The sequence below is a fragment of the Medicago sativa genome, chromosome 3 (genome assembly GCF_051527215.1).
Source record: "Medicago sativa cultivar Bolivia chromosome 3, Bolivia_mono, whole genome shotgun sequence".
In the NCBI taxonomy this organism is placed as follows: domain Eukaryota; kingdom Viridiplantae; phylum Streptophyta; class Magnoliopsida; order Fabales; family Fabaceae; genus Medicago; species Medicago sativa.
In genome coordinates this window covers 98,330,336-98,397,348 of record NC_140751.1, presented here as the reverse complement: position 1 = coordinate 98,397,348, position 67,013 = coordinate 98,330,336, and the positions used below count along the sequence as shown (strand labels likewise).

At 33.1% G+C, this 67,013-nt stretch overlaps 4 protein-coding genes, 1 long non-coding RNA gene, 1 other non-coding gene and 1 pseudogene across 6 annotated transcripts in view; 4 read left to right on the top strand and 3 right to left on the bottom strand.

Moving 5' to 3' along the window:
- Window positions 1–395, bottom strand: part of LOC146942677 (signal peptide peptidase-like) — a 5,314-nt gene extending 4,919 nt beyond the window's left edge. Inside the window, exons 1-2 of the mRNA XM_085756734.1 lie at window positions 254–395; window positions 83–166 (exon numbers count right to left, since the gene is read on the bottom strand). Coding sequence (XP_085612860.1) covers window positions 83–122 — 40 coding nt within the window. The 5' untranslated portion in view covers window positions 123–166; window positions 254–395. The remainder of the gene's footprint in view (window positions 1–82; window positions 167–253) is intronic.
- A 6,145-nt stretch (window positions 396–6,540) lies between these two features.
- On the top strand, window positions 6,541–18,869 carry LOC146942676 (agamous-like MADS-box protein AGL62; annotated as a pseudogene).
- A 4,855-nt stretch (window positions 18,870–23,724) lies between these two features.
- LOC146942675 (TCP-1/cpn60 chaperonin family protein) lies at window positions 23,725–25,662 on the bottom strand. The gene has a single exon (XM_085756738.1). It carries the CDS (start codon window positions 25,575–25,577, stop codon window positions 23,979–23,981), a length of 1,599 nt encoding a protein of 532 aa, XP_085612864.1. The 5' UTR covers window positions 25,578–25,662; the 3' UTR covers window positions 23,725–23,978.
- A 1,809-nt stretch (window positions 25,663–27,471) lies between these two features.
- On the bottom strand, window positions 27,472–37,113 carry LOC146942674 (adaptin family protein). Its single transcript, XM_085756737.1, has 11 exons — window positions 36,885–37,113; window positions 35,957–36,473; window positions 34,286–34,410; window positions 33,631–33,829; window positions 32,195–32,423; window positions 31,870–32,036; window positions 31,498–31,707; window positions 30,375–30,485; window positions 30,070–30,246; window positions 28,490–28,930; window positions 27,472–28,147 (listed from the first exon to the last, which is right to left on the bottom strand). Exons 1-11 carry the CDS (start codon window positions 36,938–36,940, stop codon window positions 27,857–27,859), a joined length of 2,523 nt encoding a protein of 840 aa, XP_085612863.1. The 5' UTR covers window positions 36,941–37,113; the 3' UTR covers window positions 27,472–27,856.
- A 4,017-nt stretch (window positions 37,114–41,130) lies between these two features.
- LOC146942673 (P-loop containing nucleoside triphosphate hydrolases superfamily protein) lies at window positions 41,131–44,060 on the top strand. The gene is made up of 4 exons (XM_085756733.1): window positions 41,131–41,620; window positions 41,713–41,782; window positions 42,568–42,730; window positions 43,652–44,060. The coding sequence occupies exons 1-4, from the start codon at window positions 41,167–41,169 to the stop codon at window positions 43,868–43,870; spliced, it is 906 nt and encodes a 301-aa protein (XP_085612859.1). The 5' UTR covers window positions 41,131–41,166; the 3' UTR covers window positions 43,871–44,060.
- A 1,097-nt stretch (window positions 44,061–45,157) lies between these two features.
- Window positions 45,158–45,230, top strand: TRNAF-GAA (transfer RNA phenylalanine (anticodon GAA)). Its single transcript has one exon. It is a non-coding gene; the product is annotated as a tRNA-Phe (tRNA).
- Window positions 45,231–53,288: 8,058 nt separating this feature from the next.
- On the top strand, window positions 53,289–55,339 carry LOC146942671 (uncharacterized). The gene is made up of 2 exons (XR_015033562.1): window positions 53,289–53,992; window positions 55,012–55,339. It is a non-coding gene; the product is annotated as an uncharacterized LOC146942671 (long non-coding RNA).
- Window positions 55,340–67,013: the final 11,674 nt, after the last annotated feature.

Below are 67,013 nucleotides of genomic sequence, written 5' to 3'. Positions count from 1 at the left end.
GAAGCACATTACTATTACATTACATTGCAAGAGTATGAACTGAAACAATAAAATTCACTAAAAAAAAAAAAGTAAAACAAACCTAATAAAGCCAAATTAGCAATTCGTTCCGTGTTCTTCATTTCGCAGCAAAAATGATGGATCTAGTGTGCGAGATTGGCCTCCGCTGCAATCACAGAAATGATTAAAAATATAATAATAATAATAATAATAGAAGGATCTAACGATTAAACCAAAAACACATTTGACGAACCTGCAATTAATTAGGAGAAAAGAATTGCAGCAGATCGGAGAAAGATAGAATTGGGGGAAAATGATTAAATCAGGGTTTAGAAGTTTTACTACCGAAAGAGTCAAAGGTCAAAGAGAACGGTAAACTTTATCAAAGTATGTATGTGTGCGAGTGCAATGTGCATGCCAATGAGATGAGAAGGATGAACCGTTTATGCTTACGTGGCAAACTGTGAATTAACTAGTGATCGGTTACTTACCATAAACCGACCCACGTAGATTGAGGTATTTTCATCCAATCACAAACTTCCCATTTGTCACGTAGGATTTCTTACTTTCTCTCTCGTTTGAGTTACATTACATGGATGGAGCGCAAAAGGGACACACATTAAGTTAAATAGATTTAACTTCATTCCAATTTTAGACCTCTTAAATTATCAATTTCTGAATTTTGGTTTTTTTTTTTTGGTTAAACTAGTTACAAACCCGTGCTTCGCACGGGTTTAATAACGTATCTTATAAAAAAAATTGTTTCAGAGGAAAAATGAACAAATTTATGAATATTTCACAAACATTATAAATCTTTATCAAAATATTTATGAAAGTTTTACCAAATCTTGAATAGAGATTAATATTTGTGAAATAGTGATGATTGATAAAATAATTAAAAAGGGTATAGGGTATAGAAATAAATTTATTAAAGAATTAAAAATTTGTTTAAACTAATTTTAGTTACAATTTAGGCCTAAAAAAAATACTGGACTTCGTTGAGTTTCTCTCTAATTTTTTTTATCAGGCTTGAAGCTATGACTCTGAGTTTGAAAACTGCAAAATTCACGAAAATTATTGAAGAAACACTATAAACAAATAAACGGCATCATCAAAAATTAAATCATATTTGGATATAGTGATCAACCAAACAAAAAAAGCAAGCATATTAAATACCTATAATCAATGGATTCTAATTGCATAGAGGCGACACTTATGATTTCTCTGTGTCTGGTCATCAATGAGAGTGATTGTTTTGCGCTTTCCTTTCAGAATTGTTCTTGACACTTCGTTTGGCAAATGCTAAACAGGGAAATAACTGCAATACACATGGATAAGATGTATGCGAATATAGTTACATATAATTTATAAAATGAAGGTAGCATAACTGATTTTAAGCTAAAGAAAATGTACCACGACTTCTAATTTATCTTCCTATAAAGTCTAGATAAATGCATGCATGTGGATTATATGTACCCCGTTGACCAATTAACATTGTTGAAACAAATGGAAATTAAGCATCACTTCCACATGTGCATCTATAGCTAGCACCATTTGACATTAATGTCTTTGAACATTTGGTGCAACTCTCATAATACCATCCAAACTGGTTAGGATTGAATTTAGTTGTTTTTCAAATAGTGATGCAGTATGTATCCTAACACAAATTATGCACATGAAATAAATAATAATGCAATATGTATTTTTAATTTGTGCGTAAAAAAACTCAAAGCATGTTTGTGCATAAATAAAGCAGACCTTGACTAAGTATGTTGAGAAGTACGTTGTACAAAGTACATTGAGAAGAAGCCGAACTCTGACTTAAGTTCTGACTAAAGTTTTGACTATGAGCTTGAGAAGTGTTAAGGTCACGACAACAATTCAAGAAACATGGTCAAAAAACAATCAAATCAGATTGTGAAATAATAAGTTAGTCTAACACTGTATTGTGAAATCATAATGCAAACTTACTAAGTCTTAAACTTCTCAACAACCGGATGATGTAGGTTGATGTGCAGCCTCGATCCTGACCAATTGTTACATCTATTTGGGTTGTCATTGATAAAGCTTAAAAGTATTTTTCCCATAGTGTTACATCAACTATATTCCCACTGCATAAGGAAAGACATCTTACAAGACATTATCAAACTTATACAAAATCCTATCATCTGATGCTGACAAATTAGAAAATAATACCTTTTATCTTTCAACACAATGTTCGTACACGGTTTCTTTCCAGTCCCAATTGGCGTTGCTTTACAATCTCATGAAGAAGTTCGATGATTTCTTAAGGAAAAAAAATTACATATATAAGAACATTATAATCGGCGAAAACACATAAATAAATTAAAGCACATAACTATACCATATAAAACGTCAATTTTGAATTTTCCTTCTTGAATTTCCTTAAATGACTTAAAGCGAAATTCATGAGTAAGAACATTAGTTAACTTGTCATACTTCTGCACCTTTGTACCATAACCAAAAACAACCTTAAAGGGATTAAATGCAATGTCATTATCAAACACATGACAATTATACAAAATATAAGTCTTGTTTTCCTCGATCAAAGCCTTCTAATGCTCCAATTGTCTATATCGAGTTATTACATGAACTCGATCACCCTAAATCCGAGAAAGAAACCAAAAAATATAAATAAATCAAAATGTACACTAATAAGTAACATTGATAAATCATAAAGGAAATCACAACAAATCTTAACTAACTCATCTAACCTTTGCATCACAAAAAATGAGTTTCATATGTTGATTCTCATTACTACCAGTCACAATCCAAGAATCCAGCACTCCAAATCCTATTTTCCAAATGTCCAAATCATTTTTGAGATCCTTAATGTAGTTCCTTTAAGAAAGTTAAAATAAAGGCCTTTAAGAAAGAAGTTAATGTTGTTTGCTTTCTTTGTTTTTTTAGTTTTAAAGTTATTTTTAAGTTAAATGTTGTTTGGCAAAATATTGTACAAACTTTGAATTTTTTTATTTTTACGGTGTCCGCGGTTCGAACTCTGGACTTGGCATATATTTATGCATTGTTCCTATCAACTGAGCTAAACTCACGAGGACAAAACTTTGAATTTATTATGAATTAACATAATAAATAAAAAAATGTTTAAAATAAAAGATATTTTTTTTACAAATACTATATTTACTCAATAACGTTTATTTTGTGTAACATGAATACAAATTTGTATCATCATATAAATGACTTGTTAAATATTTGAATAGAAGAAACAATTTAAGGAGCCTGAAATAATAACATAAATAATATTAAAATAGTTGGTTTTTTCTATTTCAATTATACTCTATAATAAATTTCGTTATAAGAATACCATATTTTTGGTGTCTTTCAAAAAGATAAGAATTTATATCATATAATATTTGTTACATTATTGGTGTCATAGAAACAAATATGTTTAGTTTTTTTGAATAAGAAAAAGATATGCATAATTTGTTACAATATAAAGGTGCAATATATATATATATATATATATATATATATATATATATATATAAGTATAAAGCTGCTCATTATTTAGCTAAATATGCTCTTAAGAATTCAGTTTGCATATGGATCGAAGAAACTCCGCCTTGTATTTCTGCAGTCTTGGCATTTGATTTGTTACCAGACTTTCATTAATGAAATTGTCTTTAACGTAAAAAAAAAGTATAATTTTTTTAGGCATCTATAACATTTTTGAAGAAAAGACATCTACAATTTTACTTTTAAATAAAATCAAAATGTTGTGATGATTAAACGATATTTAAATTAAATATATAAATGATAAAAAGATAATAAAATTCCTTTGAAAAAAGGTAATAAAATTAAATGGAACCTCCTTAAACAAAATTAAATGGAACGGTTCAAAAAAATTAAATGGAAGAAAAAAACATATTGAAATATAATATTAAAAAATAAAAGAAAAGGTTCCCAACGTGAATTGAAGAGAGATGCTTGTGAAATAAATTGTCGAGAAGTAGTTTTTTGAAGTAGCATTCAACAACTTTTGGCCAAAGCTCATTCCATTCAATTTTATGCATCAAAAAAAATATTTTTTTAGTAAGTACTTAATTGATATTGTATTTGGTCTAACTTCTCCTTAAAAATATAGAGAAGTTGAAAAAAAAACGGGTCAAACGGTATCTTAATCTCCCACAACGACAGTGTAGAAGCAACTTAATTTGGGAGAAAAAAATTGAAAAATAGTTAAAAATAAAAAAATTGGAAAATAGTTAAAAGTTTTTAAAAAATGTAAAAATTGGAAAATAGTTTGAAAAAAATCGGTGAGGTAGCACTCAACCAAGCAACACTAAAAAAAATTATATGCATTAGCGTAACCAAAAAACAGACAGACAAACATAAAATATTACTCTAAAAGTTAATATGTGTGTGTGTATATATTCGCGAGGTTGAAGAAAGGAAATAAAAATATTTGATATCATTAAATGACAGCGTGAATAAAAATATCTGTGAGGTTGTGATAATTAAACAATATTGAAATTAAATATATAAAAGATAATAAAATTCCTTTGAGAAAAAGATAATAAAATAAAATGGAACCTCCTTAAAAAATTAAATGGAACTGTTCAAAAGAAATTTAAGTTAAATGGAAGAAAAAAAACAGATTGAAATATAATATTAAAAAATAAAAGAAAAGGTTCCCAACGTGAGTTAAAAAGAGGTGTTTGTGAAATAAGTTGTCGAGAAGTAGTTTTTTAAAGTAACATTCAAAAATTTTTGCCCAAAGCTCATTCCATTCAATTTTATGCATTCAAAAAAATTATTTTTTTTTAGTATGCACTTAATTGATATTGTGTTTGGCCTAACTTCTCCTTAAAAATGTAGAGAAGTTAGAAAAAAGTCGGGTCAAACGATACCTTAATCTCTCACAACGGCAATGTAGAAGCAACTGAATTTGGGAGAAAAAATTGAAAAATAGTTAGAAACATAAAAATTAGAAAATAGTTAAAAATTATTAAAAATATAAAAATTATAAAATAATTAAAAATAAAAGGTTAGGGGCAAAATGAGAAATTTACCCTAAAACATGTGAGGAGGCAACAACCAAATTTCACCAAATAGGAAATTACAAAAATGCCCTCTTAAGGGGCAAAATAGTAAAATCATAGAGATTAATATTTAATATATAGTAAGTAGATAAGTTTTTTTCTTTAGAAGTATACTAATTTTACATTTTAATCCCTTAATTTTTTTTTCCGATTTTTAGTCTCTCAAAAGTTTTCTATTTTCACTTTTGGTCATTCATTTTAACTAAACTCTTATGTATGATTCATATTTTTGAATAAAATTTTAATATTATGAATTAAAAAAATATTAAATTTTTGAAAAAACATGATTTTTTATATTTTAGTGGTTACAAATTTATATATAATTCATATTTTGTTAAAAATTTATTTTTTATTTTATTTTTATACAATACTCTACCCATTTCTGCACAATATATTTTATTAAAAAAAATACATGAGTTGCCTTAAAACGTGAAAATTTTATAGAAACTAAAAGTCAAAGGAAAATTTTAGAGGGACTAAAACAAAAAGTTATATATTTAAAGGGACAAAAAACGTACTTAACCTATTTAAAATTAAATAAAAAAAAACTTGATATTCTTCCCATCAACCCACTTGTGGGGGTCCGATTTAAAATCATAGCATAACTATGTATAGACTTAAGGAATCGAACTAACACTGAGAGGAGCCCGTTCCAAAATCTCAAGTCAATCACTAGATCAACTTCAAATTGGTTTGAATTTTGGTCTTTTCCAATTTGATGACACTGATTTAATTCATTTAAAAAATTAAGGTATAGACGCAGAAAAATTAAATCATCGATTCAATTTTTCCATTGATGTATGTGTGAAAACATTTACACTTAAAAGAGTTATTCTTTTTACATATAGGGGCAAAAGATATATATATTTTATTTTTTTTAGGGAAAAAGATATATATAAATGAGTCAAGATATATATATAGGCAAAAAAAAAATTGTTTTAGTTAAGTTACCTAGATTGATTATTTGCAATATTTACATAACATACTTTGGTCATATATTTTTTACTATACGGAGACAAATGATAACATATGAGATGAAATTTAGGTCATCTTTTTTGGAAATTTAGATCATCTTAGAGACCAGAATGTTATTTCGGATGAGTACCATAAGTATCAAAATACTTTAGATTGAGTACCAAAATATTTAGATTGAGTACCAAAATATTTTCGATTGAATACTAAAATATTTCAGAATGAGTATCAAAATATTTTAAATGGAGTATCAAAATATTTTAGATTGAATGTCAAAAAATATTTCAGTTCGAGTATCAAAATATTTTAGATTGAGTACTAAAATATATCAAAGGTAAAAATAAAGAAAATAATAAGAGAGCGTGTGTATATGTTTCTATAAAAGGGATCCTCCAATACTTTGGGACCAAGTCAAGTTCCTCTCATTGTTGTGTAGAGTTTTTTCGTCTCTCTCTTTCTTTTCTTCTCTTGGAAGAGAGATCCAATGGCTTCTTCAGATGGAAACAACACATCAATAATACGAAGCAACTCACAAAAGAGAACCATTGAAATCAAGAAAGCAGAGACATCGAACAAGCTTCGTAATACTTTCTCAAAGCTCAAACTAGGACTCTTCAACAAAGCCACAGAATTATCTATTCTATGCAATGCAAAAACTGCAATGATCATCACTTCTTCAGACAAAAAACTCTATGCATGTGGATGCCCTAACCCTAACATCGTCATTAAACACTTTTTCGGTAAGGAAAACTCAGCTATCGACGCTGAAAAAGGGAAATAGGATGAGGACACAATTGAAACCTTAAGGCTTCAACTTGAGACTGAAGGTGAGAAAAAACACAAGAAGGGGGGTTGAATTGTGTTTTTGGAAAATTCTTCGTTTCTCCTAAAAACTGAACACACTGATCAGAAGCTAAGTGAGACAGCTTCTGAAGTGATAATCAGAATCTAAATGCAGCGGAATAAATCAGAGAGAGAGAAGAAGAACGACACAAAGCAATTATACTGGTTCCTTCCACAATCCGGAAGTAGTCCAGTCCCCCTTGCACTTCCAAGGAGATTTCACTATGAGTAATATCTGATTACAAATGCTCAAGCACACAAGCAAGAGACTTCCAATGCTCAAGCACACAAGCAAGAGACTTCCTTTGCTCAAGAACACAATCAAGAGACTTCCTGCTCAAGCACAACTGCAAGAGACTTCCTAACTAAACAAAATTACACAGAAAATTGTTTAAGGTTGAACACTTGATATACAATCAGAGGTGCTCACAATACAAATCAGATACAGACTCAATGGACTTAAGAATTTCTAAGATATGACTTTGAGACACAGAAATTCTAAGTGAATGCAGAACAATTTCAGCAGAGGTTTGGTACTTGTGAAAATCTTTTTGAGTCTTTCGTTCAGCGTTCTTGCATTACCAATTCTCTAGGTCTTCACTCCTTTATATAGAGGTGTGAAAGAGACGTTGTGAAATTGCCAGCACACCAAAGAGTCGTTGTTGAAGCTTGATCTTTCACCAATGATCTTTTGCCTGATTTGGTTGTTGTCCTATGAAGAACCAATTTGAAATCCATTCCTTATCCAAAGGAACATCTATGCAGGCGAGACCGTATTCTGGAGCTGTTTTCTTGTCTTGAAGTGCAGACACAAAACAGAGTAGTGGAGAACGTGGTTGTACAATTCGTACAAAGTACAATGTCAACGCTTTCGTCCAAATTGCAAACACATGCCTTCAAACACCTTTGAAATGACCGTTGCAAACTCCACTAATCCTTTGTTTGTGTTTTCGAATCCAATAGACAGCTTTTGCATTGATGATTCTTCAATTCTTGATTCTTTGCAAATCCAGTTGATATTCAGCTTCTGGTGAAATGGCTTCTGATGAGGCAGCTTCTGATGATGCAGCTTCTGATGAGATGACTTCTGCAGCTTCTGATGATGCAACTTCTGATGATGTGACTTCTGGACCTCTTGTCTTCAGGAGCACTATTCTTCAGGAGCAGCTTACTTCAGGAGCGCTATTTCTTCAGGAGCAGCTTGACTTCAGGAGCGCTTTTTCTTTAGGAGCAAGTTGCCTTCAGGAGCGTCCAAGCTTCAAATTTTTGTTGTTTCCATAGCTCTTTATTTGCTCATTCAGAACCAATGATGATGTAACTTTATAATTATGGTCCTGTACACTTGAACAAATATTAGCTAATCCAATTTACAATTTTTAATACCTTGTTATCATCAAAACTCTTTAAGGTTTATTGTTAAACACATTTTGTTCCAACAATCTCCCCCTTTTTGATGATGACAAACAAAAGTATTTAAAATTGATCAATTGTTGTTAATCTAATTAACAAGTTGACTTTGGGGTTCTGAGGTTTGTAAGCTCAGAATCTGAGGTTTGTAAGCTCAAACTCCCCCTGAGTCTGATAGTCTTTAAGGTGAGGTTTGTAAGCTCCCCCTAAGTTCTATCCAGGTTAATTAAATTCATTTTGCGCGCAATAATTATTATCAGAGCTTAAAAGCAAAACTGAATCAATGAAAGAATTTACTTATAGATAAGAAGAATGGTTCAATTAACTTTACTTGAATTTTGATACTCCTTCGTTCATTCATAGCTTATACCAATAAGGTAAAAACATAGAAGTTTTTCAAAAATTTCAAATGCCATTAATGGGGCTCAGAGCCTTTAAATACTTGTCACATATACTCCCCCTTTTGTCATTATCAAAAAAAATTAAAAAAAATCTAAGCACAAAATACAAAAAGATATGAGAAAAACTCAAACGTGAGAGAGTATACTAAGCAATGAACTAAATAAATCAGAGCAAAAATCATGTATATTCAATTGTCAGAAGCAGCTAAACAGTCAGAATCAGTAAGCATTCAGAAGCAAAGAGAATTAAAACAGAATGGTTTCAGAAGCAAGGACTAGGAATTCAAAACAAACAACAAACAAAAAGAAAAACACAAGGGTGTGCAACTAAGTGTTGGTTTGATGTTGTTTCTTCATCTCCTCCATTTCTTCAATCTTCTTCTGCAACAGTTCTTCAAGCTGTTGTTGCCTCTGGAGAAGAGCCTGTTCCCTTTCCTTAGCTTCTTGCTGCTGCTGTGCCATCTGTTTCTTCAGAAGCTTACACAACCTTGCTTCTCTGGTCAAGTAATCCGTTTCTAAAAAGAAAGGCTGGTTTGCCAGGAGCAGTGTAGAACTTCTTATTCTGAGACTCTGATTCAGATGCTCCATTAACTTCCTGACAGAAGCTTCCTTGCTTCTGATGCACTTAGCCCTTAAGCTTTCAATTAGCTCAGTTGCCCGGTTCTGAAGTGATGCCCAGGAGTCTTCATATGCACTTGTGAGATCAATTGTCCTTCGTTGATCCACAAGATTAAGCAATTGACTAAGGATTGTCTGAAGCTCAGAATTGATATATCCAGATTCCAGGATGTTTGTGGGTGGATGTTCAAGGATTTCAAGATCAGAATCACTGATTTCTAAGTCTTGAATAGGGTTAGGAACTGGAATGGTAAGGTGTGTTTGTGTGTTAGAAGATGAGGGCTGGTCAGAATCAATGTGTGTGGTGGAGGTTGAGGCTTGAACATTGACTAGAGAGATGTCAACATCCATGGGAGTTGGTTCAGGAGAGTGTTCAGGTAAAGGTTGAAATTCAGTTTCAGATGGTGGTTGTTGTGGTGAAGTTGATGTTTGAGTGTTGAGTTGGGGGTCAATGGTAGCTGTTGGTGATTGTGGGGGTGTTGTGGGTTTATGTGGTTCAGGTGTTTGTTGATGAGGGTTTTCTGAAACAACATTTTCAGAAGCAGCTGCTTCTGGAGTTGTTTCAGAGGCTTTTTCTGAGGTGGATTTGTCTATGGGTAACTCACCTGAGTAATGGAGAGCAAGATTGTCTAAGACAGAAGTGTCTTCTATTGGTTCAGGTACAGATGTTGAAAAAGGTGAAATGGGGATAGAGGTGACTGGAATCTGAATTACCTGATCTGCAGGGCCAGCTTCAGAAGTGATCTCTTGTGGATCAGCAGCTTGAGGAACTACTTCTGAAGTTCCCTCTTCTGGAGCATTTTCAAACATGAGCATCATATCGTCTTCCTCATTGTCTTCAGTGGGCTTACCAGCAATGGCTCTTACTTCAGCCAATTTATCTTTGTAGAACCTATCACAATCTTCCAATCCCAAGGCCTTGAGCTTTTCATCTCTTTGATGAGTGTATTGTGCTTTTAGATCCTTTTTGTCTGCAATAAGTTCAGAAGCACGTTCATCTGCCATCCTTTTCCTTATTGGAGTCATCTCAACCATAGGACTCACAAGTTGAAGGGGAGCCTTCTTCTTCTTCAGCTTGGGATCAGCCTCTTCTTTTTCCATTTCTTCGAGAGCTTCCTCCAGCTGCTCTTGAGTGATTACCAAGTCTGCCTTACCTTTTCTTCTCTTCTGAGGAATAGAAGCAGCACCAATCTTCTGCATCTTTCCTTTAGTAGGAGCAGCATCAGATTCAGAACTAGTTCTGGCCCTTTTTCCTTTAGGTGCATCAGAAACAGCAGCTTCTGACACAGCAACTGCTTTGGCCTTCTTGCCTTTTCCTTTAGCAAGAGCAGCTTCCTCCTGAGACCTCGCATCTTCCTCCAAGACGTACTCAGCTACTAATCTAGCTAAGTGTTCAGGATTACTTTCCTTAACTATGGAAGGAAAGTCTCTGATAATCTCAGATTCTTCTGTGGTCAACTCCAACCATTTCTCATCTTTAGGAGCTTCTTTGAAGAACTTCATAGAGTGTAAGCTCCTGCTACTGATAGTCCTTTCAGCAGTAGAGACTTTGAAACATTTATCAGAAGCACTCCTTGTCCTTTTTAAGAACTCCAGCACCCTTCCTTGATGAAAGATTTCAGACAGCAATCTTCCATAGGGTACTTGTTTTCTTCCTCTGATAGTGCTTTCATTTATGGCCCAGCAGAGATGATCCATTACATATCTTGGGAAGTTTATCTTTTCCAAAATAGCCATGAAGTAAATTGCTAGCTTCTGTTGATTGTTGGGTTGGTCAGATCCTCCTGCTCTTTGAAAGAAGCAATCATTACTGAATTTCACCAACATCCTGTTGTGAATCTCCATTTCAGAAGGCTTTGCATCCTTCTTCCCACCCAAAAGAGTGTTGTAGTAACCTTGTAGCAGGACATCTTCCTTCCTGACTATTTCTTGGAATCTTCCCTCTGCATGCCTTCTACAAGCTTTAGCTATAACTTCCTCAGTGATGGTTATAGGAATGCCCATCACTTCAGACCTTATTTCTAAGCTGTCAAATGATGTAGGATTCATATCCATGACCATTTTCCCTTTCTTTGACCCAGCTTGTTTGCTTACAACTTTTGCAGGCTTTTCATTGTACACTTCAGCTTTTAACCAAAAGTCCTTGACCAAATTCACATATGTTGGCCCATTTAGCATTCTGAAATACTCAGACAGCTCCTGTGTTTCTATTAAGCCTTCCATGTTTACTTCGTACTTCTTGAGTGAAGTAAAATCCACTGGTGACTCTATTTGGACTATCAAGGATTCCCATGGAATATCCATAGTCTTTTCTTTGTAGATGGACCCAGATTCTGATACGCTTTGCTTGTTTGAAGTAGATTCTGAAACTTTTCGTTGCGAGCTTGATGATGCCATTTGATGATTGACGAAGATTTGAAGAAGATGAAGATTTTTAGGGTTCTAAGGTTGAGAGAATGCGCTTACTTCGCAAACGGTTTGAGAGCAAATGTGTTTGTTGTGAGTGAGTAGTGTGTGAATTGACAAAGTGTTAAAAGTAAAACGATTGCAATTCAAAAGAGACAAACAAACATAACATTAATGACAAAATTGGGGGCGCGTGAAAAGTACTTTCAAAGCTTTTAAATCATCATTGCCCTTTTAGTTATACACCAACACATACAGGCCACGTAAGAAGTTCACAGAGTAACTACCAAGTTAGTGGGCCAGAAGTTACTTTAAAAAGTAACTCCTAACGTTTCCACTAATCCAACTATTCAGAAGCAACAAATCCAGCTTCTGGACTTCAGATGCTGATGTCATCATCAGAAGCGAGTTTTCCTCAGAACCTCAATAAAGAGCTTCTGATGGACTACTGCTTCTGAACTAACTTCAGAACCTAAAATCCTATTCAGGAGCAAGCAAACATTTAATCAGACACGAAGTGCATGTTCAAATTTTTCTTAATAAAATCAAATCTTTCAACAGTTAAAGGCTTAGTAAATATATCAGCCCATTGATTTTCAGTATCAATGAATTGTATATCTAAAATTCCTTTTTGAACATAATCTCTGATAAAATGGTGTTTGATTTCAATGTGCTTAGCTCTTGAATGCAAAATTGGATTTTTAGACAAACAAATAGCAGCAGTATTATCACAATAAATGGGAATACTGTTAGCAGTTATCTGATAATCTTCCAACTGATGTTTCATCCAAAGTAGTTGTGTACAACAACTTGCAGCTGAAATGTATTCTGCTTCTGCTGTAGACATAGCAATAGTTGTTTGTCTTTTGCTAGCCCAGGATATAAGATTATCACCCAGAAATTGACAATTGCCACTGGTTGATTTTCTTTCAATCCTATCACCAGCATAATCAGCATCACAGAATCCAATTAGCTTATAATCTAAGGATTTCCTATAAAGGAGTCCAAGATTAGTTGTTCCCTTCAAATACCTGAAGATTCTCTTGACAGCAGTCATATGAGATTCTCTAGGATCTGATTGGAATCTTGCACACAAGCATACACTGAATAAAATATCTGGCCTAGATGCAGTGAGGTATAACAAAGAACCAATCATACCTCTATACAGCTTCTGATCTACTTTAGCTCCTTCATCTTCTTTGCTCAGGTTGCACGTAGGATGCATTGGAGTGTTCATCACTTTACAATCTTCAAGTTTGAACTTCTTCAGAAGCTCCTTTGTGTACTTTGATTGATGAACATAGACTCCATCTTTGCATTGATTGATTTGAATGCCAAGGAAGAACTTCAGCTCTCCCATCATGCTCATTTCAAATTCATCCTGCATTAACTCAGAAAATTCCTGATTGCTTCCAATCTTGCAACTGGAGCAAACGTTTCAGTGTAATCAATGCCTTCTTGTTGACTATACCCTTGTGCAACAAGTCTGGCTTTGTTTCTTGTTACTTCACCTTGCTCATTCAGCTTGTTTCTGAATACCCATTTTGTTCCAATAATGTTCTTGTGCTGAGGTTTGGGTACCAGATCCCACACATCATTTCTTTGAAATTGATTCAACTCTTCTTGCATAGCTAGGATCCATCCATCATCTGAGAGTGCTTCATCAACTGTTGTAGGTTCAATCATTGAGATTAGTCCAATCATTGACTCTTCTTGTCTGAAATGTGATCTTGTTCTTCTTGGACTATCTTTGTTTCCAATGATTAGCTCCTCAGGATGTGAAGACTTGTGTTTGAATGTGTTTCTGGGAGGATCTTCTTGATGTGAGCCATCTTGTGCTTTATCAGAAGCAGTTTCATCTTGCGCTTCTGATGTGGGTTCAGCTTCTGGACTATCTTCAGACTCAGCTATCTGATCAGGTTCTGGAGTAGCTTCAGGAACCTGTATCTCTGCAAAACTTTCACCCTGCTTTGAAGTTTTATCTTCAAGCTCCTTGTCATCAAATTTAACGTGCATAGATTCTTCAACACAGAGTGTTTCTGAATTATACACTCTGTATGCCTTTGACCTTTCAGAGTAACCTAAAAAGATTCCTCTTTGGGCCTTGGCATCAAATTTCTTTAGGTAGAGCTTGTTGTTCAGAATGTAACAAGTACATCCAAATTGATGAAAGTAAGAGATATTGGGTTTTCTTCCTTTAAAGAGTTCATATGCTGTTTTCTCCAAAATAGGTCTAATATAGATCCTGTTTTGAACATAGCATGCTGTATTCACTGCTTCTGCCCAAAAATGTTTTGGTAAATGGTTTTCATGAATCATGGTTCTGGCCATTTCTTGTAAAGTTCTATTCTTTCTCTCTACAACTCCATTTTGTTGTGGTGTTCTAGGAGAAGAGAATTCATGGAAAATTCCATGTTTTTCACAAAAAGCTTCAAATGGCTCATTTTCAAATTCTCCACCATGATCACTTCTGACTTTCAAAATTTTTGATTCTTTTTCAGATTGAATTTGAGTGCAGAAGCTACTGAATACATCACACGCAACATATTTACTCTTTATGAATTTTACCCAAGTCCATCTGCTGTAATCATCAACAATGACTAATCCATATCTACTTCCATATAAGGATGCAGTACTTACTGGTCCAAATAAATCAATATGGAGTAATTCTAAAGGTCTTGAGGTTGAGACAATGTCTTTGGTTTTAAAAGATGATTTCACAATTTTCCCTCTCTGACATGCACCACAAAGTGCATCTGAATGATAGTCAATGTCTGGTAGCCCTTTCACAAGTTGTAACTTACTAAGCTTAGAGATTAACCTCCAGTTAGCATGTCCCAACCTTCTGTGCCACATCCATTTCTTATCATTTACTGATAGTAGGCAGATCACCTTCTGATCAGCCAGTTCAGAAAAATTGATTTTATAGACATTGTCAACTCTCTTTCCCTTGAACACAATGGATTTGTCTTTCTTGTTGATTACTGTACAGTTGGGTTTTTCAAAAAGCACATCATAACCATTATCACAAAATTGACTTATGCTCAAAAGGTTATGTTCAAGACCATCTACCAACCATACATTATTAATTGAGGTAGAGGAATTACCAATAGTTCCTGTACCTATGATCCTGCCTGACTGGTTGCCTCCAAATTTCACATTTCCTCCCTCTTTCATTGTTAGGCTGAGGAACATGGACTTGTCTCCTGTCATGTGTCTTGAGCAACCGCTGTCTAGGTACCATGATCTTTGCTTTGGCACTGCTCTTAGACATACCTGCATCATTGACATTTTTAGATTTAGGTACCCATTGTTCTATGGGTCCTGGAAGGTTAGTACTTAAGGCTTTACTCTTCACTTCTTGTACCTTGTGCTGTGAGTTGGGTTGCTTCTGATTAACCATCACCTTAGGTTTTGGTACTTCAGAAGCAGCAACTGTCTTCTTCTGAAACTTAGACTTCAGAACCCCAGATTTTGGTTTCACCAGACTCTGAGGAATAGGTTCTGATCTTTTCAGGATCCTAACCTTTGAAGTTTTGGAATCAGATTTGATCATAGCCTTTGACTTAGAGTTCTTTGGCTTTGAAGTAATCTTAGCCTTAAAACTGGAAGCTTCAGGTTCTGATTGAACAACAGTTTCCAACTCAGCCCCTTCTGGTACAAAGAATGTTTTCAGACCTTCCTTGATGCATTCACAACAAGACTTTAGATTGGTTTTCTCCAGTTTCACTTCTGGAAAACCAATTCCTCTGCCATTGTTCTTGTAAATGCTATAAATCATAGAAGCCACTCTGCTTCTGTCAATGCCAGATATAATGAAGTCTTCAAGAGCAATTTCATGATTACTTAAAGGTTTTTCATTACACTTTTCTTGTAGCTTCTGACATAAGAACCTGAGCTGGTCTTCATATGTTTTACACATGAAGTCAAAGCCCCTAAGTCCCTGTTCAGAAGCTTTCAGATCCAATAGAGTTGATTTTTGCTGTTGTACCAAATCAGCATATTTTTCTTTTAAATCCTTCAACTCATTGGTTCTTACTTCAAAATGTGTAAGAAGTTCTTTAAGTGACTCAACAAGTTCATCTCTGGGAATTTTGGAATATACCTCATTTTCATCTTCTGAGTCTGAATCTGTTCCAGCTTCTGAAGTTGCTGTTGCTACCAACCCAACAGCTACCTTTGCATCTTCATCAGCTTCCTCTTTATCAGATCCAGATTCACTACCCAAATCATCCCAGGTTGCCATTAAACTCTGCTTAATCTGCTTCTTGAGTTTGCTTGGTTTGAAGGTAGACCTCTTTGACTTGTCCTTTGACTTTTCTCTTTGAAGATCAGGGCATTCAGCAATGAAGTGACCTGGCTTCTTACAGTTGAAGCATCCCTTCTGATCTTCTTTCCTTGAGCTTCTGGAGTTACCCCTTCTGGAGAGAAACTTTCTGTTCTTCTTGGCCAGATATTGAAGTCTGTTTGAGAGCATGGCCATTTCTGCAGCATCTGGTTCAGAATCTGAACTTGACTGTTCTTCCTCTTCAGATTCAACCACTTTGAGAGCTTTTGATGACTTGCCTTTGGATGGAAGAGCTATTGATTTACTCTTCTTAGTAGACTCATGTTCATTAAGACTTAACTCATGAACTTTGAGAGAACTAACAAGATCTTCGACACTTAAAGTGTTTAAATCTTTAGCTTCCTCAATGGCAGTCACTTTTGGTCTCCATCTGGCAGGTAAGCTTCTGAGTATCTTGCTTACATGATCAGAAGCAACATAGCTCTTCTTTAGAATCTGTAGACCAGAAACTAAGGTTTGAAACCTTGAGTACATCTCCTCAATAGTTTCATCATCCTTCATTTTGAATAACTCATACTGATGTACAAGCAGGAGAGCCTTTGCTTCTTTGACCTTCTTGCTCCCTTCATAATTTGAACAGAGAGAAGCAAACATAGCTTTAGCAGTGGATTTGTCACTCATCTTCATGTATTCTGCTTTGGGTATGGCAGTGACAAGAGCTCCTCTGATAATATGATGCTTCTTGTAAAGTTTCCTCAGTTCTGGAGTATGTTTCTTTCTATCCACAGCAGCTCCTTCTTCATCAAGGACTAAACTACCAACGCCGTCTTCCAGAATATCCCACAATTCTTCATCTAGGCTCATGATGTAACTGTAAAAATTGGTCTTCCACCAAGAGAACTCTTCAGCATCTCCATTGAACTTTGGAATTTTTCCAACACTGGTTTTCTTACTATCACTATAATCATGTGAGACATTTTTATAGCTAGTATCACCATCAGGAGGAGGAGTAGTCATGTTTTTCTCAGATCTTTGACTGTTGCACGGTTAAGTGATACACAACAGACCAAGGCTCTAGATACCAATTGAAGGTGAGAAAAAACACAAGAAGGGGGGTTGAATTGTGTTTTTGGAAAATTCTTCGTTTCTCCTAAAAACTGAACACACTGATCAGAAGCTAAGTGAGACAGCTTCTGAAGTGATAATCAGAATCTAAATGCAGCGGAATAAATCAGAGAGAGAGAAGAAGAACGACACAAAGCAATTATACTGGTTCCTTCCACAATCCGGAAGTAGTCCAGTCCCCCTTGCACTTCCAAGGAGATTTCACTATGAGTAATATCTGATTACAAATGCTCAAGCACACAAGCAAGAGACTTCCAATGCTCAAGCACACAAGCAAGAGACTTCCTTTGCTCAAGAACACAATCAAGAGACTTCCTGCTCAAGCACAACTGCAAGAGACTTCCTAACTAAACAAAATTACACAGAAAATTGTTTAAGGTTGAACACTTGATATACAATCAGAGGTGCTCACAATACAAATCAGATACAGACTCAATGGACTTAAGAATTTCTAAGATATGACTTTGAGACACAGAAATTCTAAGTGAATGCAGAACAATTTCAGCAGAGGTTTGGTACTTGTGAAAATCTTTTTGAGTCTTTCGTTCAGCGTTCTTGCATTACCAATTCTCTAGGTCTTCACTCCTTTATATAGAGGTGTGAAAGAGACGTTGTGAAATTGCCAGCACACCAAAGAGTCGTTGTTGAAGCTTGATCTTTCACCAATGATCTTTTGCCTGATTTGGTTGTTGTCCTATGAAGAACCAATTTGAAATCCATTCCTTATCCAAAGGAACATCTATGCAGGCGAGACCGTATTCTGGAGCTGTTTTCTTGTCTTGAAGTGCAGACACAAAACAGAGTAGTGGAGAACGTGGTTGTACAATTCGTACAAAGTACAATGTCAACGCTTTCGTCCAAATTGCAAACACATGCCTTCAAACACCTTTGAAATGACCGTTGCAAACTCCACTAATCCTTTGTTTGTGTTTTCGAATCCAATAGACAGCTTTTGCATTGATGATTCTTCAATTCTTGATTCTTTGCAAATCCAGTTGATATTCAGCTTCTGGTGAAATGGCTTCTGATGAGGCAGCTTCTGATGATGCAGCTTCTGATGAGATGACTTCTGCAGCTTCTGATGATGCAGCTTCTGATGATGTGACTTCTGGACCTCTTGTCTTCAGGAGCACTATTCTTCAGGAGCAGCTTACTTCAGGAGCGCTATTTCTTCAGGAGCAGCTTGACTTCAGGAGCGCTTTTTCTTTAGGAGCAAGTTGCCTTCAGGAGCGTCCAAGCTTCAAATTTTTGTTGTTTCCATAGCTCTTTATTTGCTCATTCAGAACCAATGATGATGTAACTTTATAATTATGGTCCTGTACACTTGAACAAATATTAGCTAATCCAATTTACAATTTTTAATACCTTGTTATCATCAAAACTCTTTAAGGTTTATTGTTAAACACATTTTGTTCCAACAGAGACAATTCAAGAACGACTGAAAGAAGAGGAGAACAATTTACAAGGTGTAAGAGAGACAAATAAGAATAGTTCATGTCTTCCTTCTTGGTGGGATCATTCTATTGATGATATGACTTTGGAATCTCTTGAGCAATTTAAGACTTCTTTGAAAAAATTGAAGCTTAATTTAGTTGCTTCCTTGGAAGGGAAAGAGATTCACATGGATTCATGTTCCTCTTCAACTTCCAATATTATATAACTATTCAATCTTGAATAACACTACAAATAGGTATGATAGCAGTGCTAGTTTTATGGTTCCTGATTTTGAACACTATAGGCATGAATTGCTATATTAGTTTTGGTTGGGTAGTAGTATATTTCAATTTGTTTAAAGTTTTTTTTTTCTGATGTTCGATGTCAACATTCTCTTTAAAAATAAAAATATGTTATTTGTTTATGTTTCTTTTCATGAGGATATATTGAACAATATTTTTCTTGCACTTTGGATACATATTATTCGTGGTATTCTCCTTCAAAATTGAGTTTTATTTATTTAATGATGTTCTTAATCAAATTATCTTGATTATCAAGAATTTTTTAATATTAATGAGCTAGAACAATTGTATATCAAGAATTTTGAATTAGTTTTGTTAACAAAATAAGAGTTTAAAAGAGAATAACAAAAGAGACGGGAGTTTGTTATGTTACAATGACATACCGGCAAATATATAGTAAAACATAATGGATTAAACTAGTAACTTAATAATTTATTATCTAACACCTCACTTCAAACTCTCAATGCAACTAGAAGCATCACTTCAAACTCTCAATGCAACTAGAAGCATCGAGAGTTTGTCAAACAGAAAATAAAACTAACTAATATCATAGCAAACAAAGAGGAGCAACTAAAGAAGAAGCAGCAGCCAAAACGATAAAACCATATCAAACCAAATCAAAATCGAATAGAAGAGCCAATAGAGAGAAGCAACGAAAAGATTCAAATTTGTCTTCAATGAGAACTCTTCACAAACAAATAATATGAGGACTATCTTGACTCATCAAACAAATAAACAAATGGCGAACACTATCTTGAATCACCAAACAAACAAACAAACAGAGTTTCAGAGAGATTAACAAAGGAGACGTTTATGGCTTTTTACAATGGCATGACATTATAATGTAGATTTGATGCCAAAGCTATTATAGATGTTTACCTAGAAAATTAATTATCATGTTAGTCGAACTTGGCAGATAGACGATTAAAGGTTGGTGAGTTTCCTCCTAGACCACGAAAGATTAGGCAAAGGCTATAGCTAGATATGGTCTATTCTTTCTCAAGTCTACGAGCTCGACAATGAAGTATCAAACCCACATCCCATGTTTAAAATGCAACTAGCAACGAGAAGCGATGAGTAAGAATGCGCGTTTTGTGGAAAGTTGTGCACTTTAGACCTTATCAACGAGCCATGCAATAAAGTGGACGCACGCTCTTGAAAATAATATTTTTGGAAATCCCATTCCAATTTGATTTCATATATGAAACAAATAAAGCCTAGGAAGACTCTTATCCTCTAAGCAAAGTCTCAAGTTCGAGCTTTGGAGGGTTCCCCAATAGTCATTGACAAAGTTAGTGGATACTTAATTACAAAAAATTACAAAGTAATTATTTGCAAAAGGAGCATGTGTGAGACCCCTACCATACCGGTATCTATCTTCCTATTGTAAATGAAGCCACAAGCAATGGCTAAGATTTTCCTATACTTTTTGTACCTAAAGCAACAAATAGCGGCTCAATCCCTGCCCCCTTTGGAACAAACTTCATAAGCTCTAAATGCAACTGAGAACCTAGCTATATATGGCAGATTATTTTAGCAATCACTGTTATCTATAGCAAGCAGACTTGGATTTGGGATTTGTTCTGCATACATTTTCTGATGTTTTTATTAGTGTGGCTCTTCTCCAAAAAAAGATGTTTTTTGTTTTGTTTCAATAACACAAAAATATCAAAATGCATTTGTCTGGAAAATTTTAGGGTTGATCACATCTGCTGACCTCCAGGTTTACCTAGTCCTTTGCAATACTATTGTATACCCTCCACATGATATTCACAGTTGCAAGCCGTGACCACCACTGCACCGCCATTACCATATAGCTCCTCGTCCCTTCTGAAAGAGGTGGCATTTAACATACACAAGTAACTCTTTTTGTGTATCATACAAAAATGAGTTTTCTACCATTGATATATTAGTATTTTATTCAATGGCTAGGATTTAAGAAAGGTTACCTTTTTAGTAGGTTTATATGATACAATGTGTGTATTTGCAATGTCACCCCTAAATTATATGTAATTATATTTACAGATTTTTGAATATTAATTAAAAATTTGATGACAAAGTTTGGTCCAAATAAATTTTGATATCTTTCAATTTATTAATTAATTATAAATGCCATGTACTCCCTGACCAAAAAAATGTCACGTACTCAAAACCTAATTAATTAAATAACATTTAATTAGATTTTTTTACAATTACGTTCTAATTAAATTTACTTAAATTTTATTGACTAAAAAATTACGAATTGTTTTAATTGATAAGAATAACCATTAATTCTTTCCAAAAAAAAAAAATAACCATTAATTTTTAGACTAATTAAATGATATTCAGGGCATTAACCTCCAAAAAATTCAACAAAGTTTTCACCTCCGTATATAGTTGCCAGATTAATTTGCATTCAACAAAGTTTTTATGGACATTAACCCTTAAAAAAATAATTCTGGGCATGAACGAATTAATTTTGATGTCATTGACACCGTCCTCTTTAGTTAAAATAAATAAATAATTGACATTATCCCCTGTTTCCTTCAAAATATTCATGAATTTTTCAAACTCCTTCTGAGCATGTGAAAGTTGTGTTTCATTAGATCTAACCAATGTTCCAATTTCAGAAATGAATCGAGGTTTAATGGATATGCACATTCGCACTTTTTCTTCTGGTATTGTGGAAAATATGCTTGACAGTTTGTTTGGCCACTGTAGTGTGAGGAAGGCATTTTTTGATGCACAAAGTGAAAGAGATGAACGTATTTTGGAGAAGAAAGTGTACGTGGAGAAGATGAATGAATGGTAGGTGGTGAGTATATATGAAGTGAAACTAGTTGAATTGATTCTATTGGCACCAAATCTAATTTTCCAGCTAAACACCAGATCTATGTTTATGTATGGATTGTTTTGGGAGGGTACTTTGATTTAAACAACAAAAGGGGTCATTTTACAATTATACCAAAAACTGGTTTACCTACTATCAAGGGTTAAAAAAACTTTTTGTATGGTACACAAAAAGAAGGACTTGTGTATCCTAACCTTCACCTCTGAAAGAAGGTAGAAGGCAATCAAAGACCCCTTGTGGTCAACTACCAGTGGAGCTGTTGTGATTGGAATCATTTTTGCTCTCAGGCGGGAAGAAAAAAAGACTCCAACCACTAACTCTCTTCAATCTCCAACTCTATATGCTTCGACCTCTTGGATCGTGATCCTTACTCTTGTAAGGAAAACAGAACAGAGATGGAGATAAAAATAAATTGTAAAAGACGATTAATCCAATTTGCCTAAAGAAGATGGCCAGTGATCGAACCTCAAACCTTTCCAACAAATACTCTACCATAAACACTAGCAACTTGAGCACGCAACTACATGTCTAAGGGAACAATCATCTGCAAACCATGTTGATTTCCATCCTTTAGTTGATAAGAACACCCGTACCATTTTTATAAATACTAGACAGATAAAGGGGGCAGAACAAACTAATTTTGTCATGGTGCAATGGACTCCAGCAAAATCAATGGATTCCCCAAAACAAAGAAGCCAAGATTCACACGCCATAAAAGATCAAACATAACTTCATGATGTATAATATTGCATGATTCCTGAACAATTCAACACAAGTCCAGTGGCGCTTAGATTAACATCCCAAGACTAGGCAGGTGTTGTATTTGACCCTAAAAAAAAAGACTATACAGGTGTTGTCGAAGGCGGTTTATGGAGGTGAGCCAAAAAAACGACCATAAACATATGGTGGATGACGTACGGCAAATGGGGTCAAGTTATAATAAAACTTATCACACACACAAAAAAACGGTGTATAGAACACCAACAGACTATCCGTGTGCCAAAAAACTGTAGATTTAATTGAAATAAAATAGATATCCATCATCAACAAAAATTGATAATAGAAAGAAAAAAAAAAAAAAAAAAAAAGAAGTATTATCAAATCAAATGAATAAAAGAAAGAATTAAATAAGATATCTAAATTCCTTGAATCAGGACGTCCTGATTATAATGAAGGTGATTTAGTTTGGGGATTTTGTAAATGGGAAGAGTACAGCTTGATCCCTTCATCTCAAATACTTTCCAAAATTGAGCACACTGATGTCTACCGGAATTCTCGGTACGTATTCAACAATTTCAATCTATATTGACGATTATTATCACGTAGTTTTATGCCATTTAGTTAATTTCAATTTCAATCAAAGGAAAATGAACAAATAAAGAATCATAAGAATAAGATATGAGTAGGGAAAACAGTAATTCATAAAATGAATAAAACAAATAAATAAAAAAAGAAACAGAAGAAAATAGACAACAAAACAGTAGACGAACAAAAGAAAAATGCAAAAACAGACTAGATGAAAGAGTAGCAGGAGATACAAACATGTGAAGGGTCGCACCAGGCAGCGCGCAGCTAGAGTGTCACCGCACCAGACCACGTGGAGAAGGGGGTGGTAGTCAAACCAGGCCGCACGCAGAAGGGGGTCACATCCAGCAAGAGGGAGAGAAAAGGCTAAAGTGGCCATTTTTAGGGTCTTAACCCATCTGATCTTTGAGTTCGGGTCGCAAGACCCTATCCACGCTTTCCAGTTTCTTTATTTTGTTTCCACCGAACTACCACAACCTTCATTCTTGTGGCCGCTGCCACAGTCCAACATACAAAATCTACCATGTCACCGCCTTTGTGTGAAGGCCTGTGCCATGGCTGATATTCGATATCACGGGACTATACTTAATCCACACAATTCCTAAAAGATATTAGATATCCTATTTTTTAATATAAGCACCTAAGTAACAATCAGTAATAGTTAATATAAGTATAGATATAAACACAGCTAAATAATTAACAGCTACAGTGCACAGAAAACGATCAACTATTGATAGATTTCCAATACAGATTAACGAGAAAGGCTTCGGAATTGTATAACTGAAGCAAACGTCACAAACCACAAAGACATCCAAAATTTTAAACAAAAATAGCAGCCAAAATCAAAATCGCTAAACCAAAACCAGTAAAATGAACATAAACTAGCAACTTAAAATTAAATTAAAACAGACATAACATGAGGATTCAGTAGTTTTCTCCAAATATTCGTCATGCTAAAAAACTCTACCTCACAGTTACAATATCATCAATCTTCAAAATCATCCTCACACACTCTGTTGCCAAGGTGATGGCACTTGTGCTAACCAGCAATGGCTGCACCACATTCTCCTCAAGGATGTTTGTAATTTGACCTTTCCTGACATTGATTCCAGTGTTGATCTCACCTTTAGCATGACGATTCCTCAGCTCAGTAACAATTGCAATCGGGTTCAAACCTGCATTCTCAGCAAGGGTATATGGAACAACTTCAAGTGCCTCGGCAAATGCACGAATACAGTAACCCTCCATCCCATGCAAAACCTTAGCCCAAGCACCCAATTGCCTTGACAGCTCTATCTCCGGAGCACCACCACCTGCAATCAAAAACCTCTTGGCAACCAAACACCTAACAACACACAAAGCATCATGCAGACTTCGCTCAGCTTCATCGAGCACAAGCAAATTAGATCCACGAACAAGCACAGTTGTGGTCTTTCCCATATCCTTAATACCAGAAATCTTCACAATCTTCCCATCCCCAAGAGAAAGCTCTTCCACAAGATCAGCATAACCCAACTTCTCAGCACGAAAATGCTCAATATTAGCAATAGGCAAACAATTAAGAGTCTTGGTAATGAACTCAATCTCGTCACGCTCAACATCTTTAATCACCAAAATCTTAGCTTTAGCAAGATAATGCAAAGACAAATCAGTAACAGCATCTCTCAAAATACTCTTCTGAATCAACAACACATTACAACCAGTTGCCTTAATCTTCTTAATCATCCCTAAAATGTAACTCCTCTCTTCCTTCAAAATCCTATCCATCTGAGAATAATCACTAACCACAATACTCTGTTCTATATCTGTCTTAGGAGGCGAAATTTGAAACTGAATCACGGCAATCTTAGCATTCTCCATTCTGGTAGGTCCACCAGCAGCATGACTAACCTTCTTATCAAAAACCAAGCCCTTCACAAGCTCAGTATCATCAACTGTTCCACCGAGCTTCTTAACAATCTTCACATCACGGAGATCCACCATTTCCGGCCTAGCGGGATCGATGACAGAGAGAACTGAATCAACAGCAATAGGAGCGAGAAGCGAAGAGTATTGACTAACAACCTTACTATTCAACGAAGTGCTAGCAGATTTCACGAGTGAATCACGATCAGTGAGTTCAACCGGAACAGCCATGGCGGTGAGAACATCAACAGCTTTAACAGAGGCTTTGTGAAGTGAATCAGAGATAACAGTAGGGTGAATACCATGAGAGAGAAGGAGGAGACATTTCTCGAGAAGTGCTCCGGCGATGACAACAACGGTGGTGGTTCCATCACCAGCAGCGGAGTCTTGAGATTTGGAGAGTTCAACGAGCATTTTAGCGGCGGGTTGAAGAACTTGCATCTTGTTGAGGATGGTAGCGCCGTCGTTGGTGATGATAACTTCGTTGGAAGAGGTTGAGATCATTTTGTCCATACCTTTGGGGCCGAGACTGGTGCGAACGGCGTTAGCGACGGAACGGGCGGCGATGATGTTGGATTGACGGACATCGTCTTTGCGTTTGTTATCGGTGTAGGATTCGGTTTTGGAGGATCGGTGAGGGGCTGCGGTTGTTGCCATTGTTGATGGTTGAGAGAGAATGAGAAACCCTAACGGAGAGAAATGTGAAAATGAAAACCCTAGATTTTGGAAATGAGTGTGTGTGCGATTGAAGAAAGAAGGACTTCTTTGTAAAATTGGGAAATTGTGATGCACTCTGTTTGGGCTTTATTGTAATTTGCACTGTACTACTACTATTTCTGCTCTTTCTTTTTCCACTATGTTTTAGATCAGAGTGCTAAGATATTTAAAAGTGTAATTAATTTTGTATTGAAATAGATATTATGAATTATTTAACAAAATTGTCTTTAATAAATGTTTTGTGAAAGATATCTGCAAGAATAAAAAGTAATAAATACTTCCTCCGTCCCATATTATAAGCAAAAAAAAAAGTCACACCTATTAAGAAAATTAAAACATGAAAAGGAGTTGTTATAAACTGTAGTAGTTTATAACATAGTTTTTTGTGTTATCTTTGAAATAAGTTATATAGGAAGATGCAAAAACAATTTTCATTGGCAGTTGATTATAGAGAAAATGAAAAGGAGGGCAAATTGAATGCACTTTACATTTAATTTTCCTTTGGAAAAGATAATTTTTTGAAAAAACATAATTAAATATGATAAAAGTTTGTCTTTTTTGTTTATAATTTGGGACAAAGAAAACGAGTTTTTTTGCTTATAATTTAGGACGGAGGGAGTAGTTAAGAATATAATAGAAAAGTAACATTAATGTTTTATTGATATTGTAAAATAATTTATAATTTTGTACATTTTTTTTTCAAACGACTTGTAATTTTGAACGAATGGAGTATTACTTACTCCATTGTATGCTCATGGTCTAAACTCTAAAAGATTATTGGAACACAACTTAGGGTTCGAAATCCAAATATAAGGAGAAATTTTGTATGCTCAGGTCAGGGAGTATTGGAACACGACTTAGGGAGTATTTCTTACTCCATTGTATGCTAAGTTAAACCGTCTCTTCTTAAAAGTTTTATAAGAGAAATTTTGTTCTTACCTTGAGTTCTCTATTTAACACAAATTAAATAGTTAATAAATTTGTTCTCATTAGTGAGATATAATACCGAAATTTTGTTCTTAGTCTCGAGAAAGATTCTAAAATTCTCCTTATTGGTCTTATTGTTCAATTCGGGATAGCAAGGTGTAACCATTTCATGGATAATTTTGTATTTTTTATAAAAATAATTTTGTATTTTTTATAAAACTCATTAATAATGTGGGAATCATTATGTGCCTCTATCACTACAAAAAGATTAATTTTCTTATTTAAATGATTTTTCAATTTCAGTTACAAAAAATGACATGTCAAGCGTATCATTTTAATTTTTCAAAATTGTTTACATAATTTTGAATTAATCAAAGTTACTAAAGTTTATAGTTAACGTTTGTTCACTTGACAAGTATACTAAAATCATTTCTTCAAAAAAAAAGTATACTAAAATCATGTTACAATGTAAGAATATTTCTGAGTAAGCTCAAACATAATTCGGAATATGAAATTGTAAAGTATTAAAACGTAGAATTTGACATCTGCAGTAACAAATAACCAAAAAGATCAAGACTCGATACTTTCAAATCATCCTTTAAAACTTTTCAAATAAATCATTTTCAATAGCATGATAATATATTTAATTTATAGAAATTAAGAAGTATCATTTGGCTCAAGAATGACAAAGTCTATTGAGCGAGATAATTCATTATGTTTTTATATCATTTTTAATTTCCAAGTGAGTTTAGCTGCTAATTTTATATAATATTTCAAAATCAATTAGTAACTTATCATCACAACTCTTAAAAAAAAACTTATCATCACAACTCCCATCGAGAGGAGAAAGAAAAAAAAAAAAAAAGGGCTAAAAAAGGAGACACCGCAGGCACCTTGCATCATTAGATATAGAAAAGGGTCCAAATCACATTTCAACATCAATTCCGCACCAAATTTAATCGCGGCGCAATCAATGCCGTAGAACACAATAATCGCTTGAATAAACGTTAGTACAAAACAACAGAAAGCCTCTACACACTTGCAACCCAGACTCATGTTTTCTACGACTGAATATCATCTAATGAATCACGATGTTGGATTGGATACAAAAAGCTACAAAAACTTTCAGTAATGAAATCCCCCTGCATTGTTATACACTGATCTGGTCCGTTTTAGGGGAGGGGGATTAGTGTGGAGCCCATATCTATCTCCATTTCTTTATATATTCAAACCAGGATTCCAAAATTTCATTATTGTCGACTCCACAGCTCAAAAGTATGCACCATTAAGTTTCAGGGCAAACCAAATTTGGACAAAGCTGATTGGAATAATGTTGAGAATGCCTGTGATGAGCTTTGGTCATCAGCCTTTATTTTAATCTGTGACTTGGCGGATGATGTGTTGATTATACACTCTACAAGATATATTGATGTTTCTTCTGCTTTTTGAGCAAAGAAAAAGAACTTGAAATTAGGAGACTGGCCGCCGGATGCAATGCACTGTATTGAATGACTTTGCATGTGCCGTAGGAGTGCATTGGGAGTCGTCAATGATGCAATTGCAAGAGGGCTTAAAGAATATTCCTGCATCATATTATTAAATTTAAATGTTACAAACCACAGATAAACCAATATACTGGACATTTTTTGGTGTTGGAGAGATAGTCAAAGAAAAAGAGAAAAGATACAGTGCAATTTAAAAAATCTCTAGGGATCAATTTTGATGCATTGTTGGTGCAAAGTAAAATTACATTTTGACTCATCCATTAATGTGTTGTCATATTATTTAATGAGTTTGATAATGACTACTCATGACTTGAATCAAAATCATTAGGTGATGTGGCAAGACTTTACTGGTTGAACAATTATGTTAAGTCAATGATGTTATATTAACAAAACTGAGATTATTATAGTTTCAAAGCAAACCTCTGATAAGGATATTGGTAGTTGACGCCATTTCTGCTGAAATGTGCCAGGATCCAGTACAGCTTTTGGGTTGAGGGTCAACGGGGGAGGTGACGGTGTGCTTACAGTCCCAACTGAAAAATCTAAACCAAGCAGATCATCAATTGCCAATGCTTGGCTAGTCGTGCTGGTACTTGAAAATGCCAAATCTGCAAGCGGTTGTGAAGCTGCTGAAGGGGCAGACCCATTATAGGAAGGAGCATTATAGGCAGAACCATTGCTTCCAGTATCTCTCACATCATCTTTTTCCGTGGTACTTAGAAGCAGATCCTTGTCATTTGCCTCCACTCTCTGCGCAGGAACAACAGAATCTCCGGATTCCGCACTAATAGACAGATTGCCAAGTTCATCTGAAAACTCAAATGTCCCTCGGTGTTCCTTATCAGTGAACATGTAAGAAGGCTGGATGAATTTGACATCGTTAGTTTGACAGAATATAATATAGAAGAGAGGGAAGGGAAGAAATAGACAAGGATCGGTGTAATATAAACATGTTTCAAATATCAATAATAAAAGCAAGGTGTTAGCCTGCCACAGTGTAAGCTGTAGCCCTCAAGCCAAGGCATAGAAGCACAAGTTTAGATGAATGAGGTTTCATATTATTGAAATATTAAAAATAAATTCTAAAGTAAAACGAAGTACAAACTCAAAAATAATTATTTAGAATGTCAAGGTTATTACGGTTGACGCAAGACTCAACATGACATCATTCACCAAAAATAAATAAAAAGGTTCAATGTGACATGATTAGAAGTCAAGGTTATTTTACAGGGGAGAAACACAGTTTAAATGGTAACATGACCCGTTTATCATATTTTCCCTCATTTTGCCGTTATATCAATTTACATGAAGCACAGACTCCAACAAGGAGACGTCAACATCGTTAATGTCAAAGACACAAGACACCGATACATACACACAAACACATATGTGTGTGTGTGAATATATATATATATATTAATTAATTAATTAAATAAATTACATACATCATTTAAAAAATATCTAATTTGAAAATGGAAAAATAATTCATCAAGAAAATTGAGCCATCTGTTTGATTACAAAAAAAATCACAAAATATTAGTCATCCAATTCCTACCGAAAAACTATAAATAATGTAATCAAATTTAACGATCTTTAACCTCCTCATTGATCATCATCCTTTAATGTTGTAGAAGAATAAATGCATATGTGAAAAGACGTGCATATGCGAGAATTTTTTATGAGCCTAAATATAAAATATTGTCATATTACTTTTAAAAGTTTTCTTTGTTAGAACATGTATCCATTATTACCATATGTCTGAGAAATGTCCAAAGTGTGTTGAATCAAAACAAAACAAAACAAAAAAATTGGACACTTGTCTGAGTAGTCCGATACATGTCGTACGTGTGTCGGGCACCGACATGGGGACACGCCTAACCTCAGCAGTGTTAGTGCTTCATAGATAAAACGGAAAATATTATTGCAGTAAATTTTGCCCGAAATGGCTTCAAGTTTAAAATCAATCCAGACTGAATGTGGTAAGTCAGTAAATTAGTTACCTTTTGGTATACAACAGACAAACTGTTAAATTCATCAAATATGCGATCTTTAACTTCACTGCTCTGAGTATCAGCAAATACGGAAACTGCTTGTTTTGGAGGGTTCACCACACTCTCAGCCACCGATACATTGTGTTGTAGAAGCCTGTAATAAAATAAGGCCCTATCATGAACATCCTGCAATCAACAAAAGCTCATGTAACATAATGTTGTGACACAAACAAATATCTTCTACTATTATCCACAAATATCTAATCGCATTGTTTTGACAATTCAAATAGTAAGTAGTAAATAACAACTCAAACCTGGTGAAAATCAGCAAGACCAGCGGCCAGTGCAGCTCCCAGTGCTTTCTGAGTCTCGGGGGGTCTCTTAAAGAAACACTTCATTACTGCAGTAAGAAGATGCAAGCGAACCTGCATCAAGACACTCATTTTTCAATTAAGTATAGAAAAAGACATGAAATATCTCCTATTATTTATCAAATTAAAAAAAAAAAAAAAAAGATTTGGTGAGCAACTGCAAGGATGTGTCGATGATGTATGCATATTCTCTATTATAGGAAAATCAAAGCAGTGAGTTGAATCTTAGGCTGGTTCCGCTCAAAGCAGACGGAAATGCAAACTGAACTGGTCAAAGTCACAGCTCGAAGATTTTGCCAAACTCACTAGAGCAGGACTGTTTAACACAAAAAACTTAATTGTGAAGTTTATTACCGAAATTGCATAGCAAGTAAGTCATGGGCAGCATACTCACTTCTCTCACATCTTATATAACAACTTTGAATCGATAACTTAATAGCAATGCTCTGTGGGACTTGACAACTATTGTCTAGTATGACCCGTGGAACTTAACACCTAATATCAAGGCTCCAGCCACAATTGCGTCTTATATTACAGAGGGGACGACTTCTGGCACTAGAGCTAGCTAATGTGAGACTTCCTGATATCAACAGCCGGGATCAGCCATAGTTTTTAAGTGTCTTCCCTCTTCAAATTTCAAAATCATACAACATTAAACTAATCACTTGTAGTAAATATTTGAATTGTTTTACAAGAATTTTGCTAGGACACATTTTCATTAACCAATACTGTAGCGATGTTCTAAATAGTTATCGGTCTATATATAGTCACCTTATCTTGTCTTGTAAACTGAATTATGGCTTGAACTTTGAAAAAGCGTTCATGCTTAACAGGTTATTTTATATGAGAGTATATACATTAAAATTCAACTGAGAAATGAGAAAGTTATCTATCATTCAAGACCAAAGAGCCGGTTAGAGGTATAATATAAAACCATTCATATGATTTCAATTAACGGCTTAAATTTTTGGGATAGTTGGATCATGAAGGCCTAAAATGCAGAAATTTAAATCGCAAATGTGTGGACATTACAAGACTGCAAATCACAAAAAGTTATGTATACTACCTCGGCAGAATGCTCCTCGTCCCAATTTTCAACCAGACTTTCCAAGACATACGGAGCATCATGCATGTCTTGAGAATATTCCCCCAGCATCCATATGAGAGCTGCCTTAGCCTTAGGTTCTTGGACATTGTTGCTACTGATATTCCCTACAACAGCAATACAATCTTGACTCCATTGAGGATATTTTCTTAGAAGATCTTTCACAAGCACCTGCATAAAATGAACTTTCGAACTGGTTACTCTATTCTACCATTACCAGGTCAAAACAATATGTCATGATTTTATCACGCGTTCGTATATTAACATGAAGCGGTACAATATTACTCTTGGGCAAAAATGCCAGGGTATCTAGCAAGTATTTGTCATGTTTACCAGAGCTTCAGACGTAACATAGTCCTTTTCCATCTCCAGAAACTGCAGAAGCCGATCAACAATAGCATTGACATCATACTGCTGCAATGCTATCTTTCCAACAGCCCGAATTGATTCCCTTGCAATTGGGATGTCAACATTTGCAGCATATTCACATAATTCTGTCACTGTAGTTGGACACAAAAATTTCTTATATAAGCATTACCAAAAAGAAAGGGAATTAATCAAACCGGTGAACAAAACATCAAATTGAAAAATGCAATGGTCACAATTTCTCGCTCTCCTAATCCCCTTTTTTCTCTAGCACATTGGGGGAGTTACTTACCTATCTCATAGGTGTTACTTTCATTTGCAACTGCAGTCAGCATTTCAAGCTTCAACTTTTTGACATATGATGGCTCGTTATACTGGCAATAGAAGTGTTTGTAGTCCGAGGAAAATATATATGGTGCACGCATTACCAAGAGATGCAGGTGGCTTAGAATTGCATAAGATTGTTCCGGACTTCCTGAGCTCACTTGAGTTAAGAGAGGGGCTTTGATACGCTCATATACCTTAAACAAAAATAAGTTGCATCAGAAATCACATTGCTTCTGGCAAGCAACCAAAGATGAAAAGATACAGTCAAAAATAACTACAAGATCAAATCAAAATAATGAACATGATAGTTTAAATAGGTTTCCATGTAATCAAGCTGAGCCTTATGCAAATATGGTTAAATAAGCTTGACACTGATCATGAGTTGAAATAAAATAGCCCCCTCGTTTGTTAAACAGTTTAATCCCTAATATTCACATATGATATACTGAAATTACACATTTGTTCTCATACAAACAAACAAATTTTAATGTATAAGTGTATGGAAGAGTTTGTTTGAACTTATATTATGATATGAATAAACACTTGTATAAGTGTATGGAAAAGCTTATAAAATATTTTGTAATATGTCTATTACTATTTTCCACTTATACCATGTATGAGCTCCACAAGATGGCTCACAGAAACAGCTTATACAGAGTTTATGTGGACTTCACTCTCATTTCCTCTTCTATGGTAAGTAAACAATTTATGCATAAACTCCTACATGATCAGCACTTATTGAATAAGTATTTACTTAAGCTATTTATGCTGACAAGATTTAAAAACCATAAACAAAAACAAGAATTAAAAACACAGAAATGGAGCCAAATGAAAAAGTTATCAATAATTAAACTGCTCATGAGCTGAACAAGCCAATCATCCTAGTTAAATATACTAAACCAGCTTTACTATACTGCTCAGGCTTTATTTATCAATACAGAATCTACGGTGAACTGAGCCAAACTGGTTTCAACCAAAGGAACACGCAGATAGCTCAGTTTACTTGCAAATCTAAGTCTAAGGTTAACACTACCCAGTTATGTGTCCATGTATGAATACCACAAGCATCGCCTTACAGAACCTTAAGGAACTGAGCTAAATTAGTTTCAACCAAAGGAACTCACAGATAGCTCAGTTTACTTGCACCTCTAAGTCTAAGGTTAACACTGCCCAGTTATGTGTCCATGTATGAATACCACAAGCATCGCCTTACAGAACCTTAATGACAAATACATGTCCCCCGTGTATGATTCAGTGAGCTACTAAAAGTAAAGTCATATGGAAAAATAATCAACTGAAAAGTAAAGTTGTATGGAAAAATAATCACACAAAAACTATGTTGTAAAGAAAAACAGGTAGAATAAATGATGTTTTCACACATACACACAGATCAATACATACCTGCTGATGTACATCAGCCATAGATAAAGTCAAGTGCAGGAATACTTTTGTAGTTGCCAAGACAACAGCACCATTTGCATGCTGTAGTCTATCTTCAAGGAGATTCATTATATCAAATATTTCACTGTTATCTGATGGAATGTACTTGGCCACCAATTCCATCACAAGACATTGTGCCCATTCACTAAATTCCTTAATGCTGCACGTAGCAAACAAAAGACACCAATAAGTTGTTGAAAAATTAGTATTTTTTGCAAGATACTACAGCTGCTTTTATCTCTTATGCCTGCCACAATGAGAAAGACATTTTATAGTCTAAAATAAACAAAATAAGCAATTAAGGTAATTAAAAATTCTTATCCACATTTGTGAAGTCACTATTCAGTCAACCAAATACTCCCACAATCATATTACCTAGAATAACTGATTTATAATTGTATGCAAGGAGAAAGAAGCTAATATACTGGCAGATTATACAGTAATTATAACTTATAGCATTTGTCAAAATGAGAAATAGAACGGTGCAAAATAATTTTAAAATGGGAACCCCGGAGGAGGGTGGTTTTGAAGCTTCAGTATATCTGAAAAACATAAATTATGCACCTCAGCTTTCTAAAGGAGTTCAATGGATATCGGAAAGCATTGAAAAGATTACCGATTCAGAAGGTAATAAACAATTGGCTTGCTATGCAGAGTTTCTCTCTCCCTAGCTGCTTCCTCTGAGGTGGTTGACTCTAAGGTCCAAATTTCTTGTAAAGCAGACAAACAATTTGCAACTACCTGATGAAACAAACAAGATCATGTTGTGCAGATCATTTGGCAAATGCAGTTATTTCAATTTTTTTTAAATAGGAAGACATTTACTGTCCTGATATATATGTGAACAACAAATGAAAAGCAATAGAAAGAACAAAAAAAGGAACATTCATTTTTAAGGAACCTAAAAAGGTAAAGGATATGGTAGTTAGAGAAAGTGGAAGTTCAGCTTAAACATGTATATTCATTTCACTTTGACAAGTGATGACGGATTAAACTCGCACATGACAAAAGAAACATGAATAAGAAAATGAGAACAGCTTCAATCTTTTATATTGTATCTTTTTTTTACGGGCTTTAATATTGCTACTTTAGGATTAAGGAAATCAGATATCTCTAATGAAGCTATAAAGAAGAAAATAGAAAAGTTCACAGAACAAGTTGCAGCGCCTGATAATAGCATTGCTTACAACAGCATAGAAAGTTGACATGCTCATCCAAATAATGTTAAGGAAAAAAAAACTAAAAACGAGCCAATTTATAGTATAGAGTACAAATAGATGGATCTATTCTATAAGTGATGGGAGCAATCAATCCATGTCCAGTAGAGGGGGATCATACTATAACATAAACTGGAGTAGTTTCCGAAGAAATAAAGAGCCAAAGCTCCCAACTACGGAGGTAACTACTAGCCCAAAGCACAAGCCAAAACATAAATGTAATATCCACTACATTACTTTTACCCTTTCTCTCTCCAGTAACTACACCAAGAAACCGATTTACGTTAACTATACATTGGACTATGTAGATTAGCTTGGTTCTAGGGGAATCTCTTAGCTCTTCACAAAGTTGATGATTAAGGGTGCGTTTGATTTGCTAAAAAACAGGGGACTAAACAGGACAACTTTTTTTTCGTACCCTGTTTGATTTAGAACAGGTCATGGGATTGAACAAGACAGGTAGCAAGAGACTGGACAAAAACAGGAACTCTTGTCCCTCTCTAAAAAACCATGAGACAACTTTTTGTCCGGAGTACAGACTACCAGAATATCAAAATACCCTTTTATTTTCCAGCATAAAATATTATCTCTTTATCTTTCTCCAGTATAGTTTTGTCTTGTCCTGTACTATTTTGTCTTGTACTGTTCTGTCCAGTACTAACTTTTTTACAAATCAAGTGCACCCTAAGTACATGCCTCCATGCTTGGGAACGACCAATCACTATCCGGTACAAGGGAATTATACTCGAATGTAAAATGAAGTGTGGTTACAGATGAAAATAAGAGCCAAACCCCTCCATTTCCCAACTAAGGAAGTAACTTCTAGCCCAAAGCACAGGCCCAAAAAAATGTAATAGCTCCTAAACTAGCTCCTCCCTCAATTTACATTCATTTTTACCTTTTCTCTTTCCAGTAAAAAACTCCTCGAAGAAACCGATTTACATAAATCATTAGACTATGTAGATTAGCTTGGTTCTATAGGAACCTCTTAAACCTTCACGAAGTTGAACAGAACTGTTGTGATTTATCATATGCTGATGATTAGGTTACCATAAAAGCACAATCCTTACCTGAGTATCCTGGTCATTGAGCATCAAATGCTTCAACGTTTCTGGAAAATCTGCATCAATACACGTGGAGGCTGATATGTGATACAGTTTCAAAACACCGATTACTGCCACCGTCCTGACATAACTATTATTATCCTTCAACCCTGACCCTAAAGGCCCAACCAAATACTCCACCAAGTTCGCCACTCGAAGTGAACACAAACTCCTTAATGCCAGTCCTCGGATCATCGGATCCTGATCCTTACAATCCCTTTGAAGAAAATTAATCGTCAAAAGAGCAAGATCCGGATTAACCTTAGCATAGTTTCCAACATACAGGTAACACATTTTCTTCAAAACAATGTCTGATGTTGCTGAACACATTACCATCTCACCAAAGAGAGACGAAACATCAATACCTATAGTCATGTTTGATATCACCTTCTTGTAAAGATCCCTCTTAGAGTCATCAGTACCCGGAGCTCGACTCCCAGCAAGCTGCCGTAGCTGTAATTTTAGATCAGATACTTCACTCTTCCTGGTTAAAATTAAATGTTAGGTCAGAACTCGAAGAACTATAACTATATGAGATAATTTTAAACAATCCACCACATTAACATAAGATAATTGTGATATCAATAATGGATAACAAATTTCATTTATAAAAAAAATAATATAAAACTAGTAATAGCTAAATGCACGAACTCGTGAAAGTTAAAATTCAACGGCATTGGATCTTCAATGTTCATGAAAACCTAGAATTTGCGTATATGAATGTAAGCGAATACATGTTGTGATATAAAAACAAAATTAGATGCAATTTCGTGTTTGCTAAGATCCAAAAAGCGGCAATTGCGATGTAATTTGTTCTATCGATGAGTCCAAATTGAATTTGTAGATCATATGAATAGAAAATTAGTAAGATGAAGAGATGAGTGAGGGAACGGACCCGGACGGTTGCGACGGCGAAGGAGATCGATTAGATTGCGGTGGTGCAGGAGCCATAGCCACTGGAAGTTGACTTGCAAACGCTCCTCGGGAAATTCGCGCCGTCTTTGAAGAAAGTGAGATCTAACCAACAAGGATGGAAGATGAAGATCGATAGTTGGAGTTTTTTGCAGTGATGATTATTAAGCTTGTACACTCACTTTTTTCATCAAAAATGGCGAAAAAACTATGAAAAAATTATATAATTGAAAGTCAAAATTATTATTACATCTGCAGATACGGTTTCGACGTAGTAGAAGCTGACGTGGCAATATCTGATTGCTTTTTATTTCTCTTTTTTTACCCCCCAGCACAAGATCTCCAAACTAGATAATTCATTCATCGTTAAAAGTTTTTTTTTTTTTTTTGCAAGAATTTCATCGTTAAAAGGTTAATTTTTAAGTTTTCTTTTTTTTTTTTGCAAGAATTTCATCGTTAAAAGGTTAATTTTTTTTTTAAATAGTCTAATGTATCAATCTTAAACTAAATAAGTAACAAATCTATGATTTAAATACGGTCTTAAATATGACCAATTGAATTATATTCTCCTATGCAACGGTTAAGTACATACATTTTTCGGTCACTATTATAAGTAAAAATCTACATTTTAGATTCATTCAATAAATTATAAATGTGGTTTACATTATAAATCACATGCATTATTTATTGAATGAAATTAAGATACAAATTTTTACTTATAATAGTGACCGGAGTGTGTACATTCTTCCAAGTGTAACAAAAACATAATACAAATTCACTTATTTATCATATGAAAAAATACAAAAAGAAGTTAGTTACACTTAAGACACGTATCACCAATTGTCTAAAAAATTATCTCAAATAAAACAAATTATAATAAAAGTAATTTAAGCTAAATAGGATAGTTCAATTGGTTTGAGTCGAGTGATAAAGAGTTGAATGTTTCATTTTCATACCCGGGTGGAGGTAAAAATAATAATTTAACATTTAAAAAAAACTTAACATTATTAAGAGTGCAAAAATACAAGATAGTTGGCTACAAATACCCCACTTGGTCGGGGTGGTCAAAGAGGGGTGGGAACCAAATGAAAAATTGAAGGTTGTTGATAGAGCTCTGAAGTATTTTAATAAGTTACGAGGATAACGGCGACGAAAGAGGATGAGGTTCAAGGAAGAACTCAACGAATGTAACCATGACATGGATAGATTATGGGGTTGGCAAAATGAAGATAACGGTCGAAGATACCATGAGTTGAACGAGAAACATGCAATATTACCAAATCAAGAATAAACTTGTTGAACCTACTTAGATTGGTTTGGTGTTCGTTTGGGACCTTAGACTGCGCTTCTTCTGATTCTCTGCGGTATCAATTTGGACGAACTAATTTAGTTTCATCAAAAAGAAAAAAGAATAAACCTTTATATAGAGCAATTTTGTGTTTTTAACTAGTTAATTGTCCCTGCCCCAATATGAACAATGTTTGCCCCTTTGTGCGCTCCAATCTAACTATATTGTACTCAGATTGCAAAAGTAAATTGTCGATCTTACGCGACAGTTGTGTCGACGTAGGACCTTGATTGTTATCTGTGTCGATCTCATGATCAAAATTCGTTAGCAAGGAAAAAAAATTTAGAATAGACATCAAAGGTGCTTTATAATTATACTAGTTTAGGGAAGTTCAACATTAGTGCTCAAAAGCAAATCTCGTAAGAAAAAACTTCAGAATAGACATCAAAGGTGCTTTATAATCACTAGTTTAGGGAAGTTCAAAATTAGTGCTCAAAAGAAAATCTCATCCATGCAGATTTAAGATAAAATTTTGATATCATAATTGAATTAAACGATACTTAAGATTGTAGATCAGGTAAATTAAAAATGCAAGTCAAAAAATACGAAAGAACGAAATCCTGAGCATTGCAAGCAAGATCAAAATGAACTTCAAAACGAAAAGTTCAAAAAATACAAATGAATGACGACATAATATAAAGGTGTCTGGAATACTTATGTATCCGAAAATGTAATATTAAAGATGTTAGAATCCTATTACCAAAAAAAAAAAAAAAGATGTTAGAATCCTTGTTCAAATTTGTAATAGACTATCAATATGTATTAAATCAACATCACAGCAAAATCGAAAATCAAAATCCCGCATCAAGACCAATTTCGTGAACAACTAAACTACATAGAAAAAAAAAATCAAACCTGTTGTTAAAAATCACTTAAGTGAGTTGATTTAAGAGTGAATCATCAACTTCGTCTCTGAATTTGCAAGCATCAGCCAAAATCGTCCCTAAATTTTGCGAAATATCAATTTCGTCCTTGAATTTGTAAAATGTTAATCAATTTCGTCCTTCCAGTTAACTGGGGTGTTAACGGAGCTGACGTGGCCGTTAACCTCTCACATGGACTGCCATGTCAGAAGCCACGCAAAAAGGGACTAATATGGCCGATTGTAACCAACATTTTCAAGGACTAATTTGACTGATTTGCAGAAAATGTAAGAATGTCATCTTCCCCAACGGCTATTTCTTCCCCAAATGTATAAAACTGGAACCCTGATTTTACAATATTTAATCCACACTCCAAAATTCCCAAAAATTATTCCAATAATTAGTGGTAACGTTCTTCCCCAATTGAAATAACCTCAAACTATGGTTATCCATCAAATTGATATCTAGATTATGTTAAAAAACATCAAATCAGTCCTTGAATTATATAACCAACTATCAGTTTGGTCCTTGAAAGGCAAGCTTTGCAGAACAAAATACAAAACGTAGAAAACACAACTTGATCTTTGAAAACTAAAAACGAAAATAAAAAAACGGCCAAAAAAATGGTGAAAACGAACAGGAGAATGTGAGATGGACGTGAGACTTACCTTAACCAAAGACCGTTTCGTTCTTCAAAAACCTACCGTTGATCGCCGACGAGGATGATGATTTTGGAGAGGAGAAGGTGATGAAGGTTTTAGCGGGAAGGAGAAAGGTCAGGGACTGTTTTGATGAGTATGACAGAAATCAGAGGAAGGAAGGTAAGGATAAAACAGGGGTAAAAATGGAAAAGCAGAAAAAATTGCATTTGAAAAGTGAAAACTGAATTTTTTGCGTTTCCATCGATTTAGTCCTTGTACCTGTGGTTTTTTTTTTTTACATGTGTACATGGACGTGAGAGAAATTCAAAGACGAAATTGATATTTCGCAAAATTTGAGACCACTTTGGCTGATGCTTACAAATTCAAGGAGGAAGTTGATTTAATGGTTTATTCTTAGACCATTTACAATGGCTTGTTGAATGCCATTTTCAACATGTTGAAACCATTGTAGATGGTTGTCGAAGATGATGTGGATGAAAGAGGGTGTTGAAAGGATTCAACATGTTGAAAGCTGGTCCGCATACGCCACATGGCTTGCTACGATTGGCTGCTTGGATTTTTATCTTCTTAATAATTTGGACTCAATTATTTCATTGCAAATAAAAAAAAATTAATTTATTTTTTTACCAAAATTCGTGATTTTGTTTTCTCTACAAATAGAGACTTGGATCATTTGATTTGGACACAGAAAAAAAACTAAGTTTTTCACTCTCTTAAGTTATTTGTGTGTCGCATGCTTAGTTTGTTGTATTGCATTTTAAGTTAAGAAAATAAAAATAAATTATTTTACAAAATTTCGTTTTTCCAAAAACACTAAAAAATAAATTGTTAATTGTATTATTTTAATTTAATTATAATCGATAATTATAATTTTATGCAATTATAAAAACAAAAATTAAATAAGAACAAGAAATAAAAAGTGGTGGGGTAGGGTGTTGAATGAAAACCATTGGAGAGGTAAAAATTGAATGAGTGTTGAATTAAGAGAGAGAAAATGATGTGGAGTGTTGGGAATTGAAAAAGTGGGTGTTGAAAGAGAAAATACATGGTCTTAGAAAAAGAGAAATGATATTTGTACAACCATTTTGATACAACTTTTGTACAACTTTCTCTCTCATACTCACATTATGTTTTTATTCTCTCTCTTCCTTTTTCTATCACTATTGTTTTTGACCAATGAGAAGAGAGAACAACAAAGTTGTCTTAAATGTTGTACTAAAATGGTTGTCAAAATATCATTATTCTTAGAAAAATGTACACATATCCTTCCATCTGTGAGGTTACCCAAGCAAAAACTCCCACTTGAGAAACCGACCGTATCGCGAGCAAAAACACTCACCGCTGAGATATTTCCACAACACCGCGTCCGCGTGTTTCTCAATAGAGTGTGATATGGTTGTCCTTCATCTACCAAGGTTATCCTTTTCCCTTTTCACAATTTCATCTTCCTCATTTTCTCGCAGACTCTATTCAACAAACACCTTAACCACACTCTTAAACAAACCACCAAAATCATCTCTCACAACTTCAGAACCAAATCTAGAACCCATAATAACCCCTAAAACCGAACCCTTATCACTCGAAAAACTCTTCATTCCTCCAAACACTCATGTCACTCACGACAACGCAAGAATCTTAAACGGTTCAAATATATTACTCAGTAACTACGCCAATGATGCTCAAATTATACTAGCAGATTTTGTCAAAAGCAGTGTTAGAACCGAAGATTGTCCTTCCGATGGTCTTCCTGAGTTCGCTCTTGTTGGTCGTTCCAATGTTGGGAAATCATCGCTTCTTAATTCTATTGTTCGCCGCAAGAAACTCGCTTTAACTTCAAAGAAACCTGGTCTCTTATTATTATTACACACTTTTTTTTTTTTTTAAAATTCCTTATAATTTGCGAAATTTAATGTTGATTGTATATTTTTTTGTTTGTAGGGAAGACGCAATTGATTAATCATTTTCGAGTTAATGATAGTTGGTACCTGGTTGATTTGCCTGGATATGGGTATGTATGGTTTTAAGGTTTAACCTTACAAAGCAATCTTGTTTTATGTTACAAATTTGGGGATTAACATTGGAAATAGCGACCAATATACAAACATGTTAGTATGGTTTGCGAATATTGTTTGTGAATTTTGAGTGTCAAACATCATAACAGTAGGATTCCATTATTTATAAAAAGGTTGGAAATATCGATGTTGTATTCGAGTCTCACATTGCCAAAAATTCTTGGGCCAATGGAATGCATATATGTATTTGGTCAAACTCATTTCATCTTGTGTGCCAACTTTTGAGAGTGAGATCGAAACCCGTTTAGCATAGTATTGGAACCGAATTTTGTAGGGCATAAATATGAGAGTTGTACCTAAACCCACACCACACGCGAGCATGGGTATTGAAGTTGTATTTTAGTCTCATATTGTTAAGGTTCCTTGGCTGTGCAATGTATACATGTCTTTGTGCACCCTCATTTTATGAGTTAATTTCGAGAGTGAAATTCTAGTTCATATGGTGTCTTATGATTTTTATTTAACTATTTTTTTTTTTTGTGATGTGACATTCACTTTAGTTGTTGAAATGTTCAAGTTATGTTAATGAGTCTGACATTTAATTTGTCTCTGGATCAGTTTTTTTTCATTCTTTTTTCCAATGCTAGTTTGTATGATTACTCTTTTTTTTTTCTTTCTCCTTTTCTTCAGCATAACTACAAATGAGTAGTTTAATCCTGTTCAGTTTTGTAGAAAGCTGATGACGATTGTAATTTATATGCCTTTATGTTCTTTTCATTAGGTATGCATCTGCGCCGCAGGAACTTAGAATGGATTGGGCGAAATTCACCAAAGACTATTTCCTTAACCGGTCAACATTGGTTTCGGTCTTTCTTCTAATAGATGCCAGCATTCCTGCTAAAAAGATTGATCTTGAGTATGCTGCTTGGTTGGGTGAGAATAAGGTAATGCATCAAAAATTTCTTCATTAGAAAATCTGGTGGTTATGTTGCGACTTGTGTGGAAGAATCGATAAGAGCTGAGCGGCACATTCGAGTTACTGCCATTTTATCTTTACATGCCCTGTAAACAATGTAACAATGTGTATGTACCGAGAATGGTACTTTTTAATAATTTTTAATATAGTTATGGAAACTGAAATCCGTCACTTGATTTTAAGTTGACGACATCTGTGGATCGGCCGGCTTTGCTCATCTAGAAGCCTACAACCCATCTATATAGAAGAGAAACGAAATACTGTCATAGCACATGTTAGGAGTAGTCTTTATGATATATGAACAGATAAGGGTATGTTTACAACATATATCAGTCATTACAATTTAAATATTATGAACCAAGGTAAGCGTGGACCTTGAAGAAAAGTTAATTTTGAGATTGTAGAGAGCCTCTATCTAAATAGAAGCCACGTCTAACATCAAACCTGTGTCACTCATGCTGTATTGAGAAGAGTAGTTCATCTACACCAGGTTGGACAATCAAGCTGCAATAGCACTTGATATACTCTAAAGGTCAGATCATAAAGAAGGAAAGCCTCTAGCGGTTTACCCCTCCTCTACTTTAAATAAGAACTTCCTTAAGTGATCCACTTTCCATGCCTAGGCAGTATATGTAGCACATATACACTTTTGGTTGAAGTTGTGTTTGGGTGTCCGACACATATCATTGTCTCGCACTCGCACTTGCACGACATTACATCAATGACTTTTTTTTCCTCAATTACTACCAGTGTCTATGAGTCAATTGTTTGTGTGTCTCTGCTTCATAATGATACTCCACTACTATGTCCGATGTCTAACTACTTAGTAGATTGGGGTTAACAATTTATTTTGGTAATTGACCCTGGTATAATTTAATTTTCCTTTCAGATCCCAATGACATTAATCTTCACCAAATGTGACAAAAGGAAGAAGAAAAAGAATGGAGGCAAAAGACCTGAAGATAATGTCAATGATTTTCAGGAGTTGATACGTGGCTCATTCGAAACCGTGCCTCCATGGATCATGACTAGTAATGTCACCCATCAAGGCCGTGATGAGATACTACTCCATATGGCCCAGCTCCGGAACTACTGGCTCAAGCACTAGTTTGCGGCATTATGTTGTCGGAGTTGGATTGTCCATCTTGAATACTTAAGGGTATACCTGAGTTACTTTATGTTTTACTTCGTTGCAAGTTGTAGTGTAGACTCAATGTATCCAGCCAATGATTCAAATTCTAAATTCATCTAACTACTTATGTTTATAGTAATAGAAAATGTCTTTAAATTGATTTACACTTTACGTTGTTCCAAAAATCAAATGAAATGCATTTTAATTGCCACAGCATACTAAAAATTCATCTATCTGATATTTATTCACGGCAGCTACACATTTTCAGATGGACTTACCTAATTAAAAGCCAATATTGGTTTACATGGGGTTCCTTAAAAACCCTGCAGCATACAGGGCCTGATTCAAGTAACAATTTGACATGAAATCAGGAAAAAGAAAATCCTTTGTACAACAAAAAATGTTGACAATGACACACTCTTTGATATTTCTGGAAAAATTGAAAAGACTATATCAGTGTATTAGCAAAAATCGGAAGTCAAATAGCAGTGTCATTTGTTAAGCAGATATTATGGACCACACTAAGGATATTACTTTTTGCACCACTTCGTTCCCTAAACCAATACCCTCCTTTTTCTGATTTTTTTTTCCTTTCAAAATATTCCTCTCCAGTATCAATTTTACTGTTAATAATCAAGTAATTTAAATTATTTGTACATAGGGTAATAACATAAATTACCATATGCAAAATAAATTCAATCCATTTTTTATGCGCTCCATATTTACTATCAAGGTCCAGTACAACAGCAAGTGATTGATGCACAAACTATACAAGTGTTGTTAATTTCAGAATTCCAAACTCAATTTTTCTTCTTTGTCGAACTTATTGTTCATTTGTCCTTGATTTTCTTTTTTGAGGGGTTTGTCCTTGATTGTTGATGTTGCTTTGCTAAGCAAATTATGTTCACTATTTTGTGGAATAAAATAGACACCATAATATGTTCAACTACCATGTAGTATTAGTTTAGCTGCATTTCGGATAATATGTGGTGGCTCATTGATGATGCTTCTCTCGCTGTAAAGTGGCAAAACAATATATTAATGTGAGGCTCTGGATTTAGATTGACATAATTGCACAATGATGTGGGTTTAACCTCTCATATTTTTCAGGGTTATGACTTGTGAGCCTCTGGATTGAGCCACTTCATCAAGTCTCTCCAAACACGTAAATGTTATTCATCAATATCAATATTCTGATATCTGTTTTTCATATTCAATACACGTATGCGTTAAGTAAATACATTTCAATTAACTGTACATCAAGCGGGGATAGCTCAGTTGGGAGAGCGTCAGACTGAAGATCTGAAGGTCGCGTGTTCGATCCACGCTCACCGCAATATGCATTTTTTTTTTCCTTCATTTTTTTCACCTTAATCAAACAGGCAGGTTGATCGTGGAGAAGGGATAAACATAAGTATAAACATAAGTGTGGATGTGGGAGAGTTTTTTTAGGTGCATCTTGTTTTGATTAACACGAATGAAACATATATTTCAGGCATCTTGTTCTACATCACCAGATTAGCCTCACCTCAGTTTATTAATTCATATAATAATTTGAAGAACTGCAGTGAGCATGTTTAAACATGTGCCTCCAGTTACTATCTTGCATGTTTTTCTTCCGGTGAAGCTGAGTATAATACAATAGACCATACAACTCTTCGAATGAGTATGACTACAATAGACGACAAAACTCTCAAGATTTAACATTACTATATTTTTTTTTTATTGAAAAGTTGTACAATATTTTTAAAGTGAAATTCGAATCTAGAATATTGGATTAAGTTGAAAAAGATTTTTACAATCTTATTCAGATGCTCTTGAAATATTTTACACAAATTTTTAAATATTATGTTGGGTCCAGATTTATCTTTTATGGAGAATGAGATTCCTTAAAAAAAGCATGGAGAATGAGATATAAATTGAAGAGTGTACTTTACAAAACTTAAATTACCTATGTGGTTGTTGAGAGGTATTCTTCCGTGGTCACAAGACCAAATCAATAATGTTTGGACACACATATAAAAAGATTCTTCTCAAAATACTCAATCATCTTTTTTATCAATTTCCTTTTTATTATTAAAAAATACTTCTTCATGTGTGTGTGACCAAACACTATGGGTGTGTTTGTTTCAAGTTATATTTATAGATTCCTGGGAATAAAATCATAAAAATGCATATGCCTATGTTTGTTACAAGTTTACTAAATTTTATTCCCGGGTATAAATGTTCCTGGAAATAGAAAAATTTTCCCAAAGAAAATGGTGGGAATAAAGTTCCCATGAAGATGAGAATAAAATTATGTGTAACTACCTATTATATTCCCTATTTTTAAGGTTCCTTGGAATATTATAATGTTAACCAAACATTTTTTTTCTAAATACTTTGGAATAAAATTTCAATCTTTATATTTCAAGGAATGTTATTCCTAGGAATAAATTTGCTACACTTGAAACAAACACACCCTATTCTTACACACCCTATTTCTTTAGTCATGTGGCCATATTAGAATTTCTCTACGGAAGCCTTCAAGTGTGACACCTGTTTCATCCAATACATGCAAGAGAGGCATTGTCGTTTAATTTTAATATTTTTTATTTAAATAATTATAGTAGCTAACAACAAATATTTATCATTTTGTATAAAAAAAACAAATATTTCTCATTTAAAAAAGTTAGAGATTAAATTTGGTTTTTTTTTAGGTTTCTCATATTCAAATCATTATATGACAATTTTTTTTTTTTTACAATTGGTAGTTATTATACGGCATTAAGTATGCACAACTGTTCCACCTATTTCTCTTTAAAAAAAAACTCTTCCACCTATTTAGTCGTGCATAAACCAAAAAGAAGTACAAGGATATGTACCACGACTAATTAAGTTTTGTGAGAATTTCATTTTGTCAATTTTCGTATGTCTATCTTGTTGTGTTCCTTTCAAAGAAGAATATCCAGTGGTTTTGTGTAAGCTGGTGATTTTTCCTTGACAAACATTCCAGGGAATACCAATCATTTGATCTTTACCCTAATCGCATAATTTGGATTGTTGATGGGTCACCTTTTCGTTGACTAAAACTTGATGTTGACTCTCTCCAGCCTCCATTCAATTCAATCTATGTATACCAGAAAAATAATTGAGAACCACCAATTGAATTTTAAAGAAACAATAAAGGTCTAAAAAATCAGGGAAAAATATATGATGGTCCATTCCATTTTTGTGAAATCCACCTCAAGATGTATTGATCAAAACCGTTAGGAATAATAAATGATTTGAAGTTTTGGACCACATAAATTTAAAGCCTTTTAGCCCCATCAAACAACGATGGTCCTGAATCTCTGTGATTATTAAACTGATTAGCTTCCATGTGCACATTGTGTACGTACCTTATAAATTGCCTTGTGAAGCTTGTGGATGTTATACAACGTGGAAGGACCACCTTAGTTGTATAAGTTTTCCTAAGTGCAACACTTTAGGGTGCAATTTTTGCTTAAATTGCCAATCTAAAACAGCTGCTTTTATTCAAACTAGCTAAGCTGCTTTTATTCAAATTAGCATTGCTGATAGTGCCTAATCTCGTATTTTGCTTTGATTGAAACCTGAATTAGATTTCCAACACATACACACGTGACACGTCCATCACATAAGACCATGATATCTATCTAATCTAGTTGAAAATTCCATAAGTGAAAAATAAAAATTAAAACTAATATGAAATTCTCAAGTGGACGAATTTTTTCTCTCCAGTCTTTAAATTAAAAAGAATCATATATAAGAAATTTGTCAATTCGTCCTCTAAAGTATAAGAATGTTCAATCCTTTTCTCCTTGATCAAATTAAAGGCAACTAATCACTGGTCACCAAATAAATGGAGAAGTTCAAAATCCAAAAACTCAATCCAGACTCATGCATACAATCAGCTTATTGTACAACCATTAAAATCAGGGGAAGTTGCAAAGCAAGCGGCACAACAACGGAAGACAATATAAAGTGAAAGTGGAGACCTTACCGGAAAATAAACAGTGCTCAAATAGTCCTATATGCCCTATTTAAGAATAGCCAAGGGAAAGGTGAATCTAATTTTTCGTTATATTTGTATGTTTTAGAATTAAAGAGAATATACTTTATTCCTTAATATATATATTTCCTCCGTCTTAAAATGTAAGTAAAAATGTGTCAACAAGTTATGTATTTAGTACAAATTTTGAACCAAATACATTAATTTTGCTTAGATTTTGAAACGGAGAGAATATCACATAGTAAATAGTTAATACTTGATATGAATGATGAGACACATGTTTAAACCAACAATTTTTCACTCTTCAATAGTTTTAAATGTGAATTTCGCTATTAAATTTCAGTGTGAACATATGATTATAATACATTTTCAATTTAATTCTTGAACTATACTCTATCCAATTTATTACATAAACTATATATTTTTTTTACAGAATTACATAAACTATATAAATATAAGAGTTAAACAAGCATTTATCATTATAAATATATCGGATTTTATTTTTAGTCCTTATAAAATAAATTGTCATTTATGCGTTCTTATAAAAAAAATTCAACACATAGTTTTAACCTTTTGAATTTCAAAATGGTTTTCTACATTGATAGTTTTTTCATATAAATTAAAACTAAATTGATAGTTTTTCATATACTTATTTTTAAAGTGCATTGGGGCCAAGTAATATTAGTTGATAGGATCAATGCTTTGGGTAAGAGTCGTTCTTTTGTAGTAAGATGGAGATAACCATAACTAGCAAAATGGGTAAGCTACGTGTAGATTATGCACCATCTCTTATCTCTAATACAATATACATGTCATTTATTTATTGGTCTTGATTAAGCTAATAATTATTCCAAAAACCAAAGCAAAAGATGGTTCAAAACAATAATTCATGCAAATTTTGGAGTAGCTTGTTCTCTATACCATGTTTTTATTCTTGGAAAAGTTACATCAAAAACATCAGCAACCAGCAAAAATTATGGCAAATTAGTATGGTGATGAACTGAGAAGTCTCCCTAGAACCATCTAAACTACATGCAAATAATTCAAAAAGCACGAAATTTTTATAAATCCAACCAGCCAACATAATCAAACGAAGACCAAAAGTGCATGAATTTATTTGAACACGAATATTAGGCAAAACCACACTTCCAAAGAATTTTTAAATTGAAAATGCAATCATGATAACACACCTAGCCACTAAAACCCGTGTTCCTTTGATTAGGAAGAACACTATCATCCATATTAGTAACCATGTCATTCAAATCTCCTTTATTTGAACACACCTCACTAATTAGGTCGAAATGAGCTTCCAAACACCTGATCAAAGATTGCGAAATGATTTGGTAACAACTTATGGCAAATAGGTTTGTTGCATGAGACTCAAATATTCCACTTTATTAACTGAACTAAGATATCTAACCACCAAGGCTATATGATGATAAAAGTTAGTGTTTAGCCATAGATCATTAGATACAAGTTACAACATATTATCAATAATAAAGAAAGAAGAAGAATTGTGTACCTTTGAATTAGGTTGATGAAAGATAATTGCCAGAAGGATGAAAGAGATGACTACCCTCATTCCGTTTAACACCAGAATGTTCAGAGTGTTTAACCGTCTGATGGGATGACGTTTAAATAGTTAAACGGCTGAGGGCAGGGACCTCTCATTGATCTTATCTAAATGGTTCAACCCATCACGGTCCATTTAGTAAGAATAGCCCAATCACACATATTCATCAACTAATTAGTGTTTAACACAATAGACCATACTTTATATTATGACATTAACTTATAATAATTGATTATTGTCAATCCATAATTGATTAATTAAATAATTAATCAAACAATCTCCCACTTGAATGACAATACTCAATTACTAAAAGAATATAAAATTTCACTTGTCATAAAGAATTTAAATTTAAAAATTATATGTATGGTCAAAACACTAATCATTCAAAAAGAAGTAAGCTTTAATGCTGCAGAAATTGAATCCGATAGGGAAAACAAATCATACAGATCAAAGACTCACTTTTCTAACAAATGATGAATTTATAGTGACACATTTAAATTAAAAGGGTGTGTCATTAAAGAATGGCCCAAGCATTAAAATGTTATAACAAACTCCCACTAACCCAAAATATCATAGACTTAATCAAATCATTATGAGTTACAATACTCATTTATATAAGTCTGTGGTTAGTGGTTCTGCCAATGAGTTTTCAATTCCATAAAAGTCATATATCCACAAAGGTATAAGAATAGTAATTACTTATAGGGATAGCCTATAAAGAGAGTAATTACATTTTTTTTTTTGTGGTGGCCGAGATTTGAACCCCGGACCTTGCATATTTTATGCATTGTCCAAACCAACTGAGCTAAGCTCACGAGGACAGAGAGTAATTACATTTAGTCAAAATCAATAAATGTTCTACGACATTCAATTAATCCACGCTTTAGAAAAATTGTGACTATGAAAATCCATAATGTAATAGGAAATTCAAGAATCTCCAAAATGGATCAACATAGACACTTAGTTTAAAGAAAATAAAATGTGGATTAATGTGGCCACTAAAATGTCAATAATGAACGAACATTTATGATTATCTCAGATTATAAGTACTACAAGAACACAATATCATACTCGATAGGAGTATTGATATTATACATTGTACTTATTATTTATGACCTCATAAAATGTGGATTAATGTTGGTAAAAGAGAAGCACAATATATATTTGAATGCTAAGAATTTATTGTGCATATTCCAACAAAATTGACTTAAGCATCCAATTATGATGCTTATTGAGATTGATAGAATTTTAATAAATATCTCAATATAATAGAATGAGACTGAAGTTTAAAGTCTCTTAAACTAAGCCATATTTTATAGTGTGCACAAGAGTATATAGCAATGACGAGAATTTTAAATTATATGTATATAATATTGTGTACACATTTCTCTTGATCTCACATATATATATATATATATATATATATATATATATATATATATATATATATATATATATATATAAACAAGAGTGGGATTTCTCATTTGAGCTCAAAATATAGTATTGTGTACACACTCCCACTGATCCCACATATATATAAACAAGAGTAAGTGGGATTCACATTAGTGATCACTTATATATAGAAATATAATATAACATTCAACAGTGGGATACTTAATTACTAGTTCAAGATTATCAACATAAGTGGTTATATAATTTTAAGTAACAGAGTTTCATGAACTCAACCACATATTTTGCACATATGAGTATAGCAGAATTATTAACATAAGTGGTAACTCAATGATAGTATAAAATCTCGTGAATATATAATTTATTAACGGCAGATATTATCAAGAATTGAGTTTTGTAGTTAACCACATATTCTGCATCTAGAATTAAGGAGAATGTAAATTTTCATTTAAGAATTTTATAACACAAGATCTCATTTTCACGATTAAAATTTCAAAGAATTTTATAATTACAGTAACCTATATATGACAGAGTATGATGATTATATAAAAGGTTTATCATCATATGAGTGAGATAAGTCTCTAGTATTATAAAATAAGATATGAGACTCTATTCACAATTTTAATAACTCACTCAAAACTCAAATGCTACAATTATAATCACACACATTTGAGAAAAGATTAGGTTACACGCAGCGGAAAAACAAAAGACTTATATTTTATAATTATTGAGGATATGCGAGAATATAGTCATAAACTTCCGCAAATATTAAAGAATATCAATAGCATAAAATATGTCAAAATATAGTGAAAATGGTAAACTTAAATATCTCAAATATACCATTTATAATTATTTAGAATAGTGGTATAAATAAAATTTTCTCAATGGAGTTGTTAAGAATTTTGGGATTTTGACATATTGCTTTTACAAAATAAGTTTTCAGTAATATAAAAGGATATGGAAGTGTATAAGAATATAATTAATATCCTCAATATAAGTCTCTACAATAATTTTATATTTAGAGTTATGAAACAAATAAATATATTTGTTTATGAGATATAGTTAATTGACATGTAGAATTTTCCTCGCTTGTTGAAGAATTATATGTTCTCCGCTTAGTGAGAATGATAGTTAAACTAATAAGGTATTTTTATTACCCACAAAATAATGATCATGTTAAGTAATGTCATACCGATAGGGTATGTCCATCACGTTACACAATACATAGCAAGGATTCTCCCACTTGATAGAGAATATATAATGATAGTTTAATTAACGTCACACCGATAGGGTATGTCCGTCACTCACATAACAAAGGGATAGTAGCAATCCAAAATATTTATATATATACAAGAATAACATTTAAGTAGAAATTTAATTCAAAATCAGAATAATATTGGATTGCAAAATTTATATAGTTTTCTACATGTCTTTTAATAGAGTAACTTACTTATTGTAATCCCATTCGAGATCTTAAGGATAATAAGTAAGAACTATATCATCACAATGTACAATTCTTATGTCTCAAATTTAATATTGATAGGGTACTCTAATTATATTTGACATAAGTATAAAAATTAAGGTACATTGAATAATAGCAATTATATTAATAACAACATACCGATAGGGTATGACTGTCACCAATATAATGCTAATCTATTTAGAAAACTTTGCATAATTGTATCCACGATAGGTGAGATTACAATTATACAAATCAATAATGTCTATGCTTAGGAGAATATGATAAAATAGTATCATGCATAAACAATAGTACTTAATGTACTCAACTTCGGTCATATTCAAATTCAAATAATAGAAAGACATGCTTAACAATATTTTAAATTAGCACGTCATAAATATGACTTTAGAATTTATTTATATGAAATAGTATAATAACAAGAGTTATTATTTAGAATACAAGTGTGTCAATTAGCTTTCTATTTTATCCAGAGAAGAACTCTTAGAATAAATATATAAGAATTATAGAGCTCTATTTAGAATATTCTGAAAAAAAGGATTTCACTTCTACATAGGATATCATAATTGCACAACAAAAGAGAAGAATGGATAAATGTTTTCATATGTGAAATAATATACGATAAGTCACAAGAGGATAAAAATAATTAAATCACAGACTTACCTCGCAGTGTGTGACATTCATCCTTATGCTTATAGCCAATGACTTTTGATGACTTAACGAGAATATCTTATAATATAGTCATCTTTGAATTATTCATGAATACAGAATAAGCAATTATAAATAAGTGGATTTTTCATAAGTGTCGTATAAAATAAAAAAATCTTCACAAAAATTTGAGAATGTGATATTTTAAAAATATAATTTATCCCCAATTAACACTACAAGAAATCTTACAATTAGCCAGGGAATTATGCCAGGAGCATAAACCCCTGGGAAATTTGCCAGGAGTAAAGCATGGGGAAAGTGGTGGCAAATTACACAGGGCGTGGCCCTCACATAAGCCCTGGCTTTATTTTAGGCGGGAACATATATTTTGAATTGGTGCAGAAAATCTGAGTGTTGTCAGGCTTAGACAGGAGCAATACCAGGGAGAGCTCCTGGCAAATTGTAAAGCTGCTGCAGAAGGGACAACACCCCTGCAAAAGCCTGAAAAAAGAAAAGCAAATTTGACCAAATTCCTGAAAAGCTGACTGTCTGTACTTGCATGACAATTTGCCAGGGGCGTTTCCCCGCTTAACCCCTGGCATGTCTCTGCACAAAAGCTGCCATTTCTGTAAAGCAGACTGCACAATCTGTCATACATTTAGCCAGGGGCAGCTCCTGGCTTTAACCTTGGTACCTTTTACCCACACTTACAAAAATATTTGCCTTTTCTTCTTTCTCCCCAACACATAAAGTTATCAAACCAAAACCCATTTGTATCACTCCTTAGGTTTTCTTCTTAGCTCACGTCTCTGTTCCTTTAGTTTCTCCAGCTGAAGCCGATAAGGGTTTGCTCGTTCCTCACGCCTCTGTTCTCACGCCTCTGTTCCTTTCATTTTCTCACGCCTTTCCTTTCGTTTTCTCCTTCAGAAGGTGTTGCTCATTCATCTTGTTTGCTTGCTGAGTCAATATTCATCTCAAGTGAGTTCAATCTTACTCATTCCTTTGTTTTAATAATTGTTTTATGTACTAATTTTGTAGGGTTAAAGTTATTTGTGGTAAAGGATTGATTTTTCAGCTTATTAAGATTTGGGGATTTTTGATTTTTTAGGGTTTTACTAATTGATTTTTTTTCCTCTTTCTGAATCCGAGTAAATTTACAAGTTTATGTACAAGTCTATGTACAAGTTTTTTTACAAATTTATTAAGTTTCTGAATCCGTGTAAATTTTTCTGAATCCGAGTTTATGTACAACTCTATGATCTGAGTAAATAACATGCAATACCCTTATTGTGCTGTTACTTTCATTTTTATTATAAGTAGTTGCAGAAGATGTGGAAAATTGATTAACTTCCATATAACAATAAGGAAGGATGCCAGATGCGTAAATCATAAACTTCCTCTGCTCATTAGTGATCATATTTCTAATTACTGTGTAATGTTATGGTTGGTTGCATGGAAAGGTTGAACAATTATTTGGATTGGCTTATAATCCTTGTTGTAAACTATATTATAGCTACCACACACTTATTGCGTAATGTGATGTTTATAATTGCACAAAGTAATAATGGTTGGTTCAATTGTTTATATAGTCCAGTTGCCAAATTCACGCCCATATGTACACAATAACGCACTATACCATGCAATAGACAACATGTACACAATAACACAAGCCCACACGTCCTTTTTTATTCTCTAGATATTGTGTTTATTCCTCTCCAGGTGAACCTGTAATATGAAATACACGAAAGTAAACCATTGGATTAATCTGTAATTTTGTAAGATGATCTCAAATAAGTTCTTGAAATTATATATGAATATTTTAAGGTCTATGAAAACATATTAGAGACTAAATTGATAGTAAGTGGTTAAAGATGGAGATCTAATTTAGATTCAATTGGAATGTGTTGTTTGGTTGATTACTCCTATATTGTCATTACTCCTTAAAAACACAACCTTTAAGTGAATGATTATTTGGAATGTGCTTCTGAAAATGTTAGGTCCAATTGGAATGTGTTGCTGGAAATGTGAGGAGCAACTAGCTCAGTTTAGGCAAGCACATGAGGTTGGGAATTCAAGTCAGCAATCGTCAGTTCCAGATCCCAATGTAGAGCCTTTTCCGAGTTATGGCGAAGATGGAGGCGAACAAGGAGACGAGGAGACGGACAGCGATGATGAGGAGTGAAGTTGGACCTTGCATGTTATTTTATTTTGCTTCTATTATCTATGGTGTGTAATATTTGGAAAAGTTTGTTATGCTTCCCGGTACAATTGCTACTTATTTGCTACTTATGGTCTATAATATTATTCCGTACAATTTTAATTTCATTAATGTTTGACTTAATATTTTATGGGTGATATTACTTTAATTTTTATTTTAAAGCAATTACTTTAAAAAAAAACATTTAATTATGTTTTTTAAATTATTTTTAATGATTTAAAAAAAGCAATTTAAAATCGTTTTTACATTTATTTTAATAATTAATTTTAATTATTTTAATGAAATTAACGTTTTTTAAAAACAATAAAATACCATTTTCTCAAAAAAAATATCTACGCAATTTGCCAGGGGTATACCCCTCGCAATACTCCTGTCTGGTTTTGGTCAGACTGCACCTGATTAGACAATATGTCAGCTCTGCAGTGCTTCAGAAAAGCAGGTTGCAGGTTGTTGAGTCAGAAAATATGCCAGGGCTTTTGCCAGGAGTAAGAACAGGGGTTGGGACAGGACTTTGTCCCACGCAGATTTGCCAGGAGCTAAAGCCCTGGCCTAGCAATTTGCTAGGACCGCATTTGCCATTGATTCAGCTCCACACAAAAGCCCTGGCAAATGGCTTTTTCCCAGGGATTCTTGCATTTTCACAAGGAATCCGCCCCTGGCTAATTGCAGGATTTCTTGTAGTGTAATAATGTATAAAATATCTACATGTGCCAAAATTCTGTATAATATATATGGCATACAAAGAATTGGAATATTTAGAGTATGGAACACTCCTGAGTCCTGACGCGTGTGGGTTTAAGCAATTTATTTTATTTATTTATTAATTTTTAACTGAAAGAAAAAAAAATCTGGTTCTTCTTCGCCCGGAAAGCAAAGAAACCGGGTGTTTTCGACCCGTCTTTAACCCGCGTCGCGACCCGATTTGATATGGTGATATGCGTGGTTAAACACGACGATTTAGGTACGTTTTTGATCAAAATTGAGAGAAGAAGGGAAATCGCATATCAATTTAGTGGATTATCGATCTAATCAGAGGTTGAAAAAATTGGAGTTTTTTTTGGCAATTTAGAACAGAAAAAGTTTTCAATGAGATAACAGCGTAAATTGTTTCAAACAAGAACAGAGAAGAATTGGAACACGAAAATACAGTTGCTTACAACAACATAACATGTTATGCATAAAACCCAAAAACAATTCTGGCAATTCGGATTGAGAATTAAAGCCATATATTAGGGTTTAAAAAAAAATACACAGCAACTTACACGTGAAGATAGAATCATATAAGGGTATGTTGATTCATTCATTAGTATTAATCATCAAGTGATAATAAAATCAACATTCTATAATTTAAGATCGATAAACAATTAGGATGAATCACATGAATACAAGAATGATACACGGATTCAATAATATATGATTCACGGATAAACAAATAGCCATAACATGTATCTATTTGGCTCTAATACCAATTGATAAAAGTTAGTGTTTAGCCATAGATCATTAGATACAAGTTACAACATATTATCAATAATAAAGAAAGAAGAAGAATTGTGTACCTTTGAATTAGGTTGATGAAAGATAATTGCCAGAAGGATGAAAGGGATGACTACCTTCATTCCGTTTAACACCAGAATGTTCAGAGTGTTTAACCGTCTGATGGGATGACGTTTAAATAGTTAAACGGCTGAGGGCAGGGACCTCTCATTGAGCTTATCTAAATGGTCCAACCCATCACGGTCCATTTAGTAAGAATAGCTCAATCACGCATATTCATCAACTAATTAGTGTTCAACACAATAGACCATACTTTATATTATGACATTAACTTATAATAATTGATTATTTTCAATCCATAATTGATTAATTAAATAATCAATCAAACATATGAAACATTATCCAATTTCAAGCCCACCTATTTTGATATTTAATGGCGTTAATGTTACTGTATTTTTTGAAATAATTATCATCTTTTTAATATAACTTTGATTCTATTGATCTTTCGTTTTCAAATTTCAGTGTTACATTTCTTTTTGTCAATTATGTTTTTCTTTTTACTCCCTTCAGGATAAATATAAGCAAAATTATATATAAATAAAACTAACTCATACTTCCTGGAAAGATTAACCAATTTATTAGTCATGGAGGGATAGCTGAGAAAATTGATGTAATTTTTTTTACTGAGATGTCACGTATTATCAACTACTACATTATTTAATACTCCATCCGGTCCTATTTATAAGAGAAAGTTAGGTCAACAAAAGTTAATGTATTTGGACTGAATTTTTAACTAGATACATTAACTTTTGTTGACCTAAATTTCTCTTATAAATAGGACCGGAGGGAGTATTTTTTTTTTGTTTATGTTCCATTATAGAAAATAGTTATCTTACATGACAATTAATGAGAAAGAAAATATTTTAGTGAATTTCTTTTTATGGGTATTTGAATGAGTTTATAAAAGGTTAAGACATATTTAATATCTTATTTATAAAAACTATTTAAAGAATTTAAAAAATGTAAATAATAAGAATAATTGGAATATTTGTCAATGACTTGTGTTGGAAGACATACATATATGCCCATGTGAGAATTGATAAGTGAAGATCAAGGAATCGTTGATGAAATCAAGGCCCAATAATTTCTGTTTTTTTTTTAACAATAAAAAATGAAATATATATAAACCACAAAACAAGCAATCCCATTAGCACAAGGCGTGCTAAAGGGTTACTAAAGATACACCGAGTCAGTCAAATAAAACAAAAATGCTTATGTCAATTGTCAACTCTATATGTCCTACAGTGGACAATGAGTCTCACTTTTATTTAATATATATACACATTTAAAAAAATAAAAATAAAAAATAGTTTAATTTATATATGAAATTATCAAATGATAATAGATATGAGTTTTTTAAACAAATGTTTACGTTGAAAATTTGGTTAATTAGAAGGGACAATGTACCTGTGTGGCTATGTCCAACAAATTATCCAACGAAGATTAATCATAATGATGAAAAACTTTGTGCTTTAACAATAGTTTGGGATGATTTTTTTTTTGAACAATATTTTGGGATGATTTTTTTTTATTTAAAAATAGTACACTTGTTGCGAAAAGGATTGAAAATGATATAGCAATGCAAACTTGTCTAAAAATAAAAAAATCCCAACTAACCTTCCATGTACATCTAAAATTAAAGAAATGAGCAATGCTAATGCTATAGAAATGAGCATATATGCATTGTCATGATGTAGAATATTCTGCTACATGATAGGTTCGCATCATCATCACATATCTATACCACAATACGTGTATAACGCTGATCGTACAAGCAATTCAGTAGCATTTCATGCATGCCGCATGTTCGATTTAAGGCAAAATCAAAGGATTCTATACAAATCATTGGAGATAGCTTTTGCAAAACTTAGATGTTAAAAGTTGATTGTTTTTAGGTGAGATTATAGGATTGAAAAACACTTATCATGTTTTGTGTGGTTGAGATTTCATTGCAAGGAGATTAAAACTTTCGCTTTTGTTGTTCTTTTAGGATCTATAGAGAATTAGAATGACTTGAAAACTAGAAATTCAAGTTTATTGGTTGTTAGCATGTAGTATTTAATTTCTTTTAACCTTTTCATATCACTTATTTTACAATCATAAAAAGATTGGCTATAACCTGAAACTGCATGTCGTTTTTAGACCTGCGAGTTTCTGTCCTTGTAAAAACTATGAAGCAATGAAATTATGATTACCTTTTTTATAGAGTGGGTCATACCGATCATCATATCACGAAAGAAAGTGAAAGGAAAGATTGTAGGAGGAAAGATTGTTAAAGGAAAGAAAGTCTGAGGAAAGTGAATGGAAAGTGGAATGATTGTTTGAGTGTTTGGTATGAGTGAAAGTGAAAAGAAAGAAAGATGTATATTTTTTAAAGTGACAAAACTAACCCTATACAAAGATAAAATACTACATTAAAATAAAAATATGAAGGGAAATGTTAACTTGTGCCCTTCAGGCACAAGTTTAGAAACTATATATAGAAACTTTTTTTTTGGAAAGTGTGCATTCAATGCATTCAAATTTTATCTTTTCAATGTAAAAGTTATCTTTTAATTCCCTTTTTAACTTCTTAACTTGTACCCTTAGAGCATAAGTTAACATAACCCAGATATGAAATATGCTCTCATTAGTAGAAATAAAGAACTAACTTCCTCAAAAAAAACATAAAAAAGAACTAACGTTTATGAATTATGATGGCGGCATGGCACATTGGTAATTTGGTAAGGCTTACTAATTATTGTGCTTGCCAGAAAAATAGTTTAAAAAAACATTGATTTTGTGGGTATTTTTGTCTTTTCCTCATTCAACGGAAATCTTTACTTTCGTTTAAAAAAACATTGATTTTGTGGGTATTTTTGTCTTTTCCTCATTCAACATGTTCCATCCTCACTTTCCTTGCATAAATGCGCGGAAAGCATTTTCACGTGGGTCCCATCTGCAACTTTATTTCCTTGCCTTTTTGTTGTTGTTCCAAACTAGAGAAAGTTGACATTTCCATCATCTTTCCCTCCCATCACAATCTTTCCTTCTTCTTTCTTTGGAAACAAACACACCCTAAAATTGGAGTAAAATCAATCATATGGGGTTGTAATATTGACTGTAGCTGCTTTAGAAGAAGTATAAAATGGGGCAGTGTCAGAGAAACACGAGATCATCCATGCAATGCATGGTTCTTCTAACCTCCAAGAATTGACCGTTTATCACTAGTCTGACGTTGACGATAACTTTGATATAAAAAAAATTATTTTTTAATATTTCAATATTGTTAAATAGTACACGAATTCAAAATAAAAATTTTACTTTACATTTTTGTTCAATATCAAATGCTTTCAAGGACATATATTTTTTGAATGATTAATAATAATAGCTCCACCCTGTTTCTTTTTCCTTATACAACAAAGATTCAAAATCATATCAAATCTAACGTACGTGACTACTAGAGTTTAATCATCAGTTCAATAATATTTATGTTTCTCAAGTTGTCCATAATTATTAACAGGTGAGGTGGGGTTACATGTCACTGCTTTGCAGACTGCTATCTTTCCGACAGAGCACGGCAAAGGCAAAGGCATGATGAAATCATAGCTTGCGCTGGATTTAGATTAACTGTTACTCCTTCCATCCCAGAATAACTGACTCATTTTAAAAAAAAAGTGTCTCAAAATAACTGACTCATTTCAATTTTCAATACAACTTTCATCATTCCCAATACAATATAACACTAAATAATACTACTTTTATCATTTCCAATACAATATATTCCACTTTCCCCTTTATTTATACATTTTTCATAATATGTGTCAAAAACAAAATTGTGTCAATTAAATTGGGACGGAGGTAGTACTGACTTTAGTCCAGTCAGTAAAAATGTGACTCATAGCTTGCGTAATGAGTGTCGTTTTAGGTGTTTACACACATATTAAGAAATGCAATGATTAAAAGAAAAAGAATGGTTATTTTACCAAATTATCCTTATTAACTATTGGTTAGTTTTAAAAGTAATACTTTGGAAGTAGTGTGCAGAATATTAATTGGAGGGTATAATTGAAAAGAAAAAGTTATTATTGCATTGGAAACTGAAAGCGACATTCATTTTGAAACAATTTTTTTTGGCTAAAGCGACACTCATTTTGAAACGGAGGGAGTATTTCTGTTTTTTTAATACGTACTCCCTCCGGTCTCAAATGTAAGAAACTTTTCACTTTTTAGATTCATTCAATAAATGATGTATGTGGTCTATATTATAGACCACATACATCATTTATTGAATGAATCTAAAAAGTGAAAAGTTTCTTACATTTGAGACCGGAGGGAGTATGATAAATGTGACTCATAGCTTGGGTCATCCTATGAGCCCGATAATCTTCCAAGCCAATCAAATTCACATTTAACCCGAGAATAAATCCTGGAGAATCACAAAATCCAATGTACTACCTCCGTCCCTAATTATAAGACCCTTTTGAAAAAATAATTTGTCCCTTTTTATAAGACCCCTTTAATATTTCCAAGTACATTAATTATTTCTTTACCAACATAACCTTATTTATTTTGCATTTTTTTCTTCAATCAACAATAAATATTATATTGAAAACATAAATTAACTCTCTCTCTTAAGAATAAAATTGTAAAAACAATACTCCCTCCGTTTTTAAATATAAACAAATTTTGAATTTTAGGTTCATTCAATTAATGATGTATGTGATCTATAATATATACCACATACATCATTAATTGAATGAACCTAAAAGTTAAAATTTGCTTATATTTAAAAACGGAGGGAGTAGTAATTATATACAAATTTAATACTACTACCAACTTTCTTAATCTCCGCAATTTTGGCAAAAGGCTCCTATATTTAGGGACGGAGGTAGTATTATCTTTCAATTAACACAATAAAAGACATATGTTTACCGAGAAATGCTAAATATATTATTTCCTACGTACACCCTCCGGTCACAAATATAAGCAAAAATTCACTTTTTAGGTTCATTCAATGAATGATGTATGTGGACCATTAAATAGACCACATACATCATTTATTGAATGAACCTAAAAAGTAAATTTTTGCTTATATTTGTGACCGGAGGGTGTATTAAACAACTGATTTATTTGCAAAAAAGAAATTATAATAAAAATAATAGACTCATTTTCCTTTTCATAAAGAAAAGGGAAATGTTAACATGTGTCCTCAAAGCACAAGTTAATGAATCAAATATAAAAATAGTTTATTGGAATGCGTGCATTATATTTAATCTTTAACTTTTTAATGAATCAAATGAACAAAATATTAAAGATTTTTTTTTTTTAGGTTTCTTAACATGTGTCCTAAGGGCACAAGTTAACACTACCCTAAAAAAATGATGTAAAATTACTTGATTAAAAGTAGTGACTTATATTTTCAAGATAACTTCTATTCTTGAAATCCTTAATTAATGTCCCAAGAGCAATGATCAACAAGATTCTTATCTTATTTAGTGAAATCTATGTCGGTTTCACTGATTTATTTGAGATCTATTTTTAAAGTATGATACCAACATAAGTTTCTTCCTATAGGAAATGAATGTTAGATAGAGTGTTAGAAAAAAAGTGTTCATATCGTTCATAATTCTCAAATGTAGATCCTTTTTTAAAAAGAGAAAATATTTGTTTATGTGTGCGCTTAAATATTTGTCATTCCCTATTAAAATAATTGTCACAGTTTTTACTTATTGTTTTTTCCCAATCCCATACCTTTATTTATTAAATTTCTCTCTACTTTAACTACAATTAATAATAGTATTTTACAAAATAATACTAATTTTAACATTAAAATCAATCAATCTAAAAATTTCTTTAAGAAACACGCATAATCCAAATGTGTTAGTTACATTGAGACGAATGGAGTATACATTTATACATTTGATCATGTGACCATATAATTATAATAATAGCTCTAAACTCAATTCTTAAAAAAAAAAAAAAAACTCTAAACTCTAAACTCAATTCACAATTTTAGTGCTATGGGTAAACGGTCATGATATTTTTCATTGTTTTTAAAGTCTTTTGACTATCTATCAGGATGTTTTCGTTGTTTTTAATGTCTTTCTTTACGATTGATATAATCTAGCGTCTATAGACAATTATGCTTTCTACTCTCATCGGTCACTATTATAAGAAAAACTTCACTTTTTAGACACATTGAATAATTAATGTATCTAAAAAGTGAATTTTTTCTTATAATAGTGACCAGAGGGAGTACGTTGTAACCATCCATCCTGTTGGTTTACCATTTATCCTATATGTTTAGGTTTATTGATACGGTGAAAATTATTTTGAATTTTACAATTTTATAATAAAATCAACATAAAGTACCGAGAGTCACAATATTTTATTCAATAAAAAACCGAGTGTTATAAGAGAGTCCTCTTAACATTCATTAATTACAAACATAGATTTGTCAAAATAGACTAAATTTCGGGACCATACCATTATCTCATAGTTTTGAGAAATTCTCCCTCTCGCGATCTCTATATTATCATTTTTGCACTTCTTGGATTATGAAAATAGTACCATAAAAAGGAGTTTCTGTTTCTATAATTTGAAACATGCCAATATACAAATAATGCTCGACTATTTTTCCTCAATTTTTTTTTTGTATTTTAACCCAAAATTGTTTTTCGTATCTTAACCTAAAATACAAAAATCAAAAATGATGAAAAATGGTTGAGCACTATTGGTATACTGTGTAACCAATCCCGCTTAGTGAGATAATGCTTGATGGATGTGGTTGTTGTTGTTGTTGTATTTTAACATAAAACCTCCCTATACCTGAATCTTCGTCATTGTGTCATTTTTCAATTAAACTTGGTTGAAACCATTGATTTGGGACGTTTTCAACTACTACACAAGATGTCCATACCCATTTGCTCAAATCTTTGGTGTTTGATTAAGTTTTTTTCTTCTAGATTTTTGGTTTCTTTCAGCTTATAGAAATCAAAACGTGTTCCTCATCATTTGAGTTTCTAAAATCTGAAATATGTTTAGAGATTGCAAATTGCTAATTTCTTTCTGATTTTGTCATTGTTTTATGTACGTCTATCTTCAAACTATATGATAGGATTGATAAAGAACTAAAACTGTTTATAGGAATAAAAGTAAAATAAAAAAATGGATTTGGGAAAAGAAATGGTAAAGGAACGCGTCACACTCACTTCTAATCTAAGAAGGAATGATAAGCAAGGAGGAATCGCCACAATGGTAAGGAAGCCATTAATAAGATTCGATAAACTTGGTTCAATCGAGAACCAAAAAAGCGACAAAACTCTCTCAACATACAAAGTGTATTTTTAATCAAAATTCTAGGTATCTTATTTCATAATGAAACTTACAATTTATAGAGGTTTTACTCTAATGAACACAAAAGACTCTAATAAATTAAAATAAACCAAAATAAATGGCATATTAGCCTTACAATTATTATAAAATAAAACACTAATATTATTCTTTGAGAATTGACGGGATTTGCATATTATATTCATTTCCAATTGACGAAAGCTGTTCCAAATAAACTATGAAACCGTTGCATGGTGCCTCCTTTTAAATTCTGAAACCATTACTCCCCTTAACCGTTGCATGCTGCTTTTGTGTGATAGGATAGTGAATCAGCAGCTTGGCTAATTAATTTTCCATTGGACAATAACTTATTAAATCATATAACCTTATGCCAATTATTGTCCAAAACCGTAAGTATCAATTAGCCTGCCAAATGATAACCGTGAGCTGATTTCAAATGGATTCCAAACGAGATTAAACAATTGAGCCATGAAGAGTAATTAGCCATGATTCTCCACTAATAAAATAATCAAGCTGTGAAAATAACAATCCTTATGGAAAATAATTCAAATAGAAAATTAAGATGCAGACTAGGAGAAAACGATGGACTAAAATGAATAAAATATTCATTTTTTTAGTTCATTTTTTTATATGTTTCTTTCCACATATTTAATGACCTCATGATCACATCAAGGACCGACATGCCCCTTTATGAATTAGAGAAATAAGTAAGCTGCTCGTCATCTTTTGGCCTTGATGTGAATAAGAATCCTTTATTTACGTTGTTTAGAGAGGTTAGATCAAGAATGGTCCAAGATTTGAGCGATTTTGCCCAAAGCCTCCTCCAACAAAGCCTTCATTAAATATTTTTTTTTATCTTTAAATAAATTGATCTTCTGGTTCATCCTCTTTATGATCTAAGTATGTGTTAGCATCACACTTCTAAGTCACCTCAAAATGTGTAGTTGATTTTTTGAATTTTTAAGACATATAATTTAATACTTTAATGGTCAATTTTGTGTTTAAAATTTATTAAAAATAAATTTTTTATGTGTCTAAATATACATATAATTTTTATTTTTTTATAGATAGACGAATTGACAAAGTTATTATAAACTCACACACATAAGCGGAGGTGCCGGGATTTGAATCTCAATCATGGTGTCCGGCCTAACAATGTCGGCTGCCAACTAAGCTAGGACTTGTAGACTATATAAATTTATTTTTATGACCTACACAAACATTTTTTTTTTCGAATTCTGCTCTTCTCCCAGCAAGTTTCTCTCGCGTCCAGCTGAAATACACAAACAACCCCTGCGTTAGTTAACTAACACAAGTGTAAAAATGTGTGCAAGTTAAGTTACGCAGCGTGAGTTAAGTCACACAGAGTGACTTAACTCACTTTTTTTAATTTATTTACTATATTCAAATTATTTTATTTATTTTATTCTAATTTATTTTTTCACTTTATTCTAATTTATTTATTTTCTAAATTATTTGTTCACTTTATTCTAATTTATTTATTTACTTTATTCAAATTAAGTTATTTACGTTATTCTAAATTATTTATTTGCTTTATTCTAATTTATTTATGTACTTAAAATAAATATTTATTCGAATTTATTCATTAAATAAATACAAATATAAATAAAAAGAAATGAACTAAATTAATATTTATTCAGATTTATTCATTAAATACAAAATGAGAAAATAAAAGCAAATATAAATAAAATGAAATGAACAAAAATAATTCATATAACAACATCTCATTTTATTAATAGAATTCATACAATACAATAATTGATACAATAATTTATTCGAATTCACTAAATCTACTTATTTTCTTTTTACCCTCTTGAGGTAAAAAGTGACCAGCCTTCTTGGGATAAAATAGTGAGCAACCTTATTGGGGAAAATCCATCATCAACCCTTGAGCTAAATTTAAATCTGGTTCTTTTTATACCCTAAGAAGATTCTTTTTACCCACGGTAAAAAGTTTTTTGGGTAAAAACAAGCAGATTTAATCTTATCACAATGGTTGATCACTTCCTCAAGTCGGCTACTCACTATTTTACCCAAAAGAAGTCTGATCACTTTTGCCCCCAAAGAGACTATTGAAAAAAAAGAGAGAAATAGAGGGAGAGAGTGAGGAGGGAGAGAGAGTGATATGGTGTGAGGAAATATGGAAGTATGGTGAGGTATTTATAGGTGGGAATGGTAGTATATGTTATAAATACAATTAATGCGGTCAAAAAAACTTGTAAATTTGGTAAAAAAAACGTGTAGATTGAATGTTGAAAAACTGACCAAAGACCAAAATAATTCTTCAGTTCTGACTACCGGCCAACGTGCGTTAGTTAACTCGTGCACATGTCAGGGGTGCGTGAGTTAAGTCACGCAGTGTGACTTAACTCACAAAGGGGTATAATTGTCCAAACAGCTGGGCGCGAGCAAAAAGTGCTGGGAGAAAAGTAGAATTCTTTTTTTTTCTAACTACGGTACCGTTATGGACCAAAATCCATTAAAGTGCATAGCCCATTAATATTTTCACGACCAAAGAAGCGTACAGTGGCAAGTGGTAATGATAAAAGGGTAGTTGCCTGCAGATGACAAAGCGTACAATATGACTTGTCTTAGTCATTTCATGTTGCTTAAATTTGGATGAACGGTGTTAATTTAATGAAGTTGGTGAGAAGAGGAAATATGTAATAAATGTCATAACAACAATTCTACTGCAATTCCATGCAATTTAATGGTTTCCAAACGCACAAGTCTATTATTTTCAGCTGAAAAAATGGAGTGGTCCTCATTTCAACTTGAAAAATGAAATCATTTCAACAACGAAATTGCATGGAATTGGTAATAAAAACTGGTACAACATCTATGTTGCATTTCATCCCAAATTAAGAAATG

Bases quoted from the DNA above. Each gene is read 5' to 3' on its own strand.
- LOC146942674 (XM_085756737.1), bottom strand. From the start codon at position 36,940: ATGGCTCCTGCACCACCGCAATCTAATCGATCTCCTTCGCCGTCGCAA. The intron at 31,708-31,869 runs GTAAACATGACA...CATTTTATGCAG, and splicing joins ATGTTACGTCTGAAGCTCTG to GTGCTTGTGAAAGATCTTCT. The intron at 28,931-30,069 runs GTAACTAATTTA...AAATTCATCCAG, and splicing joins TGTCTGTTGTATACCAAAAG to CCTTCTTACATGTTCACTGA.
- LOC146942675 (XM_085756738.1), bottom strand. From the start codon at position 25,577: ATGGCAACAACCGCAGCCCCTCACCGATCCTCCAAAACCGAATCCTAC.
- LOC146942673 (XM_085756733.1), top strand. From the start codon at position 41,167: ATGGTTGTCCTTCATCTACCAAGGTTATCCTTTTCCCTTTTCACAATT. The intron at 41,621-41,712 runs GTCTCTTATTAT...TTTTGTTTGTAG, and splicing joins TTTAACTTCAAAGAAACCTG to GGAAGACGCAATTGATTAAT. The intron at 41,783-42,567 runs GTATGTATGGTT...TCTTTTCATTAG, and splicing joins GTTGATTTGCCTGGATATGG to GTATGCATCTGCGCCGCAGG.